Source organism: Mauremys mutica, unplaced genomic scaffold (genome assembly GCF_020497125.1).
Source record: "Mauremys mutica isolate MM-2020 ecotype Southern unplaced genomic scaffold, ASM2049712v1 000843F_np12_obj, whole genome shotgun sequence".
In the NCBI taxonomy this organism is placed as follows: Eukaryota; Metazoa; Chordata; order Testudines; family Geoemydidae; genus Mauremys; species Mauremys mutica.
Genome location: NW_025423061.1, coordinates 29154 through 99087, shown reverse-complemented (window position 1 = coordinate 99087; position 69934 = coordinate 29154). Strand labels below are relative to the sequence as shown.

Sequence of the window (69934 nt, the reverse complement as noted above, 5' to 3'; positions counted from 1 at the left end):
AATGTTGGTTAGGGGGAGAACGGGAACAGGGACACAGGCAAGGCTCTGTGGCATCAGAGCTGGGAAGGGAACACTGGGGAACAGACGGTATCGGCGTATAGAGATAAGCGCGACTGGTGTGAAGGGCTTCGGAATATGTAATCTTATAGGTGTAAAAATTGTACAGACTATACCACCCTGTGACATCATCAACGAAGTGCCCATTTGTGCCTGGGTAGGGGCCCTGCTCTGGGCGGGAGGATGCAGCAAGGACTCAGGGTCGGTGGCCAGGGTCTCTGTGCACAGAGACAGGGAGGTTATATGGGGAGGGCGTAATGAGTGGGAGAGGGAGGTCAAGAGTTAAAATAATAATATTTGGGGGAAAAAATTGTATAATAAAGTGAAACTGAACAGAAATAAAACTGGAGTGGAGGCTCTAAAGCAACAAGGCTTCGGTAGGGATTTGGGGTTAGAGGTCTGGGATCCCCAACAGCTCTAGATCCCCAAACCTCTCCTCCCTCCCACTGACCCACCCAGCCCACTTCCTGGGTGCCCTTCCCCCACACTCCCCTCCGCTTCTTCCCATTACTCTTAGCCAGCACCACCTCCTGGCACCTTGAGAACTTCTTGTATTTTCTCCTCGTCTCTCACAGCCTCCTACCTCCCTGCTGCTTCTTAGCTCTAACCCTGCACACACCCACCCCATGTCCTGGCATATCTACTACCCCCGTTCTCTGTCCCTCCCACGGCTCGCTTATCCCTTCACCCATGGGATCCTGAACGGCAACATTACACGCTCTCCTAAAAGAGCTCATCTGACTGTCACACAAGCCAGGCATGAGTCATACACCTATTTACTCAATTTAGAATTCTACAGGTGACGTATTTTCCTCTTAAAATGAGGAACAGGCATGAAAGCTACAGTGATTAATGTAGTTATTAATGTAGCCAGTAAGGATACATTCGATGCAGTTTTTAAATGACTGATGGCACCAAAAAGGCACATGTCCAAAAATTATACTAGTGGGTGGGAGATGAGGCAAAAAAAGGGGGGACAAGGAAACTTGTCAAAACTTGGATGACGAATAAAGGTATAAAGTTATTACTACTCAGGTTCTTCAGAGATCCCACAGCTTCTAATAACCCAGGGGACAGGACTCCTTACCCAGCGAGGTCACCGTCTCATAGTTCTCCTGCATGACATCCCTGTAGAGGGCTCTCTGAGCAGGGTCCAGTAGTGCCCATTCCCCCTTGGTGAAATACACAGCCACCTCCTCGAAAGTCACCAACTCCTGAAAGAGCAAGAGTCCAACACTCAGTACCTGCTGCCCCACTCACAACCCCACTATTCATGGAACAGCAGCACCAGGGAAATGGAAGCTCCGGGAGGCCCATGTTAACAGAGTCCCACCCCACCTAGCTTAGAGCAGCCAGGTAGCATCAGAGGGTAGAAAGAGAGAATCTTTGTGTCTCCCAGCTGACAGACGCAGGCAGGGGCGTCACATTTATCACATACCTACTAGCCAGAGTTTGATATAGGAGATGGGGCTGGCTCTGGACCCTACTAATGGCTTCCTGGTAGGAAACACTCTCCAAATAAAATATAAGGAAGAAAAGAGAAGTCAGTAGTAAAGAATATAAGTTAGAACAGGGTGTGACGAGGCGGTTCTGGCGGGACCCAACTGAGAGTGCCAATTCAGGACCAATTGCTCAAACAGGGCAGTTACAGCCCTAGGCTGGGGTTTTTCCACTTCTAAGGCAAACCAAACCAGCCAGACAAGAAGGACTTCGGTTTCACACCACTGGCTAACCACAAGTCACACAAGCAATTCCCTTAGACACTCCAGTCTCCCAGTATCGCCACCAGTGCCACTCGTCCTGGGGAACAATGGTTATGAAAACCAAAACCCCAGTAAAAGAAAACGGTTCTCTCAATCCCAAAGAATCAAGCCCCAGATCCAGGTCAATATACACATCAGACCTTACCCACAAATCACGCTGTTGCCAATCCTTTAGAATCTAAAATCTAAAGGTTTATTCATCAAAGGAAAAAGATAGAGATGAGAGCTAGAATTGGTTAAATGGAATCAGTTACATGCAGTAATGGCAAACTTCTTAGTTCAGGCTTGTAGCAGTGATGGCATAAACTGCAGGTTCAAATCAAGTCTCGGAGTACATCCCCCGCTGGGATGGGTCATCAGTCCTTTGTGCAGAGCTTCAGCTTGTAGCAAAGTCCCTCCAGAGGTAAGAAGCAGGATTGAAGACCAGATGGAGATGAGGCATCAGCCTTATATAGGCTTTTCCAGGTGTAAGAACCTCTTTGTCCTTACTGTGGAAAATTACAGCAAAATGGAGTCTGGAGTCACATAGACAAGTCCCTGCACTTCGCTGAGTTACAAAGGCGTGTCTGCCTTCTCTCAGTGGGTCAGTTGAATAGCTGATGGTCCTTAATGGGCCATCAAGCAGGCTAGGCAGAGCTAACACCAACTTGTCTGGGATATCACCCAGAAGCAGAGCACAAATACAAAATACAGACAGTATAAAGCCAATACTTATAACTTCAACTACAAAATGATACACACAGACAGCATAATCATAACCAGCAACCCATAACCTGGTCTTAGACACCTTAGATGACCCCCTTTACATAAGATTTGGTGCCACTACAGGACCTTGGTTGCAAACCATGTTCTATATGGTCCCAGATTATATCAATAACGTTACACCCCCAACACAAAATTGATGCAGGAAGGGATGACAAAACATCACCGACTGCATCCCAAGAGCCCCCAATCCTTGGGTCTGTCTCACTACAGCTAGTGTTGGGCTAGAGGCCGTACCAGTGTATAACAGAAATGGTTTATCAAAGTCATGTTCAAAAACATGATTGAATCTCCTTAAAAACTCAAGGTAAAATTTGTTTGAACAACAGTGGATTGGATCTGCTTTTTCCTAACAGAAGTCACTGGCTGATGGGGTGGGCTCTCTGTGCCAGCAGCTATTAGCAAGTCTTTCTTCTCCCTGCCAGCCAAGTAATTTGCATCAACACAAACACCAGCTTTTCACTTCTTAGCTGCTACCAATTCCAAGGCTGGACTCTGTCTTACAGAGATACCACACAAATCCAAAGGGTCTGAGGGTGAGAGCTGGCTTGCTCTCCCCTGCATCCTTAAGCATTCAGTCATAAAACTGTTCTGCTGTGAAACACCAGTAACTGAATCTGTCCTCAGACACTGAAGCACAGACTGCTCACTCACAGATTCAGCATGGACACATTCCTGTTCCAACACCATTGTTTTCCCAACACGCTGGCCACACACAGCCACGTGGTTATAGGGCTGCTCAACTTTCTTAACAGCTTTTCCTCCATCTGAGACCTTTTCAAAGCTGCCCACACTGGATCTCTCAAAAGGAAAGTCAGTGGATCCATTCACAACAGAACATTTCTGGCTGTTAGGAACTAAAACTTTCTTGATTAAATCACTTTCACACCCTTCAGTTGCAGTAAACTGCTTGCACAGATTACCATGAGGATTCCCTTCCCTATGAGCTTTTCTAAGCAGCAATTCATCCCTCTCAGAAATTCTGCTCTCATCCTCTTCACCTAGGGCTTGCTCTAAAGGAACACTTTCCTGAGCAACCACAGACTCTTGCTGGGTCTTTCTTACATTCAGAATCACCTCAGGCCCATCAGGCAGATTCCTACACAATCCCCGTTCAGGCAAACTCATAGACTTTCTTGATAACAGGTTAGAAGCAATCTCCTTCCCTTGGCCATGAACAAGTTTAGGAATCTTTTCTTCTTGCTACAAGTTGTCAAACTGTCAGTAGGTAACAATTAAATCACCTTCATGCTCCCCTTGTGCCCTGGCTAGGGTATCACCCTGATCAGACAGAGTTGCTGCACCCTTTTCCAACCACACATTAGCAACTGGCAAACTACAAGCACCAAAATTGTCTGGTCTCTGGGATTTTGCTAAGACACTAACTGGATGCAACCTAGTTACAGTGCCATTCTCCCCAGCAGACACAAACTTAGGACCATTCCCTTCCTGGGCTTTAGCTGTATTTACAACCAACTCCGAGACAACTGAATCATCCTCAACCATCCCAGGCTGAAAGGCACCTTCTGTCTGCTCCACAGACACAGAAGAGCCAGAGACACATTCTCCTTCCCCAGACACACAGCTTGGGATCTCATTTCCCTTGTCCCAGCACACAGGGCTGTTCACAGACAACTGCTTGGAGACTGGGGTAACTTCCTCCATAGGCAAGTCAATACCTCTGACAGACAAAGGCACATTCCCTCCACTGTCATATTTCTCCACACAGGACACAGGTAAGGCACAGGGCCACTCATCTTCCACTATCCCTGTCTTCCCACACTGCTGACTAGACAAAGCCATCAGCTCACAAGGCTGCCTAGGCTCATCCAGACTTTTCCTACCAGGCACATTGCCACTCCCAACAGATAAGCTGCTGCTTTTTTCACTACACTGAGCTACTTCCAGCAAATCACAGTTACCCATTTCAGGTTCACTTTTACAAGCTGTACTAGCCAACAATCCATTACCCATTACAGATCTACCCTCTCCTTCCTCAGTTAGGGCTTTAACCTGACCATCTACTTTAACCTGCTCCTGAAAAACATTTTCCTCACCAATGAGATCTTTCTGCACTTGATCTAACTTCAGACTTCCTTCTGAGACATCAGACAGACATTCAGGGCTTGGCTACACTTGGAAATTTGCAGCGCTGCAGCAGGGTGTGAAAACACACCCTCTGCAGCGCTGCAAATTGCGGCGCTGCAAAGCGCCAGTGTGATCAAAGCCCCAGCGCTGGGAGCGCGGCTCCCAGCGCTGTCCGTTATTCCCCACAGGGAGCTGGAGTACGGACAGCGCTGGGAGAACTCTCTCCCAGCGCTGGTGCTTTGTCTACACTTAGCGCTTCAAAGCGCTGCCGCGGTAGCGCTTTGAAATGCAAGTGTAGCAACAGCCTCAGAAACTCCACTCACAGACACACTGCTTTTTGGCACAGACAAATCTTTGGAGCAACCCACCTCAGGCAAACCATTGCCCACAATAGACACAGGTTTAAGATCATTCCTCTCCTGTGACTGGCTACCTGGACTGAACAAAGCTTTAACGTTTTCCCCAATTAAAAGATCTTTAGGCAATAACTTCCTGACGCCAGCTATCACTTCGTGTTGAGCCCCATTCCATTCAAGGTGGATTCTGCCTAAAGGCACACGCACAGTAAACTCAGAGGATCACAACTTTCACACTCTGATTTGGTAAATAATCTTCCTCTTTGACCAGATCTGCTTTAACAAGAGTGATGTTAGAAGCCATAATTTGCCTTAAACAGCTTTTACCATTGACTTTTACACTCTCTATGAATTTTCCATTACCAGTCCCATACATAGCACTGGCACAATTTATGGGGCCACCCTCTACTGAACACACAGTAACAGCATTGACATAAAAGGTGGCATTGCTGGGGTACATTTGGTTACGCCCAGACAACTGCTCAGAGTTATACAACATACCAACATTGTTACAAACTGGACTTTCAAGGGGATACAATTTCTGCTGTTCTTCCCTTGCTTTTTTGACTTGAAGCTGGGGTCTAGCAGTTTCTTGTTGCATCTGTCGAGTTTTCTCCTCAGTAGCCAGCAGCTCCTTACGTGCTTTTTCTTCTCTCTCAGCAGCCTCTTGCTTTCTCTCAGCAGCCTCTTTCTCCAGCTGGGCCAAGGCCTGCTTCTCTTCCATTCGAATTTCTGCCAGTTTTTGCTCATGTTCAAACTGCAGGCTGTCCATCAGGGCTTGCAGTTTCATTGCTTTTGCTGATACTTTCTGTCTCATGGTCACTGATCTTTAACCAACCAAACACTCAATCCCAAATTTTGAATTTGGATAGCGTGGGGTTCTGGCCCAAAGCTTAATCGCCCTGGTTCTGTGGATCCAAGCATGACTACGCCACTGTGACGAGGCAGTTCTGGCGGGACCCAACTGAGAGTGCCAATTCAGGACCAATTGCTCAAATAGGGCAGTTACAGCCCTAGGCTGGGGTTTTTCCACCTCTAAGGCAAACCAAACCAGCCAGACAAGAAGGACTTCGGTTTCACCCCACTGGCTAACCACAAGTCACACAAGCAATTTCCTTAGACACTCCAGTCTCCCAGTATCACCACCAGTGCCACTCGTCCTGGGGATGAATGGTTATAAAAACCAACACCCCAGTAAAAGAAAAAGGTTCTCTCGATCCCAAAGAATCAAGCCCCAGACCCAGGTCAATATACACATCAGATCTTACCCACAAATCACGCTGCTGCCAATCCTTTAGAATCTAAAATCTAAAGGTTTATTCATAAAGGGAAAAAGGTAGAGATGAGAGCTAGAATTGGTTAGATGGAATCAATTACATACAGTAATGGCAAAGTTCTTAGTTCAGGCTTGTAGCAGTGATGGCATAAACTGCAGGTTCAAATCAAGTCTCTGGAGTACATCCTCCTCAGGGATGGGTCAGTCAGTCCTTTGTGCAGAGCTTCAGTTTGTAGCAAAGTCCCTCCAGAGGTAAGAAGCAGGATTGAAGACCAGATGGAGATGAGGCATCAGCCTTATATAGGCTTTTACAGGTGTAAGAACCTCTTTGTCCTTACTGTGGAACATTACAGAAAAATGGAGTCTGGGGTCACATGGACAAGTCCCTGCACTTTGCTGAGTCACAAGGCGTGTCTGCCTTCTCTCCATGGGTCAATTGTGTAGCTGATGGTCCTTAATGGGCCATCAAGCAGGCTAGGCAGAGCTAACACCAACTTGTCTGGGATGTCACCCAGAAGCAGAGCACAAATACAAAATACAGACAGTATAAAGCCAATACTTATAACTTCAACTACAAAATGATACATGCACACAGACAGCATAATCATAACCAGCAACCCATAACCTGGTCTTAGACACCTTAGATGACCCCCGTTTACCTAAGATTTGGTGCCACTACAGGACCTTGGTTGCAAACCATGTTCTATATGGTCCCAGTTTATATCAATAACGTCACACAGGGGTAGGCACACAGGGGTAGGCAACCTATGGCACGGGTGCTGAAGGCAGCACGCAAGCTGATTTTCAGTGGCACTCACAATGCCAAGGTCCTGGCCACCAGTCCGGGGGGCTCTGCATTTTAATTTAATTTTAAATTAAGTTTCTTAAACATTTTAAAAGCCTTATTTACTTTACATACAACAATAGTTTAGTTATATATTATAGACAGAGAAAGATCTTCTACAAATGTTAAAATGTATTACTGGCGCACTCAAAACCTTAAATTAGAGTGAATAAATGAAGACTTCTGAAAGGTTGCTCACCCCTGAGTTAGAAGGTCAGAATTGTAGAAAATTGGTAAGGGAAGCTATCAGAAATCAATGACCAATCAATGAAAATAAGAAGGAAGGTTTGAAAAGTCTATTAATCCTAACAATGGTAGTGATAAATTACTAGACGGAAATGGCAGAATTATCAAAAATAATGCAGAAGAGGTAAAAGTGTTCAATAAGTGTTCAATCTCTCCTGGATTTGGAGAAAAACAGATGCTGTACGCGTATCATAAGATGTTGACGATGACACTCTTTCCATTCCAACAAGAACTCACAAGGACATTAAACAGCAGCTATTACAGTTAGACATGTTTAAATCAGCAGGTCTGGATAACTTGTATCCAAGAGTTTTTAAAGACCTGGTGGAGGAGCGTGGTGGACTATTAATGTTGATTGTAATTAGGACTTGGAACACTGGGGAAATTCCAGAAGACTGGAATTAAGCTAATGCTGTGCCAATACTAAAAAGTGTAAAAGAGATGACCCAGATAATTACAAGAGTGTCAGTCTGATATCAATACTGAGCAAAATAATGGAGCAGTCGATACTGGATTTCGTTAATAAAGAATTAAAGGAGGGTAATATAATTAGTACCTATTAACAAAGTTTTAGAGAAAATAGATCCTATCAAACTAACTGGATATCCTTATTAGATGAGATCAAAAGTTTGGTTGCAGCTAATATTATTGATGTAATATATCTAGACTTCTGTAAGGCATATGACTTGATTCAGCACATTATTTTGACTAAAAAACTAGAATGATACAAAATAAACACAGCATACATTAAATAGATTAAAAACTGGAATGGTAAATGGGGAACCATGGTCGAGTGGATTTATTTCTAGCAGGTTCCCACAAGGATTGCTTTTTGCCCGTGTGCTATTTAACATTCTTATCAATGACCTAGAACAGAATATAAAATCATCACGGATAAAGTTTGCAGTATCACAAAGATTGCGGGTGGTGGTAACTAATGAAGTGGCAGTAGATTTAGGCTCCAGCACTGGGAGTCTGGGAAGTTTTCCCAGCCCTGGCTGGAGGGTTATTTCCTGTTCCACAAAGAGGAGAAGTTCCATTCCCAAATCCCGTGCCTTGAAATTAGGCCCTATCTGACACTACACCCCATATTCAGCATAGTGGTATCGTTATAATATGATTAGGACATAATTATGATGCATTTTGTGCAAGATGCGTCATGTGCTGAATATGATTATCCTATTTGTGTGCATGGATCATGTTTGTATTTGAAGTTATGGATATTGACTCTGTATCTGTATTTCAAATGTGCTTACTCTGGGTAACACCCACAACGAGCCTTTCAGGTACAACAATGAAGAAGCCAGACAGAGCTGATGGCTTATCAACAAAGACAATGGACCGTGGAAAAGCTCAGCCTTCCTGTGATTGTTTCAGCCAGCCTATGAGTCATGGCTACTATGACTCAGCAGGACATGCTAGGACATGTGATTAGACCACATGACAACGAACTCCATTTTGGTACCTGTATTTTTCCACAAACTGGACTGGGAACTGAGTTTGGAACAAATGGTTCCCGCCATATGGAAAAGCTACATAAGATGGGGTGTGACATCATCTCTTGGCCTCATTCCCCAGACAAGAGAACTCCTGGAAACACCTGAGGAACAAAGACTGAACTGGGGGAAGTGCTGCTCCCAGGGTAAAGGGATTTCTAGCTTGTGTATGGAAACTTGGGGGACTGCTTGTATCATCAGTCAGGGTGAGAAATTGCTAATTCAAATTCTATCCAGATAGTATGTTAGGCTTAGTTTGAGCTTTTGGTTATCTGCTAAGTAATCGGCTTTGATCTGTTTGCTATCACTTAGAATTGTTGGGATACGTTAGGGTTCAGTAAAAGAGCTGGGAAGCTGCTAATGTGCTGCCATGCATTGGGGACAAAGGCATAAGCAGGCAGGAATTCTTTGCTTAACAAATAAGTTGCCATATTTTTCCTCTCTCTGTTGCTTGTAAGAATTGACATTGATGCAGCTGCATGAGAAATGTAGTTGTTGGAATGAATGTCCTTTGTGTGAAAGAAGGTAAAAGAAATGTTACCTCCCCCTCCCTTCCTTTCCCAGCTACATAAACAAGCCCTGGCTTATGGCCCCTTCCTCCCTCCCCGAGAACTGCTCATTGACCCTTCCTCCATACCCCGAGAACTGCTGTTTAGGGAAATTTGTGGCAACACGTTATTGCAAAGAACGGTATTTTCAAGGTAAAAATGCCTCTATGATATGTGTAATACTGTGACAGTGGATAGGGGTGGGTATACTAATTGTATGAGCGTTTCTACTACTTAATAAGGGGTTTTGAGGTGCTGTAACGGATGTGGGTGTTTACATACAAACTTGGATAAAAGGCGAGTGATGTAACTAATCCAGTGCTTACTCGATAGCTGTCCAGGGGAACAAGTAACGCAATAGAGAAGCCTGTATTCATATCCGCCTCTGGATCAACCGGCTCCTTTTTTGTTCTAACAATAATTACTTCAGATCTACCTTTCTGCCATTAATAAACTTGTTTTATGCTTTATCTTAATCAGTGCATTTTGAGTGAGTGTTTGGGGAAAAGCTGAGCTTGGTTAGCACAGGCTTGTTGTGAATATCTCTCCCATATCGAGGGGAAGGCGAACTATATTAATGAGCTTACATGATACAGATCCCTGTGCACTATAAGATGGGATAATTCTGAATTTATACTACAGCAGGTGTGCAAGGCTGGGGAGCTGGGAAATTGGCTGTTGTCTCTATCTGTCCTTGAGCAGCTCAGGTAAAGCACTCAGGTAGCTTAGTTGGGTGTATGGCGCCACCTACTGTCATGTTGGGTGATAACAGGCCCTGGAGAGGCTGGCTGAATCTCCAGCAAAGCCGTGAGAGAAGGGCCAGCCCAGCTTGAGGGTTAGAGGGCACAGCGGTTCCCAGGAGCCCCCCAGACTGCACACCGGGGTGACAACCCATCACACCCTAGAGTACACAAGTCTCAGCAGGTTTGTCACATCCTGTCCCTTCCCTTTCTCCACCTGAGATATTTCCTGCCTCCCACCACCTCCAGCAGCTCCTACCCTCCTATGCACGTACTGCTCCTCTCCCTCCAAGCAGAACCCACCACCAGCTCCCTGATACCTTACCTGAGCCAGCTCCATTGCAGCCATTTCCTTCCCTTTGGGAGGATGAAATGATCTGGAGCAAAACGTGGACGTTAATCTGTAGCCTGCCAGGACGAGAAGGGCAATGTGAGAGAATGCAGAGGGGGCTTTTGTCCATTCCACATGCTGATTCCCCCCTGATTTTTCCCTGCTAAATGGACACTCTAGGTTCTGCCACACTGTGAAGCACAGAGTGACCTTATCCCAGTACAGGCCTAGGCTCCTCCCACCAGGGTGTGACCCTCTGAGACACGGTGAAACCCTCCCAGTAACATCCTCTGTTACACTTACCAAGTTTGCAGACAATACCAAGCTGGGAGGGGTTGCAAGTGCTTTAGAGGATAGGCCAGGGAAGGAGAGCTCAGTGGTTTGAGCATCGGCCTGCTAAACCCAAGGCTGAGAGTTCAATCCTTGAGGGGGCCATTTAGGGATTTGGGGCAAAAATCTGTCTGGGGATTGGTCCTGCTTTGAACAGGGGGTTGGACTAGATACCTCCTGTGGTCCCTTCCAACTCTGATCTTCTATGATTAAAATTCAAAATGATCTGGAGAAAAGGCCTGAAGTAAATAGGATGAAATTCAATTAGGACAAATGCAAAGTGCTTCATTTAGGAAGGAACAATCAGGTGCACACGTACAAAATGGGAAATTCCTGCCCAGGAAGGAGCACTGCGGAACGGGAGCTGGGGGCCAGAGTGGATCACAAGTATGAGTCAACAGTGCAAAAGGGCAAACATCATTCTGGGATGTATTTGAGGGAGTACTGTAAGCAAGACACAAGTAGTAATTCTTCCACTCCACTCTGTGCAGATTAGGACACAACTGGAGTACTGTGTCCATTTGTGGGAGCCACATATGAGGAAAGATGTGGACAAATTGGAGAAAGTCCAGAGAAGAGCAACAAAAATGATTAAAGGTCTAGAAAACATGACCTATGAGGGAAGATTGGAAAAATTGGGTTTGTTTAGTCTGGAGTAGAGAGGACATGATAATAGTTTTCAAGTACATAAAAGGTTGTTACAGGGATGTGGAAGAAAAAATTGTTCTTAACCTCTGAGGATAGGACAAGAAGTAATGGCCTTAAATTGCAGCAAGGGCAATTTAGGATGGAGATTAGGAAAAAACTTCCTAACTGTCAGAGTGGTTAAACTCCAGAACAAATAGCGTAGGGAGGTTGTGGAATCTCCATCACTGGGGATATTTAAGAGCAGGCTGGACAAACACCTGTCAGGGATTGTCTAGATAATACTTAGTCCTGCCTTGAGTGTAGGGGACTGGCCTAGATGACCTCTCGAGGCCTCTTCCAGTTCTATAATTCTAAGAACCAAAGGCCAGAGAAGAGCAGAATCCAAGGAGTCACTCTGGGGATTCTCTCTGTCACTGTCCCCAAGGCAGCTCTCTCAGGTTTACAAAGCTGTTTGATGCTCCAGCCTTTATCCAGTCTCTCCTGGCAGTGCCCCCTTCATGGGCTGGGCCTAGTTTTAGCCTTTGGGAAGCGTGACCCCGGGGGCTCTGAGACTGGGCCTTCTTGCCTCAGCACATCTTGTTCCTTTCTGTGGCTCCCCAGGGAGTCCAAGTGAGTAGATACTCCTCCTACAGACTGTGAACATGAGAACATAAGAGCTGCCCACTGCATCAGAGCAATGGTCCATCTAGCTCAGTGGCCAATGCCAGGTGCTTCAGAGGGAATGACCAGAACAGGGAATCCTCAAATGATCCATCCCCCGTCGCCCATTCCCAGCTTCTGGCAAACAGAGGCTAGAGACACCATCCCTGTCCAGCCTGCCTGTGACACTGGCAGATGAGGTGTTAGCTCTTGCAAAAGCCCGTCTTCATTGAACAGGGACAAACACACAGTGGAATCAGTTTGACTCACCTGTGTTAATATTAGGTATTAGGATTATAAGAATGCGTTTACACTTTATTGAATGCTTGTGAGTTGCTGCCTGGGTTAATATCTGACTAGTTGCATTGGGAGCCTCTGTGGCTCTGTAAATCACCAGAGGAGAGAGACTTTACCTAGGTGGAGTGTTGATTGACAGCCGAATGCATTACACCGTGCCTGGCAGGAAAGGTTCATCAACACCAGATAGACTATTATGGGATGTTAAAGACAACAAAAGACTGTTGTTGTGCTCTTGACTTCCCATTAGCTGAGTTTGCAGCTCAGAGCACATGGCAGGAAGGGGATGAAAAACCCCATATAGAAGGAACTGATGATCTGTAGCTGCTTGGACTCTGGGGGGATAAAGTTTCTAGGCATAAGTACGAGATCCCCAGCTGATTAGCCTGGGTTAGTCCTAAAAAAGATGCAGAGCTTGCTTATTATAGAAGCTTCTTTTACCTTTTGAAATTTAAGACTGTAACTCGTCTGCATCTATAGGATTACCTGCTTTAACTTCGTAAACAACTCTCCTTTCCTTTTAAATAAATCTTAATACAGGTTATGACAGGACTGGCTACAAGTATTGTCTTTGTTGTGAGATCTAAGATTCAATTGACCTCAGTAAGTGACTGGCCCTTTGGCATGAGGTCAGGCTTGGCAAAGCCCTGGCTGGGATGATTTAGTTGAGGGTTGGTCCTGCTTTGAGCAGGGAGTTGGACTAGATACCTCCTGAGGTTCCTTCCAGCCCTGATATTCTAGGATTCTATGACTGGCAGTAACCTGAACATTGCTGTGATTCGTGGGGTAAGACAGTGGTTCTCAACCAGGGGTCCTGGGCCCCCTGGAGGCCACTAGCAGGTTTCAGGGCAGGGGCCAAGCAAGGGCAGCATTAGACTCACTGAGGCCCAGGGCAGAAAGCTCCAGTCCCAGCACATGGGGCTGAAGTCCAGGGCCCTGAGCCCCACCACCCGGGGCTGAAGCCAAAGCCTGAGCAATGTAGATTTGTGGGGTCCCTGTGGCACGGTGCCCCGAGAGAGGAAGAAAGTGCCCTGAGGACGCAGCGAGAGGGCTGAGCCCTGACACACGACTGGCTCAGAGGGTCTCTGCAGTCAGGAAGGGCGAGCAGCGAGGGAAGCCTGGCAACTGATGGCTGGAGGGGTGAAGAGGTTTGGGGTACGGTGGGGGAAGAAGCGTCTGGGACTGGATAACCTGGGGCTGGGCAGTCTCCATAGGGGACACTTCCTCCTCCCGTGCCCTTTCCACACCCTCTTGCGAGTCGAGCATGACCACCCTGTCCCCACCCCCAGCGGCAGCCGTGTCTCAGGACTCTCCCCGGTTGCACCCACTAACTCTCCTCCCATTTGGGGTACAGCTCAGGGCAACAAATTCCCACCAAGATGAACCCCGCTGGCTGCTGCCTGTTCTGGTGCCACAGGGGCCTCTGGTGGGTGAAAGGGTATCTTCTTCAAGCCAAAAAAAAGAAATTCTGCGCTGGACGTGAATTCTGTGCGTACGCAGCGGTGCAGAATTCCCACCTGAGAATTCACACCTGGCACAAACACAACCTGCTCACTCCCATCTCTGCTCCCTATGTGTCGAGTCCCAGAGCTGCTGCTGCCATTAATGCACACAGGCTTTCACTCCCGTTAGCACTGGCAAGACCCAATCCAGCGACAGGACTGAACCCTTATTCTCCTATCACATGGGACAGTCTCAGCTGAGGGGGAGGTGTGATGGGGAGGGGGTACAGAGGGGAAAGTTGTTGTACCCATGTTGGTCCCAGGACAGCAAAGAGGTATTTTTAATTGGTTTTAAAACAATTACCGCACCCACCTTGTCTCTCCAAGAGATCTGAAAGTGGCAGGAGGAGACAAACAGGAAGACAGAGCTCAGGACTCTAAACCAAACATTTCAAACCCCTGGAAGAAACTACATTTCCCTTCTGCCCCTGGGTATGTTTGTGTCCTCTATGAGGGGCCACCCCATTCCCCTCACAGCAGCAACGGGAGACTGCAGCCAGCCCCAGATGGTCTTTCCCAATCCTGGGATGTTTGTTGTGACAAAGTTTGTGTGTGGTGGGTGCACGGGCTGGGGACAGCCGGACTGATCTACAGATTGGAAAGTCAGGGCAACTCTAGCACAGCTTGGGAGCTGTGGGCAGGGGGAGCAGTTCTGGAGCTGGGCCTCTGACCTCTCTAGCTCCCATGGCAGATGGCTCTGGCAGCATCAAGTGGGTCCATCACTGCAGGGGAAGGTGGGGTAGTGTCTGAGGTCAGGGTGAGAATTGGAAGGGGGTCTATGCCCAAGAATGGGGGATGGAATTCACCTCCCCACCCCTCTGCAGAGCTCAGCAACTAGGGCTTTATCCAGTGAAGTGAAATTCACTCTGTGCAGTGATGAGCTGCCAAAATCATAACAACCGGTTCCCTCCTCACCCCAGGAGGGATCATGCCCCCCCCCAGGAAGCCCTGCCCCATCCACCCCCCTTCCCTGTACCCTGACAGCCCCTGGAACCCTTGCCCCTGACTGCCTCCCACCGCCCTCATCCAACCCCTGATCCTTTCTGACTGCCCTCCCGGGACCCTTGCCCCTATTCAATCCCCCTCTTCCCTTCCCTCTGACCCCCACAACTCCTATCCACTCCTCCCCACCCCTATCCACTCCCCTGCCCTCTCTCCAACACCCCCTCCCTGCCCCCTTACCGCGCAGCCTGGACGTGGCTGGCGGTGTTACAGTCCGGCCATGGCTGGAGCCGGGAGCCTGGGGATGCAGGGCCGGGGCAGGAGTCGCGCGGCCGGAGGATACGGTGGGAGCCGGGTGGCCGGAGCCAGGCGGCTGGCCGGCCGGAGCCGGGGAGGGCCGCCGCCAGAGCCACGGGGCCGGAGCTGGGCAGCCGGGGCCGCTGTCGCGCCCGGACCCTGGCCTCTGGGTAGGTGAGGTCGCGGCCGCCGCTGGGCCCGGAGCTGGGCTGCGGCGGGGCCGGGGAGGGCCGCGGCCAGAGACGGGCGGCCGGGGCCACGGTGCCGGGGAGGGCCGTGGCCGGAGCCGGGCGGCCGGGGAGGGCCGCGGGGCTGGGGAGGGCCGGAGGCGGAGCCGGGCGGTTGGGGAGGGACGCGGGGCCGGGGAGGGACGGAGGCGGAGCCGGGCGGCCGGGGAGGGCCGCGGGGCTGGAGAGGGCCGGAGGCGGAGCTGGGCGGCTGGGGAGGGACGCGGGGCCGGGGAGGGACGGAGGCAGGCAGGCGGCCGGGGAGGGACGCGGGGCTGGGCAGGGACGCGGCCAGAGCCGGGCAGGGCAGGGACACGGCTGAAGACCGGCCGGGGCGCATGGCCCTCCTCGTTCCCTCTACCCCTACCTCAGCTCCATCTTCCTGTTCCTGAGCGGGAAGCCTGCTTGCTTCTCAGCCCCCCCAGGCTTCCCGCGCGAACAGCTGATTCGCGGGAAGCAGGGGGGGGGAGGAGAAGCAGGGCGGAGCATTCATGGCAGCAGGTGGAGGCAGAGCTGAGGTGAGCTAGGGCCAGAGCAGGGAGCGGTTGTTAAATTTAAATGCCCTTTTAGAACAAGTTGTCCCAGGCGGGACAACCGGTTCTAACAGAGCGTCTAAATTTAACAACCGGTTCCCGCGAACCGGCTGCAGCTCATCACTGACTCTGGGTGACTTTGAGTCAGCCACTGAAAGATGCTTGTGCCTTCGGTTCCAGTTCTCCCTCCCCAGACTGCCGGGGGCAGCCAGGGATAATTAGTGGGTTATGGGAATTAGAAGATGAAAATTCACTAAGAACAATGATATTTGTGTGTTTATTATTAAATCCCCAGACACCCACCAATCCCCGTCCTCCTTCTGATGAGCTATAAATATCTAAGGGACTCGGCTACTGATCCTGCAGTCAGTTCCTGCCCGTCCCCACTTTCTAAAGCAGCACTTTTAAGAACAGGGCAGGGAAACATGTAAATACTTTGAACCAAATTCCAGAAGCTGCTGAGCATGGAGAAGTTAAAATAAAACCAAGGTTCCGTCTCTCCAAGGACCTGGCCCCTAGTGCAAAATACGACACTCCCCAGGAATCTGAAATGGCCACTTCATAACTGATAATGTTACTAATCTGTTCACTTCTGGGAATTACCACTAAGAGAAACATCCCAGTGACGGTGATTTCCTGAGGAAAAGATCTCATGTGTCTTTAGATCATACCGATTTGTAATCTGGAACGATATACACTAAAACGCCTAATTCGTAGCCCTACGGCAATTGCCTGGTCTCCCTACAGGGCAGAATTAAGGTTGGTGCCTTAGTTGTGAATTTCCATCCCCTAGCATATTGCAATTGCTGTTAAGTGGGTTTGACAAAATTCATTGTGTCTATTTCTTTCTTTTAATTTCAAGAGATAGAGATTTATTTTTAAACCCTTTTTTCAATGTTTACAATTTCAATGTTCAGAGCTGTGGAAGTTATGGGGGTCGTCAGACAACAATTATTTAATAACAGTAACTGCTGAGAGTCCAAAAGCCAAATCATAGAACTGTTCAAAGAGAAATTGTCAATGTCACACCCAAAATATACAGTGTAAATATCCTTAAATCAAACTCCACTTTCTCCAGAAGCATTTCTGTATATTACCTATATCAATATTTTTTCATCTGTGTGTGTGTGTACAGTGAAATTAACATTTACTGCAATTTATTAATAAAAATCCAATCCTTTCAAGCGTAATTTTAAGTAATGAAGTACTTGAAGTCTTTCACTTCCTAGACTGGAATGTTTCACTTCAGGATAATTACACCCTCCCTGTGATGTATTTCACTCTCAGTACTGTAACCCCCTCGTGATGTAGCTCCTGTCTAGGAGCTCTGCTGAAGCCAGTGGCATTATGATCAGGTGAAACTGACATGAGCAGAGACATGGGGGAGGGTGGAGGATGAGGTAACATGGAGGCTACCAGAGTTGAACGTGGCCGTAAGAGCAAACGCTCTCTCAGCCTCTCCTCTCTCCCACCTCCCAGAGTCAGTAATTCTGAGAAATCGTTCCCTGAAATCTAAATAGCCCCAGTATGAGAGACAGTGATTAACGCAGGTACCTTAGGGGCTGCAGCGCCAACCCCCTGCCTGGATGAGGAGGGTGAAGAATTGCAGTAGAAATGGGTTAGGTTGGGAGAGGGCACAGCTGATGTGGGACTGGGAGCTGAGTTGACCAAGAGGCCAGAACTCATGGGGGAGTTGGGAGAACAAGTCAACAGGACTGGGTAGAGGCATTTCAGTGTATTTTCCCCATTAACCATTCTGCCATGTATTTAATTTAGAAACTTTTCATTCACATCTAAACACCTTGGAGCTAAGCTGGGTTGATGCATTTCCACTTACAGTGGTACAGTTGTAATTAGGTGCTTAATCAGATGCTCATGCAGCACAAAGCAGTCAATAATGGGTGTGCTTCCATTCATTAACCTGACTGTGTGCTGTGCATCCCTTTGAAAAAAAGATGCTGTGAGGGAGTGTCAACATTTTAGGCATTAAGAAATGGTAAGTAGGTGTCAGTTCATTTCTCATGCGTTTCTCTCCTAATTTTAATGTCAGTTTTGAATCAGTATTAATACCATGTTGTTTTAACAGCAGTAGGATCCATTTGTATAATTGTTTGCAAGATTTCATTGGATATTGTGACCCAGCCGTCTTCACCTTTTATTTTCAGATTCCTAAATACACCCCAGCGCACCTCTCCTGACAGACTGCAGGCCCTGGCCGGTGACATGCTCCTTAGAGAGCAAACACCTGATGAGCCCTTTCGCCCTCAAATGCGCATTTGGCTCTTTGACGTTGCTTTATCCGCCCCACCAGAAAACACTGTAGGGAACCCGGTCATTACAGCCGACCACACTGGGTACCATTCTACCAGCTCTGGGCTGACATTCAAATGGTTCTGTTTGTTTATCTTTCATTCAGCTTTGCAATTCTTAGATCCCATTTAAAAACTGGAAGTGAAATAACCGAAGCAAGTTACGAAGAGAGCGGCCTCGGGCATAGGCGGGGGTAAAACAATAAATGGAAAGAACTGACTATGCAAAAAGGAACATCGCAAACTATCAGAGCCCCAGACCCCCGCCCAACTGAACCCACCCCAGCCAGGCATATCAAGCTGGGTCCCTGAAAAATCGCCCAGCCCGTCTGGCAGTGAACGCTGCGTGTTCCAGGCAGAGCTACGGTGTGTGCGTCTGCTCTGCTGACATGCTGCTTTGGTACGGAACGAGCCACGGCCACAGGGAGCAGAGACATGGACTCCTACAAAACACAATCCCATATACACCTCCAATGCCGCATCCCCCCCACCTCCCCACTGTCTGCCATCCCCTCCCCCACCTCCACATGGCCATTCTCAGCCTACTGCTAACACTTCCTCTCAGCCTTCAGCACTATAAATAAATAAAACATGGTGTTACAAAAGGTAGATTGTGCAGAGAAACCTGATCTGGACGTCAGTAAGGCTTTTGATACAGTTCCACATGGGAAACTATTTGTTAAATTGGAGACTATGGGGATTAATATGAGAACCGAAAGGTCAATAAAGAATTGGTTAAAGGGGAGTCTACAAGGGGCTCATATTGAACGGTGAGTTGTCAGGCTGGTGGGAGTTACTAGTGCAGTTCCTCGGATCAGTCTTGGGACCAGTCTTACTCAACACTTTTATTAGTGATCTTGGCACAAGAAGTGGGAGTGGGACACAGAGCCGGGAGGGATTGCCAATATGGAGGAGGACAGGAAAATCAGACAAGAAAAGCTGCATGTCCTTGAAAGCCGGAGTAATAGAAATGGGATGAAAATCAATAGTGAACAAATTCGACTTGTTAGTCCCCAAGTGCATAATTTTGCAATAAGATGGGGGTTTGTCAATTGGAAGTGACAGAGGAGGAGACTGGTTGATCACAGGATAATTATGAGCTGCCAATGTGATGCAGCCGTGAAATGGGTTAATGCAGTCCTAGGATACATCAGGTGAGGGATTTCCAGCAGACACATAGAATCATAGATTATTAGGGTTGGAAGGGACCTCAGTAGATCATCTAGTCCAACCCCCTGCTCAAAGCAGGATCAATCCCCTGACAGATTTTTGCCCTAGATCTCTAAATGGCCCCCTCAAGGATTGAACTCACAACCCTGGGTTTAGCAGGCCAGTGCTAAAACCACTGAGCTATACATGAAAGGGTCAGTACTGTTATACAAGGCACCGATGAGACCTCATCTGACATACACCTCTACCTTCTGCCCTTAAAGTCTGTGAGTCTATAAGCTGTGCTTTGTGTTGCACAGACACTGATGGAGATCAGGGCCCCATCGTGCAGCACATGGCAGAGAACCTGACTGAGATCAGCAGCCCCATTGTGCTGGGCACTGCACAGACAGAGAGGGACAGTCCTTGCCCCAAAGAGATCACAATCCAAGTAAACAATGGGGAGGAGGAAAACAGAGAGGGGCTGTGACTTCCCCAAGGTCACCAAGCAGGTCAGGGACAGAGCCAGGAACAGATCCCGTTAACGCCAGAGCCACATCACCCGCAGCTTGGAAAGGTCCCCAGACCCCACTGTATTAGGCTGCAGAAAGAGGTGGTTTGCCCATGGATGCACAGGCTGTCTTGGCAGGCAGCTCAGCTGTGGTCCCTGCACACAGCTGGGTGTATGGGTCATGGGTCAGGAGAAGTCAGTGTCCAGCCCTGTGGGGCCGTGCTCCTGGCTCATACCTCCAGCACTCACTGCTGCCCCTCCCTTACCAGCTGCACTGTTCAGCCAGCCCCAGGCCTCTGGGAGGTCACTGCCCCCCCTCCCCTATCCCCTGCAAGCCTTCAAATAGGGACATAGTGCACCAGTGCCAATCAGAGTGCACTAGTGTAAATTCTGTCTGTACTAAGGGTTTGCACCAGTGCCTAAAACACCAGGGTGGCAGAGACCTTCAGTGCCCAAAACAGCAGTACGGTGGCACTAGAACTGGGATCTAGTTCTAGCTCGGTCACAGACAGCCTGGGTGACCTTGGACACGACAATGTTTCTCCTCCCAACTTCAGTCTCTTTACCCAGCTGCCCACTCACTGGGGTCTCCTCTCTCTCCAGAGCTGCTCACCACTACAGTCTGTGTGGGTGTCCCCAGAGCTGAGGCAGGTCAGCTCGGGAATAGTCTTACAAAGGGGCTGGGGAGTCTCTGTCCCTGGAAGATTTTAAGAACAGGTAGGACAAAGCTCTGTCAGAGACAATCTACATACACTTGAGCTGCCTCGGCAGAAGGAGCTGGACATGACAACATCTTGAGGTCCTGTCCAGCTCTACATTGCTATGATGTTATGCAATATAGATACGTATAAAACAACATGATGAAACCAAATGAAAACATGGTGTCAGGCAATTCAAAAAACAAAACAAAAAACTACACTGCACAGCAAAAAATGACACAATACTAAGGAGAAGAAAGCAACACAATGCAAACTAACACACCTTAGAACAAAGGTACACAATGCAAAAGAGCTCAACTCAAACCAACATAACACAGACACCAAACCAGCTGAGGCAAAATAACGCATCATAAAACTATGCAACACAGCATGGTGCATCATAGTTCCAAAAGGCAACAGGCAAAACAGCTCAGCGTAGAACAGGACACAGCACAAAAGAGAATTCTTTCAATTAGGCCTGGAAGGGATCTTGAGAGGGCGTCTACTCCAGCCCCCTGTGCTGAGGCAGGACCAAGTATCCCTAGACATTCCCAGACTGGTGTATCTCTAACCTGGTCTTAAAAACCTCCAGTGAAGGAAATTCCACAGTCTCCCTTGGAAGCCAATGCAAGGCAAACACAGGCCAAACAATGCTGCACACACACACGCTGGGCTTGGGTTTAAGGGGAGAGGCAAGAATTCAAACAATCTAGGTTCTGCCCCAAATTCTCCATGCAAACTTGAGCAAATTACTTCAGCTCTCTGAGCTTCAGTTTCCCCATCTGTAAAATGGAGTCGCCTCCCACCATTGGCTTATTTAGCCTTTGAGCTTTTTGTGGCAAGGCCTGTCCCTGTGGGCATGTCGACACTGCAGTCAGACACCGGCGGCTGGCCCGTGCCCGCTGATTTGGGCTCACACGGCTCAGGCTGTGGGGCTGTTTAATGGTGGTGTCCATGTTCCGGCTGGGGCTGCAGCCCAAGGTCTGGCACCCTCCCACCTCGCAGGGTCCTACAGCCTGGCCCCAGCCCGAGCCCAGACATCTACACTGCAATTAAACAGCCCCTTCACCTGAGCCCTGTGAGCCTGAGTCACCTGGCATGGGCCAGCTGGGGGTTTTAATGGCAGGGTAGAGATACCCTTGGTGTCTGTTCAGCACCTGTCACAATGGGGACCCTGATCTCGGTGTCTGTGCAGAGCCCTGCATAACAGGGGCCTGACCTCAGTCGGTGATGCTGCAACTCCCAGCATTACAGGATCCCGGATTTTGTTTAGGGCGCCTGCAGCAACTGGTAAAATGTGGGGGCAGGATCTCTATCAGGGTCTGTGCAGTGCCCAGTACAGTGGTGGGGCATGATCTGGGTTGGGGTCAGTGCAGTGCCAGACTCAACGGGGACACAGATCTCAGTCGAGGTCTCTAAAGTGCCCAGCACAATGGATGCAGCAGTTTAGGTCACAGTCGTGCACCGCCTGGCTTAAAGGGGGCCGTGATCTCGGTCTAGGCCTCAGTTTTACCTGGCACAACAGTGGGGTCTGATCTCACCTGGGGTCTCTGCAGCGCCTGGAGAACAGGGCCACGCTCAGTACGATAAGAGTCCTGATCTCAGTCACACACCTGGAGAGAAAAGTGGGAAGATTTTTGAGAATTCGATATCAGTATTTCAGAACTGAGGAGAAAATGAGGCACAAACTAAATATTTGCTAATGTGAGACAGAAGCACCAACATCTGGGAGATTTTACGTCAGCATTTAACAGTTCAAGAGAACGGAGGGGAAATTGGAGGGGATTATACAGGGATATTCAATCAACAACAGAATGAGATGGATTCTTCTTGCCTCACACTCACAGGGCCAGCAGGTGCTGGGGAGTAGCTGGGACTGGGAAACCTGGGGCTGGGCCGTCTCCATGGGGGACACTTACTCCTCCCTCCCTCCCCTTCCTGGCCCTTCCCAGGCCCCGTTGCCAGCAGAGAGTGGCCCCCCCAGCGCAGCCCAGAGGTGTCCCTGTCTCAGGGCCCCCCCAGCCTCTGCCCATTCACCCTCTGCCCAGCTCAGGAATCACTCGGGGGAACCATTTCCCACCCGCACAAGGACAAAACCCTGCAGGTGGAAATGGGGGAAACCCCCCAAACCTGAGATCTGAACTGGCCATTGGCGAAGGGGAGAGAAAATGGGGCACAATCGCGGGGGGGGGGGGGGAGAAACAGGGAACTTCTCAGGGGTTGGGGGAGGGGGGGGTCACCCTGGGCGCTGCTCGTGGCTCTCTAGGGAGAAAGGGGGCAGGACGGGGGAGGAGGGGGGGTCCCCACGGGAGGGGGCAGCGGTAAATCCGAGGGGATCTCAGCCCCCCCCTTTCTCTCCCCGCTCCTCGGGGGTCACCTGCCCCCCCCCAGCCATGTCCGGGCTGCACCGACATTTCCCGCCCCTCCCCCCCCAGCCCGGTCTCACCCCCCAGCCCCGCCCAGCCCCACGCAGGGACCCCAGTGGGGCCGGCCCCTCCCCCCAGCACCCCCCGCGGGGCCCCAGGGCAGAGCCTGGCCGGGCCCGGGGGGCGCTGGGCTCCTGCGGGGGCAGCAGCTCCGAGCCCCGCGCGGGCGCTGCCCCCCGGCACTGGAGCAGAGTCACCGCCCGGCCCCGCCCCCGGGGCTCGCTCCGGGACCTGGAGGCTGCAGCTCCGCAGCGGGGCGGGCGGAGCCTAGGCAGGTCACGGGGGGGGTTAATGAAGGGCTCTCCCGCCGCGATCTGCGCATGCCCAGAGCCCCACCGGCACCAACCCTTCTCCGGCCGGGAGAGGCCCCAACGGCCCCGCGCGAGCCAGGCAGAGCCGCAGCGGCTCGCGCGCGTTTGCAGATCGGTTTGGTCTCTCCATCAACGTCACTTCCGGTCCAGGGAGCATCAGGAACTACATCTCCCAGCCTGCCCCGGGGCCGCTTCCGCCATCTCCGCAGCCCAGGGAAGGGAGGGTTCCAGCAGCTGTTACTGCGCATGCTCCGTGCGAGCCCCGCTGGGGCCGGAAGAACAAAGCTGCTGCTGCCGCCTCCGCGTGAGCCGGGCCCGGGCTGAGCCGCTGCTGCTCCCCGGGGGGGCCCGGCCGGGGGGGGGGGGTGTTTCTCCAGCTGGGCCCCGGGCAGCCCCGGGCTCTGCCCGCCCCAGCCCCGCCCGGAGCCCCCGGGGGGTGAGAGACCCCGGGGGGGGGGCGCTGGGGGGGCGGGAACGTGACTCTGCCCCGGGGAACCCGGGAGAAGCCTCGGAGCCGCCTCGGCCCCAGCGGAGCCGCAGCAGCATCCGCCCCCCGCTGGGAAGGGGGGGGGGCCGGTGCATTAAATTACTCTCAATAGCGCTGTGCTACTCCCGGGAACTGCGCATGCTCAGTAGCAGCTGCTGAAGCCGCTGCCCTTCCCCCCGCCCGTATCAGCCGGAACGTTGCGCTGGGGGCGGGGCTGGGCAGGGAATTGATGGTGGGGGGAGTCAGGCAGGTGGGGGCGGGGCTGGGGGGGCTAAAGGGAAGATCCGGGCGGGGGGGGCACTGGAGTTGAGCTGGGGGCGCAGGGGGGGGAAGGTCATTGGGGCGGGAAATATGAATTGGTTTGTGCAGCCAGGAAATTCCCGGGGGGGGGGGGAGGTGAGTTCACTGAATCCTGCCCTGTTTGTGCCCCGTCCTCCCACCTACAAAGTCTCTCCAGCTTTTCCCCTTTTCCCCCTGGTCTCTCTGTATCTCTCAAGTGTCAATTCAAAATCTCTCCCATGGGGCAGTTTTTCCCACCCATTTGATCTGCAGCGATTTGTCCTCATTTAGGTGGGAAATTGTTGCCCTGAGTCATTCCCCAGCACATGGCTGCCCCTGGAATGGGGATGGGAAGAGGAGCCCGTTTTCATCCCCACCTTGGCAGAGAAGAGCACGTGTCCCCCATGGAGACTGTCCAGACCCCATTTCCCAATCCCACCACTGCCCCCAAACTACCAACACAGTTTCCCCGAGCCCTCAGTTGCCAGTCACCTGCCCGTCTCCCACTTCCGCCCCCTTCCTTTATCCAGGGAGCCTTCCAGCCCTCCCCTCCCCCCTTAAATCAGCTCCTCACAGGGCTCCCTAGAAAGGAAGGAGAAAACTCGAAAGAGGTTCCTGCTGGCACTCACGTCCGTGAACCCGAATACTCCCTCAGTCCTCAGAGAGAGACCTGGAGAAGGAGACTTGCTGGAGCAAAGCCACAGGGGTCTCTGAGGTTTCCCTGGCCCCTCGCCCCTGTCCTGCCTGGCTGATGTCAGCATCTCTCTGTGAGGTCACCACCTCCCCACCACCTTGGACCAATAGTCTGAGGTCCTGCCAAAGGCCTTTGTGATGTCACTGCCACACCCCTCCCTTGCTGGGCTAATGTCCTGCCCTGGCCAGGCACTTTGGAGGTTTGAGCTACTCCCTGGGGATCACCCCACTCAAGGAGCTTTTCTGCAGAGCATCCTCAGATGTCTGAGCACACAAGTGCCATGGCAACGAACTGACACACATGACACCAAAATGAGATCATTAATATACTAACCTAGAAGAGAAGGACAATGCAGCATTAGTAGGGGAGAAACCCCTACTGAACATGCATTACGCCTGGCAGCGTCAGCAGAACATATCGGCTACACAACTAAAGAAAGGGATCTGCACGTTGCTGTAGACCCTAATGAAGATCACACCCCACCACTGTACTGGGCACTGCACAGAACCTGACAGAGATCCTGGCCCCACATTTTGCCAGATACTGCAGGGGCCCTAAACAAAATCAGGGATCCTGTAATGCTGGGAGTTGCAGAGCCCCCAACTGAGCTCAGGCTCCCCTGTTGGTCAGGACTCTGCACACTGACCAAGATCAGGGTCCCCATTGTAACAGGTGTTGAACAGACACCAAGGGTATCTTTACCCTGCTATTAAAACCCCCCAGCTGGCCCATGCCAGGTGACTCAGGCTCATAGGGCTCAGGCGAAGGGGCTGTTTAATTGCAGTGTAGATGTCTGGGCTCGGGCTTGGGCCAGGCTGTAGGACCCTGCGAGGTGGGAGGGTGCCAGACCTTGGGCTGCAGCCCCAGCTGGAAAATGGACACCACAATTAAACTGCCCCACAGCCTGAGCCGTATGAGCCCAAGTCAGTGGGCACGGGCCAGCCGCCGGTATCTAACAAGTTTGCATGGAGAATTTGGGGCAAAACTGGGAACTGAACCCAGATTGTTTGAATTCTTGCCTCTCCCCTTAACCCCAGGCCCAGCGTGTGTGTGTGCAGCGTTGTTTTGGTCAGTGTTTGCCTTGCATTGGCTTCCAAGGGAGACTGTGGAATTTCCTTCACTGGAGGTTTTTAAGACCTGGTTAGAGATACACCAGTCTGGGAATGTCTAGGGATACTTGGTCCTGCCTCAGCACAGGAGGCTGGAGGAGACACCCTCTCAAGATCCCTTCCAGGCCTCCATTGAAATAATTCTCTTTTGTGCTGTGTCCTGTTCTACGCTGAGCTGTTTTGCATGGTGCCATTTGGAACTGTGATCGCACCATGTTGTGGAGCAGTTTTATGGTGAATTGTTTTGCCTCAGCATGTTTGGTGCCTGTGTTGTGCTGGTTTGAGATGAGCTCTTTTTTTTTTTTTTTTTTCGTTGTGTAATATTGTCCTAGGGTGTGTTAGTTTGCATCGTGTTTTCTTTTCCTCTGTATTGTCATTTTATGCTGTGGCTTTTGTTGTTTATTTTTTCTTTTTTTTTTTTTCCTGAGTTTCCTGACATTATGTTGTGGTGGGTTTTACTCTGGATGTTGTGTTTTGTACGTATATATTGCATGGCATCCTAGAAATGTAGTGCTGGACAGAACCTCAAGATGTCATCAAGTCCAGCTGTCTCTGCCGAGGCAGGACCAAGTATATGTAGATTGTCTCTGGCAGAGCTTTGTCCTACCTGTTCTTAAAAAGTTCCAGGGAAAGAGACTCCCCAGCCCCCCTTGTAAGACTATTCCCGAGCTGACCTGCCTTAGCTCTGGGGACACCCACACAGACTGTAGTGGTGAGCAGCTCTGGAGAGAGGAGACCCCGGTGAGTGGGCAGCTGGGGAAAGAGACTAAAGTTGGGAGGAGAAACATTGACGTGTCCAAGGTCACCCAGGCTGTCTGTGACCGAGCTAGAAATAGGTTCTAGTGCCACCGTACTGCTGTTTTGGGCACTGAAGGTCTCTGCCACCCTGGTGTTTTAGGCACTGGTGCAAACCCTTAGTACAGACAGAATTTACACTAGTGCACTCTGATTGGTACTGGTGCACCATGTCCCAGTTTGAAGGTTTGAGGTGGTGGAGGCGGGTGGAAGTGACCTCACAGAGGCCTGGGGCTGGCTGAACAGTGCAGCTGGGAAGGGAGGGGCAGCAGTGAGTGCTGGAGGTATGAGCCAGGAGCGCAGCCCCACAGGGCTGGACACTGACTTCTCCTGACCCAGGGGACACCCCCCCAGTGAGGTGGTTTGTCCATGGATGCACAGGCTGTCTTGGCAGGGCAGCTCAGCTGCAGTCCCTGCACACCTCTTCCTGCAGCCTAATACAGTGTGCTCGGAGGCCTTTCCAAGCTGCGGGTGACGGGGCTCTGGAGTTAACAGGGTCTGTTCCTGGCTCTGTCACAGACCTGTTCAGTGACCGTGGGGAAGTCACAGCCCCTCTCTCTGTAACGCTGTCCCCAGTGACTCGAGAGCACGAGCACCAGCCTCGGGCAGACTGGTAAGAAGCAGGGAACAAACCCCAAATTGGGTGTGAGGTCTGTATGGAGATTTCACCAACCAAGTATCCAGTGTAAACGCTTCAGGCTCTGTAACAGCATTAACATGGAGTCACAGACAGTCCCCTTGGGTGATCCCATATATTTTACCACGCAGGTGAGCTCACCTTTGTGACAGATGGTCCTTTCCACCAGGCGTTCTCAAAGCACATACACTAAGGAACTGCCTGACCCCTGGTGTGCTGGCCACCGCTTCCCGCAGCTCCCATTGGCCAGGAATGGTGAACCGCGGCCATTGGGAGCTGCAGGTGGCCATGCCTGCGGATGGTCAATGTAAACAAACTGTCTCGTGGCCCGCTAGCGGATTACTCTGACGGGCCGCAAGCCAAAGGTTGCCGACCCCTGCTCTAGCTGATGTTACATTGATGTGTGTGATCAGGACGCAGAGAAGGAGCTTGTTCAGAAAGCCAAAGGGTGATGTTATTCACTGGAATGCCCCCCGCTGCCCCGAGGTAGCGAGATCCCCAGAATACCCTCACCTGGGACAGGTGTTGCTGGGAGATGGAGCTGCTTTCCCCAAAGCAATAAGAGACCTAAGCTCAAGAGCTTTGCCTGCACTGGCTTGTTTCCCTTAATACCTCCCTTCTTATTTATTCATTCACTGGGATTACGGTAACACCTAAATGCCCAAACCAAGATGGGGGCCCCATTGTACTGGGCCCTGGACACACCAATAGTGAGAGACCATCTCTGCCCTGGAGAGCTTCGTACAATCTAAACAGACCAGACAGCAGCTCGGGGGTTTTAGCTCAGAGCCGGGCCAGACGAGGACTGTAGGGAAAATCCCTTCCCTTTGGCTGTATGTTAGGCAGCAGTGAGGCCTGTTACCTCCTCCCTGCAGCTCCATGGCACTGTCACTGCATCACACTCACCCGCCCTCTGGTTTGTTATTTCTCCTGTTCCCCAGATCCAGCTATGATGATGGGGAAGGTTCCCTCCTTCTCCCCCGGCTCCACAGTGAGCTCCGCTCTGCCCGGCTACGTCACTCTCTGCCTCGCTCTACAGGTGCGGAGGCTGGTGTCAGGTAGGAGCTCCGGCCTCCTCGCTGGGTTTGCTGCTGGTCTATTGCTGGTTATTAACATCCATCTCACATCACTGCCTTGTCTTGCAAACCACGTCTGCTCACCCCGCCTGGTGTCTCATGCTCTTTACACAAATGGAGACACTGCAGGGCACAGCTGGGTCCCTAATAACCATGGTTGCTACACCTCTGCTCAATCTTCTCAGGCCTCTGGCTGGTTTCTGGCAGGTATAAATACACAGAACTGCCTCCTGCACTTTCCGATCTGCCTCGTCCTCCCTCTCCATTATCTCTACGTTTACCCGTAGAGTGACCACCTGTGTAGCGATGATCTTTACACTTTGCAAGCCCTTACACCGGGGGTCTCAAATATGCAGCCCGCGGGCTGCACACGGCCTGCGAGATTATTTTCTGTGGCCTGCGAGCTCCTTGCGGCCCCCCCCAGCGTTTACCTAGAGCGGCTCCGGCCCTGTGTGCACCAGGGGCAGGGTACCTGCCCTGCCCCTGCACTGCTCCAGGAAGCAGATGGAACCTGGGGGAGGAGAGGCGCAGGCAGGTGTGTGTGGATGTTGCTTCAGGCACCGCCCCCAGCAGCTCCCATCGGCCGCGGTTCCCCGTTCCCGGCCAATGGGAGATGCTGGGGCGGTGCCTGAAGCAACAGTAACACGCACTCTCCTGTGCCCCTGCTCCCCCACGTTCCAGCTGCTTCGCGGAGTGGAGCAGACAGGCAGGGAGCCTGCCCTGAGTGAGTACCAGGCCAGAGCCTGCCCCCGTAAACTCGTCCTGCAGTCCAACCCCCTGCCCCAACCCCCGCCACACCCCTCCTGCACCCCAACCCACTGCCCTGAGCCCCCTGCCGCACCCTGCACCCGACCCCCTGCCCTGAACCCCCACCGCTCCCCTCCTGTACCCCAACCCACTGTCCTGAGCCCCTGCCGCACCCCTCATCCCTCCTGCACCCCACACCCCAACTCCCTGCCCTGAGCTCCTGCCACACCCTACACCCCTCCTGCACCCTCTGGGGGCAGGCAGAGGGTGGAGTTGGGGTGGGGATTTTGGGGAAGAGGTTGGAATGGGGGCAGGGAAGGGGTGGAGTGGGGGCGGGGCCGAGGGCGGTAGGGGGGAGGTGTCAGTGATGCGGCCCATGGGCAAATGTACTAGTCCTCATGTGGCCCTTGTCATTTGAGTTTGAGACCCCTGGCTTACACCATCCCTACAGCAGCTGGGATGGTCCCTGTGCTGCAGCAGCAGGAAAAGGCCTTGGCATATCAGAGAATCAGGCCCCCCATACCATTATCCCCAGGGTGTCCATGAGAAGTGTTGAGCCATAGTCAGAGATCATACAAGTAATGCATAAAATTCACATACGAGCTCTGCCCTCGTACACGTGTGTAGGGCACTGCGTGAGACCATGTCATGCATTCTAATACACGATGCTCTCTCTTGCTGTGGGTCTTACTGCTGAATTAACACACCACTCAGCTCCTCTTTGATTTAATTGACTTTTTATCCCTGACACATTTCACAGCACAGTTCACAGTGACTGGACCTGATCGTCCAATCACAGCATCTGTCGGTGGGAGGCCGTCCTGCCCTGCCACCTCTCCCCCAGGATGAGCGCTCAGAGCATGGAGGTGAGATGGGTCCGATCCCAGGACTCTGCAGTTGTGCACCTGTACCAAGATGGGCAGGATCAGTATGAAAATCAGATGTTGGGCTATCAAGGAAGGACAGAGCTGCTGAAAGATGACATCACCAATGGAAGTGTTTCCTTGAGAATACATGATATCCGACCTTCTGACGAGGGCCAATATACTTGTTTATTTCAATCACTTACCTTCTTTCAAGGCACTTCAGTGCTCCTGCAGGTGGAAGGTTAGTAACTTGTTTCACTGCTGTTTTTACTTCAGAAAGGATAATAAATAGAGAGCTCTTGGGAGACGGTGCTTGTGGTTTCTCTGCCAGCCAATGCTCTGAATTCTCTTTTGACTTCCCGTAATTTCCCAGTAGAGTCAGTGTCTGCTCTCAGGACACATTGAAGGGCTTGCTGGAATGCTCTGTACGCTGAGGCTGCTTCTAAACTTTGCTTTGCAAGTGAAGGTTATGGAAGAGTTCAGCCTTCATGCATGTCAATTAGGTGGTTCACAACTACTCCACATGATTCCTCTTATATGCAGCTGCTGCACCAAGCCTGTTTATAGCATCGTTAAAAGGAAAACTGATTCCCTTACCCCTGCTCACACTATCAGCCTCCTGGGTTATGTAGCAGCTTATCCCTGGTCCTTAGAGAAAATGAAGAATCTGCACATATGACAGAACAGCAATCAATGAGAGGCAGTGGGGCCAAATGGACTGAATGCCACCTCTGATCAATTCCAACATTTTAGGGAATTTTCTCAGCATCAAAGGCCAGAATCCTGTTGATCTTGGGGACAATCAGAAAACAAAAATGGGGGAAATGGGGGCCATATGGAGCTGTTATCTGTTGATGGCACCATTAACACCTTGAAGCATAACAGCCCTACTCATCCTGCCAACAGAGTTTATCATGTTGACACCTCCAGTGTTAGAAGAGAAATAATTGTTCTCCCTCCATGGGGTGGATACTCAGCCAGTAGGGACAGCCAGAAGGGGTGGAGAGGTCATTCCTTCCTTCCTCCTTCCCAAAGTCCTGCCTCCTCAGCACCTGCTCCAGTCAGGGGAGAGAGGGCACCAGCCATCCACCCTACCCTTCCAATCTATGGGGGAGAAGAGACACCCATAAACCATGGCATGATGGGAAGGATGGGGACCCCAGTGTGGAGGACATGGAAATAGGACAGTAAACAGAGCCACTGGCATGGGGGAAAGGGACAGCATTGGGGGAAGTGGGAATGGGGGTGTGCACACAGAACCCCTGGTATGGGGGAGATTGGGGGGAGTTGCAGGGAGTCCCTGAAGTAGAGGGGGATGGGACAGTGACTTGTGGGGGGTATGGAGGTACGCAAGGAGCCCCTCATGCGTGCGATGCACTCAGCCTACACAAGATACAAAGTGTGTGACACTCTAGTTATGCTGGAAGTTTGATCTCTGGACACTTGCAAAGGGGCTGGAAGTTGTGGTTGGGCTAATCAGTTGGCAGAGGCTTAATTTGTCCCCTATTTGGTTTTCCAATTTTCACCTAAGTCAAGTGCCCAGTGAGACCTAGAACAGTCCATGCACTTTTGGAATCGACTAGGTACAGCGTTCAAAAGGTGTCACATTACAAACACAGACAGAATAACAGAGAGATGCCACTGAGTTGAGTGTAAGGCATTGTGGAAGTAGAGCAAGAACTGACAGGGATTTGTAGGGGATCTTAATGCAAGACAGTCTCCGTTAGCAAGAGTCAGGCTAACTGTAACCCTAATAATGCGAGATTTTTAGAAGCGAGGATTGTGTGAGGCGAGTGGGAAGGAACTGTGTGAGAAGTTGTTGTGACCTTGTGTAAATAAGATTAGAGTCAAAATAAGTGAGAAAAATATGTTATCAGGATGACCTATGTATAAACAAAATGCAGCTGGTGCTTATTATTGTCTGTAACAAAAGGTATAAATGCTGGAATTGTTTACCTGTGGAGAGACCTGCCTAGGAGGGGGAAACCCTGCATCCTAGCGCACTCCCTCCCTCTATGCAATTGCTCGAGCAATAAAGTATCTGACTTTGCTGCACCCAACCAGAGAGTGAGAACTGAGTTTTTCTCCAACAGCATTCACAAACTTGGCCCATCAATTTGAATCCACGCCTTTGTGATGTCAGTGCGAGTCTACGTGTGTGTCATTTCAGATTAACAATGTCCCATTTCACAACTGATTTAAATGAAATAAAAATAAGACACAAAATAAGAGTGTTACACACTGACTTGCACTGAAAGAACCAAAGATGTGAGTTGAAGTTGGTTTTGTTTTGCTGGTGCCAGCCTGTGAGTAGACTCGCCCTGAGACTCAAATACTCTCATTAACACAAGATGGATTGAGAATGCAGAGCATCGATCACATTAAAACAAAAAGAAATGGTCTCTATAACCAATCTAGTCTGACGCTACAGAGCTCTTCTAGGCCTAATCCAAAGCCCAGATTGTTAATGTGAGGCGTTACGCTCTGGATCAGGCCTTGAGAGTGGATAGAACAATACCACACATATGGGGTGCCCAACCTGAGCCTGAGAAGGAGCCAGAGTTTACCAATGTACATTGCCAAAGAATCACAGTAATACGTCAGCAGCCCCCCATCAGCTCCCACCCCCTGCTCCCAGCGCCTCCCACCCATGGGAAGCCACACTAATCAGCACCCCCCCACACACACCTCCCGATCAGCTGTTTCATGGCGTGCAGGAGGTTCTGGGAGGGAGGGGGAGGAGTGAGGGCATGGCAGGCTCAAGGGAGGGGTGGAGTGGAGGCAGGGCCTGTGGCAGAGCCAGGGCTGAGCAGTGAGCACCCCCGGCACATTGGAAAGTTGGCGCCTAGAACTCCAGCCCCGGTGTCGGTGCCTATACAGGGAGCCGCATATTAACTTCTGAAGAGCCACACGGGGCTCTGGAGCCACAGGTTGGCCACCCCTGTCCTACATCATCTCCTCCTTACCTCGGTCAGTGCTGTTCACATCTTCCAGGTGTCCCAGAAATTCCTAGTTTACGAGAATCCATGCCTCCCCCCTTCCCAAAGGGGTGTTCTTGAAGATACTGTCATGAAACATTTGGCTCATAACACAATATTGTAGATTTAACATCAGTTCATTGCATTCCCTTCTAGGTTTGGGCTCTGGCCCTGACATCTCTGTGGAGGGACATCAGGACGGAGGGATCAAGGTGGTGTGTCGTTCATCCAGATGGTACCCACAGCCCGAGGCTCAGTGGAGAGATCTTCAGGGGCAGTTCTTACCATCAGCCTCTGAAAACATCCCAAGCAGCCGGTGGCCTGTTTCAAACAGAGATTGCCATTGTTATAACAGAAGAGTCCAACCAGAAAGTGTCCTGCTGTGTTAGGAACCCATGTGTCAACCAGGAGAGAGAGTCAGCAATTTACATAGCAGGTCAGTGCCGCACATGGACAGACTGAGACACTGCAGATGTTAGTGGGGAGCACTTACTAGAGTGTCTCCTAGTAGTGAGGTCTTGAGCATCCTCAACTCTCTCTGGATATACCTGGTGACTCAAAATAGTTCTATATAACGTCTGTGGGCTATCCAGACTGACATGTAAAAGCTACCTCGGGTTAACTGACAGTTTACTCCAGGTAAAAAACTCTAGTGTAGACAAACCCTTGACTTCAATAGTAGCTGAGGGTGTTTAGCCAGAAAAGCTGAGCAACCAGCAATCTCCTTTCTTCTCAGTGGGGCTGCAGAGGGAATTCTCCTGTGTTCCCAATGGGAGTTGCTGGTTGTTGAGTATTTTTGACAAAATCTAGCCACTGAAGTCATTTTTCCTGAACAGTGAAAAAGGGCCCCAGTCAGGATCTCAGCATTGCTGCTTAGACTGCACCTGAAAAGATCACAACAGTGGAATGGCTGCACTATGGATCCCCTGCTGCAGTTCAAACCCTGGCAAAACTCTCATTGCCGTAAGGGGTTAGAAAGGAGGGCTCAAACTGTAACTTGTATTGAATTGCACAAAAGTCAGGAAATGCAGAACTCCACAGGCAGCATGACCTGGACCTCCTCTGTGCACATACGGCATTTTTTGACTCATTTCATGAGCCTGATCCTGCATTCATTGTACAATGAAATTGATAGGGAGATTTGCTAGGCATAAACAATCAAGCCTATAACGTGTAAATACAAAATGTTACCTAAATCCAGCTTAATATTTTAGAAAAACAGTTCAGGCTTTTTGTACTATTTCCTAGCTAATAACAATTATTATAGAACCAATATTTTGTCACTGTAATAATAATTTTGCATCTGTAAAGCACTATTCATCTTCCATCTCAAAGGGCTGTAACATTTCCCTGTGGCATGCCCAGTGCATCAGTTTCACAGAGTCACCTTTGACTCCCTTCCTGGTCTTCCTTGAGGGCATCCAGTTAAGGTTTCCAGCTCCCAGCTGTCATCTCTCATAGGCAGATACCTGCATCTCTCTCCTTCCAGCCTGGGGGCTTTGACTTGCAGTCCCCTCTGCACCTCACTGTGATTCCCCCAGCAGGTCTGCTCAGGCTCCAGCACCAGTGTAAAGAAGGTGCTGTCCATTTGCTCACCCAGGAAGAAAGCCCTGACCCCTGAGTCTGTTTTAACTGCCTTTTATTCCAAAAGTCTCACTTTGTCCCCCCAACTTCCTGGAAACAGGTAAAACCCGTCCCTCCTCCTATACCCCAGGTCAAGCTTCAAGGACTGGGGAATTTGCATAGCCACTGTTGCGGAATATTGTATTAATCACCCCCTAGTGATTCTAGATTCTGTAGGAAACCCCTGCCCCCAGTGAGCAAGGAACACACTGTATGTCTACACTGCAATGTAAACCCGCCCTCAGACTCAGGCTTTGTTGTTATTAAAATCCCTGTGTGGTTGAGCTTCCCTGAGCACAGGAGAATGTGGAGCATCAGTAACTGGTTACAGCATTCTGATCTCGAGGGCCAGTCTGCACTGGTTGCAGCCCTGACATCCGGTAGAGAAGCCTAGGGGCTGCTCTAAGTTACACCAGTGGCAGATGGGTGTAGTGGAGCTCTGCCATGCCCCGTGCCTACCACTAATATCCCCATTCTTATTAATTAACCATGTTTGGTAACCAGATTAGCACTCGGAATTTCATTGGCTTAATAATAAAACTCAAAGAAGCCACATTTCACGTTGTGTTTCCCTGTGAGATTCTTTTAACCAGTCAGTGTCACCATTTTCTCAATGTCCTGTCTTCATTCTACATGTGTTTGTTCCTAAATCAGTATTTCTCCTGCAGATCTCTTTTTTCCACGGGTCTCTCCCTGGGTGGTGGCTCTGGTAGTGATCCTGGCTCTTGTGATTGCCCTGGCCCTCTACTGCATCTGGACACAACGCAGAGCAAAAGGTAAAGGAACAAGAAGGGAGACTGCAGTGCGCTATGGAAAGATTTGCATCAGCCATTCCTGGGCAGTCATCATCCACAGCCAATTATCTCCAGCTGCGAGGATTGCTAGTGCATGCATCAGTGTCATCCCAAGTGGGATTTCTGAAAATGTGTCTCCAGGACTTCTTTCTGATGACATGGAACCACACACTGGGTCCAATGCAAAATTAGGCAGCGTTCCTGGAACACCTTTGTATGGCCCTAGCGGAAAGGTAAGTACAAGCAGCATGCTGAAGCCACTCTGGTCTGATTCCACATGGCCAAAGTCTCAGCGTGCACATGCATTTAGTTCACGTCATTAGCTCTGTCAGTGGTGTCTGGCCAGAAACAATGGCATGACCATATGGAATCAGACCAGGGGTCTATCCAAGCCAGGGTCCTGTCTCTGACTGTGGCAAGCATCAGCTGCTTCAAAAGGAAGGTGCAAGAATTCCAGAATAACCAGCGAGCAAAGATTCTCTTGTAGGCAATGGCAGTAGGGTAAAGAAAAAGCTGAAGTCTTTCTCCTAGTCCTCCATTGGCTCAGAAGGTCCTTTGGACTTGATAGACATTCAAGGAATCTCCATTGCACCTTGAAGCAGGAAGTCCATCTTCATATGGACTTGGAAGACCTACAGGTAACAGCATGGGCATCGGAGGAGAGGTGCACGTCTGCAGGGAGTCTCCAGACAGAACTCAACTTGGGAATTTCACTCACTGATCTCATTGTGTCACATTTCAGAAGTGAGGGGGGAAGAGAATGCTCTCTGCGGCATGTTCTGTCTCTTTGTGATGTGCCCAGTACAATGGGGCCTCATCTCGGGATGCTGCCACATTACAAATACGAAAGACCACAATGTTCTAGTAATCTCAGCTACACTAGTGTTCTTCCAGGGTGATTATAGAGGTCCTAGCACCACAGAAAAGTGGGTAACAGCCTCATTGGGGGATGTGTAGGCAGGCATATTGGACTCCCCAGCTGAGTATCATCAGGTGTTAAGATTCCTCATACTGGCCAGATGAGACAAGCCTGGGGCTAGCTTTTCTTGCTGCCATTACCTCAGACAGACAGCTTTTGGAGTTAGTGCCTCCAGCCGTACAAGAGCCACACTCCTGTTTTCGTGACGAAAACTCTTTCTGCCCAGGCGAAGTTTTTCTCCCATTGTTCCTTGGAAACAGTTTCCCCGTCACTTCATTTTAGCCATTAGTCATAGTTCATTGCATGCCATCCAAAATCCCAGGACCTTGCAGCCTCAAAGTTCCTGCAGCAAGATGTTTAAAAGTTTGCACCTTTTGGCATCTGGGAAACCATTCGCAGAAGGAATCAAGGCTCCCTCTACAAGGTCCCTAGCTGTATTACAAGAAGCGACTGAGCATCATGAGAGGAAGATTTGCAAAGCAGGTTTCTGTTCTTCTGCAGAAGCATCCTTTGATGAGGGGCGACTCTAGCAATTTCGCTGCCCCAAACACGGCGGCACGCTGTGGGGGGTGCTCTGCTGGTCGCCGGTCCCGCTGCTCCAGTGGACCTCTGCAGATGTGCCTGCGGAGAGTCCGCTGGTCCCGTGGCTCCGATGGACCTCCCACAGGCATGCCTGCGGATGCTCCACCAAAGCCGCGGGACCAGCGGACCCTCTGCAGGGACGCCTGTGGGAGGTCCACCGGAGCCGCCTGCCGCCCTCCGGGCGACCGGCAGAGCACCCCCCTGTGGCGTGCCACCCCGAGCACGCGCTTGGCATGCTGGGGCCTGGAGCCGCCCCTGCCTTTGATAGGAAGGTGTTACTGTATTGGTTCCCACATAATTCCTTAAATGAAACAGCCTTTGCTGAGGGGTGGGGGGAGATTCAATTTCTGCAAGTTATTCTACTGCAATATTACATTTGTGTTTTATACTCCCTCAGCCCCACCTTCTGTGATTGCGTACTTCCCATTAGTGATGAATGGGGAGAGAAGCTGTGCAGCAGAATGAGAAATTTCTTACCTGGTCTTTTTTTTTTTTTCTGTTCTCAGCATATCTTCTCATTCATCCCACCCTGCTAGTCTGGTAAATGACTGGAACACAGCGTGGAACAAGCTGATTTTTTTCTCTCCAGGGAGCCGTAGATATATAATTGCCTTAGGGTTAGAGAACAGAATTCCAGGCTGTCTCTCTAGTTCCTGGAGTGTTTCTGCAGCTTTGCAAGAATTCTTGTGGTGGACTGAGCTGAAGGGTGGGGCTTAGTCGAGGAGCCTCCAGTAACAACACTGGTCCCCTCTGAATGCCTCACCCAATAGAGATGGAGGAGGGGGGAAGCTGCTAACAGGGAAGTGTCTCACCTGACACGGTTCTCTCATTTCCAGCTGTGTTTGGATCCTGGGGCTGACAGCCCAAAATGGGTGAACTTCGAGTGGGAAAGAGCTGATCTTAGGGGCTGATGCTCATTTGCATGTAACTTATTGGCTCAGCTAGACAAAGGCACCTCCACCCCTTTCTGAGCTAGGCACCCACCATCTGCCCCAGCCCTACGGGGAGCTGTTTCCCAGGTATCACTAGGACCAGGGGGCAGGCGCCAGCCACAAGGCCAGGAGCTGGGCTTGGATGGAGCCAACCAGATCCCATCCCTTATCTAGCCCAGGTCAATGCCCCATTACCTTTGCTCACTTGCCCCACAGTCAGGAGGTGGGGGGAGCTGTGGCCGTTCAGGGGATGGGCACAGAGGGGAGCAGAGACCTTCTCTACCCCACTCCCACAGCAGCCAGATCTGACAGGAGTGTGACGGGGTCTGGGCAGTGAGGATGGCCCCTCGGGGAGACACGCAGAGCAATCCCTAGAAATGCTAGTCAGTGGGGCCCGGGCAGTAGGGATGCTGAGTGAAGGAACATCAAGACAGATCTGTCTGTGGGTCCTGTTTGACTGCCTGCCTCACTAGCATAAATTACATGAATAGCAGGAACTGCACCATAAACACAACAAGGTGAAATCTCTCCTTTTTCCTCCCACCTCCCGCTAGAGACCCTGCAAACTCATATGAAGAATCAGAAGGGTAAGTGTCTGGACCCACTACATTACCTGAGAGTAGGGTCATCTCAGACAGAGCCTGAGGCCTGGTCTACACTACGGGGGGGTGGTGGTGGTGGTGTCGAACTAAGGTACGCGACTTCAGCTACGCGAATAGCGTAGCTGAAGTCGAAGTACCTTAGTTCGGGCTACTCACCCGTCCAGACGCCGCGGGACCGAACTCCGCGGCTCCCAGGTCGACTCCGCCACCGCCGTTTGCAGTGGTGGAGTTCCGGAGTCGACCGCAGCGCTTCCGGAGTTCGAACTATCGCGTCTAGATCAGACGCGATAGTTCGAACTCCGAGAAGTCGAACTCTCCGCATCGACCCGCGCGGTGAGTATAGACCTGCCCTAAGTACTGGAACGATTTACCAAGGGTTGTTTGGGGTGGATTTTCCATAATTGGTAGTTTATAAATCAAGACTGGATTTTTTTCTGTAAGAGCGGCCGTCAGAATTATTTTGGGGACGTTCTCTGGCCTGTGTTATGCAGGAGGTCAGAGTAGATGATCACAATGGTCCCTTCTGGCCGTAGAACTTAAATATCACCTCTGCCCTTTTATCCCTCTAGGGATTCTGCTAACTGAAATGTAGCGTGAGAATGGTGAGTGTCTGGGCCAGTTACATTAGCTGGGGCGAGGGGGGGGGGGGAGTCACCATCATAAATACGGCAGGGTGAAATCTCACATATCCCCCTTTCCTCCCCCTAGAGAGACTGCAATCTGAACTGGCAAAACAGAAAGGTCAGTGTCTGTGATCCACAAAACCCCACTTGGCTGACGCCTAATCCTGTAGGCATCTAAACTCACTCAGGGCATAAACCCGAGCTCTAAAAGTTCTGTTGTCTAAGTTTCTGTCTCTGGGCATGCATGCTGCTGTCTCAGTCTAGGCATCTGAGCACCTACCTCCCACCTGAATCTCAGCATGATCCACAAACCAGGGGAAGATGGGTGGAGGAGTGTCTCTCTCACCTATGGGGCCTGATATGGTAGTGGTGGGAGTAGAGGAGGACCTCCCTTATAATCTTTAACCCAACAGTTAGGGGACCCACCAGGGTTGTGGGAGACTTTGGGTCAAGTCCCACCTCTGCCTGATGAGAAGGGATTTGGACAGGGATCTGCCACCTCTCGGATGAGTGCCTTAGCCACTAGGCAATGGGATATTGTGACACGGGGCTCCCTCTATCCCTTTTGCTGAAGTTGTTAAACTTAATTAACTATTAAATGGGAATCACTATAATCCTCTCTCCCCCTGACCATTTTGTGTGGAGTTACACCTTTAGTACTGAGCAGCGGGAAGTCGACCTAAGTTACGGTACTTCAGTTACGTAAGTTATTGTAACTGAAGTTGATGTAACTTCAGTTAACTTACAGCGGTGTCTACACCAGGCTATGTCGACGGGAGATACTCTCCCCGCTGACTTACCTTCTGCATCTCACGGAGGTGGAGTATAGACGGGAAAGCACTCTGCCATCGATTTCGCAGGTCATCACCAGACCCTCTAAATCAGCGCTTAGCTGGAAGTATAGACAAGCCTAAAGGCATGTGCCATACTGTCTTGCATGGAACAACATAGGCACCTAAGCCACCTGACTGCAGGAGAGGGGTTCCCAGCTTTGGGTCACCAGCAGTGAGGGCTTCTCCCTCCAGCCCAAGGCACCAAACCCCTGAGAAAGGCAAATGCCCCCGTTATTGGCATCTCCCATTGGCTGTCTTTGGCAGCTGCCTACCTTGTGTGCTGGCTTTTGTGGATCCCATTCGAATGGGCCATCTCTTGCCATTCAGTATAGGGAGCCTTGACACACCTTTGGGGTTACCCAAGGTGTCTGGGGTCAATGATGACCACCTGCTTACAGTGGGAGCCTTGTCTGTGCCCACCAGAGGAAACGCTCCCACAGCTTCTGGCAACACCGGCACTCCGCTCTGGGCTCCGCAAGCCCCACTCTCTCTCTCTCTCTCTCTCTCTGCAGACTAGCAACTTACACACCCCAATTTGATACACTGAATTGCCAGTCCCTTGTCTTCTGGACACCTGCAATGCACCAGTCCACTGCCTCCGTGGAAGCAGGGCACCCCAGTTCACTGGCTTCACCTCAGTTCAACACTTGTTAACACAAGGCACTTAGAGTAAAACCAAACACGTTTATTTTACAGATCTTGAGATAAAGATTCAAATAAAAGCAAGCAAAAGGATTATAATATGGAGATATACCTCTCTCATAAAACTGGAAGGATGTTGAAAGGTCAGTGAGTTTATTCCCCTGCCTTCCCAGCAGGACCAAGTACTGTCCCTAACAGATTTTTTGCCCCAGATCCCTAAATGGCCCTCTTATGGATTGAACTCACAGTTGTGGATTTAGCAGGCCAATGTGCAAACCCCTGAGCTATCCTTCCCCCTCTTATGATTTTCAAACATAAGGTGACAGGTAAAAGCAAAATATAAAATGCACTCTTATACCCTGTACGTCTTAAAGTACTTTCCTGTCCAACAAGGTATGTTTCATTCAGTGGTCGATCCAAACAGCACTTATCCAATCCAAAGAGTCTGGATCCACCTTTCATGAGACACTCCTGCTAGCAGAGTCTCTCTTCCATAATGGGGAATATCTTGTGCGCTTTCTTCTCCTCTTATACAATCCTAAACTATTGTCTTTTCATACTCAGGCTGTTTCATTAACTTCAGCTCAACTCTGATGGTCCCCAGTCAGAGTCTTCTCTTGGGGTCCGTTTGTCTTTGTAAATGCTCATGCCCGCATCTGCCCCAGGGTGTAAACATAGGGATGGCCTGGGTCCAGGGATGTCAGCAGGGCCGGAGCAACCATTTAGGCAACCTAAGCGGTTGCCTAGGGCACCAGCATTTGGGGGGCGCCATTTTCTTCGGCAGCGGCCATGGTGGCCGGATCTTCGGCCCCCTGGTCGCCACCGGCATTTAGGCGGAAGGAGCTGGGGCAGGGGAGCGCGGGGAGGGCCACCTGCAGCAAGTAAGGGGGGGGGGAGCACACAAGGGAACTCTCCGCCCCAGCTCACCCCTGCCCCACCTCCTCCCCGAGCACGGCATGGCCGCTTCACTTCTCCTGCCTCCAAGGCTTGTGGCGCCTAAGCTGATTGGCGCCGCAGGCCTGGGAGGCGGGAGAAGTGAAGCGGCCATGGCATGCTCAGGGTGCTCGTGCACGGAGCAGGGGTGAGCTGGGGCGGGGGCAGTGCCTCAGGGCAGAGGGTAGGGAGCTGCCGCAAGTGGGGCGCCTCAGGGCGGAGGGGGGGAGCTGCCGCAAGGGGGGGCGCAAGGTGGAAGTTTCGCCAAGGGCGCAAAATATCCTTTTACCGGCCCTGGATGTCAGTGTCCTCACTGCTAAATGAGTGAGTTGAGACTCACCCAGCCTCAGGTGCGCTGTTTTACCTTCAGTAGTTTTGGGGAACATAATATTCTACATGTTACAAAACTATTTTTCCCTTGTACAGACATCTCACAATACCTATGAGAATCAGCTAGGTCTTTGCTTTTGGCAGAGACCACAAATGACCCTCTCTTTGATGAGCTTGTAATACGCTTGCTTGGGCATGTCTCTGTCACAAGCCAAGGCCCCTAGCTCAGGCTCTGTGAATCTCATTGTTTTCCCTATGATTTTTCTGGACAACTAAAAGTTAGACTCTGTGATGCTCAGCATCACAATACCTAAGACCCCTTGTGGATCCAGCCCTATGGCCTCAGTATAATATAGACAAGGGGAACAGATAGAAAGCGAGTGTCTGTGCGTACAATGATCCGTAGGGGAAAAAAATACTGCTGTAAGTTTGCCATCACTTAAGTCAACTATGTCACTTTATGTCTCTCTTGTTATTTATTTCTAGAAAACATATTTCAGAGAAAGGTAACATTTCTTCATTACATTTTAAGGGGGAGGGATGGGGAAGAGATGGAAAAATCTCAAACTTTGCAATGAATTTCTTGGATCTTCCAGGCAGCTATTAAGGGATCTCACTGTGAACTGACATTGAGATTGGTTTGTTCTCTGTGCAAAGACATTCTCCATCTTTGCCCCTTACTCAATATGTCCAGAGTGTAAATACTTTCAAAAGTGTGCAGTGCTTTAGGAGCTAAAGTCCCAATGACTTTCAGCAGAACTTGGATGCCTCAGTCACTTAAGTGGTTTTGAAAATTTTACTGACAGTGGCTGGGAGAAGGCTGGTGCTGGGAATGGCGTTATGAATTTCCAGCCTTTCAGACAATGAGGCTGAGATTTTAAAAGCTGTCTCAGAAATCTGGACACCTGGCAAATTCCTGTTTGAAAAACACCTTTTTACTTGTTAACTTTATTTGCCATATATAACAATTTATAGGTAATTTTCAAAAAACCCTTAACTTCAAGCAAACAGTTTTTATTCAGGGATAGTTATCTGTGATGAATAGTCCCTTAAATGTATATTCACTAAATGTCCCAATTAAGCAAAGTACTTAAGAATCTGCTTAATTTCTTTGCTGAACTAAGCCCTAAAAACATGTGTTCTTAAGAATACAGAAGTGGCCAGTGCAAATCAGATCAGGGCCCACCTACCCTGGGATTCTGTCTCTGACCTGCACTGCCAGCTGCTTCAAATGATGTGAGAAACCCCTAGTGGCAAGTGATGGGGGACCTGTAACCCCCTGCCCACCTGTCACAGGAAGGAGGGGGGGGCGGGATATAGAGCTATCTCATGGAGCCAGGAAGCCCTGATCTCTGGTCCAGATTTCTCTGTACAGTATCTGATGTGTGTAAAATATTACATGTAACAACAGGGACAAGAGAAGTTGGGTCACTTTCCCCACAAGCAGCCAGCCCCTGTGCTGTGCTCCGCTTAGCATCTTAAGGAAAAAAAAAACCTCTCAAAAACAGTCATAACACCAGTGAGGGGGATATTACTTGTATCTTGACTATTGCACATTAACTTTTGTGACTCAGGATTAATTCACATTGTCTTACTTTCCAGTGGAACATGAGGCAATGGCAGGTAAGTGCGGTTTTACTAGGTTTCATCAAGCTTAATCTTGGAAAGTGAACACTGAAAATGCTGTGTATAAAGTAAACTGATGTGTGGTACTTGTTACAGTGACACACAAGACAAGGGGAAATCCAGGCCTAGGACTGATAACATACAGTAGAGATTTTTAGATAGAAATAATAAACGGAAAATTTGTGGCACTGAAATATGAATATTAAGTTTTATTTTTCACATTAACCCTTGGAAAAAAAAACAAACTTCACTTTCTGTCTTCAGAGAGATCTTGTAATAGTAAGCAGAGGTAAATAGTGAGGTGGCAAAATTTGCAGAGGATACAAAACTACTCGAGAGTTAAGTACAAAGCTGACCGTGTTAAAAAGGGATCTCACAAAACTGAGACTGGGCAACAAAATGACAGATGAAATTCAATGTTGATAAATGTAAAGTGATGCACATTGGAAAACATAAACCCAACTATAGATAGCTCTGGTCATCCTATTTCAAAAAAAGATATATTAGAAATGGAAAAGGTTCAGAAAAGGGCAACAAATGAATAAAGGGTATGGAACAGCTTCTGTATGAGGAGAGATGAAAAAAAAAACATGGAATGTTCATCTTGGAAAACAGATAACTAAGTGGGGGGATGTGATAGAGACATATAAATGGTATAGAGAAAGTAAATGCTATTTATCTCTTCTCATAACACAAGAACTAGGGGTCACCCAGTGAAATGAAGAGCCAGCAGATTTAAAACAAACCAAAGGAAGTATTTCTTAACACAACACACAGTCAACCTGTGGAACCCCTTGCCAGAGGATGTTGTGAAGGCCAAGACATTAACATGGTTCAAAAAAGAACTAGAGAAGTTCATAGAGGACAGGTCCATCGATGGCTATTAGCCAGGCTGGGCAGGGAAGGTGTCTCTAGCCTCTGTTAGCCAGAAGCTGGGAATGGGCGACAGGGGATGGGTCACTTGGTGATTCTCTGTTCTGTTCATTCCCTCTGGGGCACCTGGCTTTGACCGCTATGGGAAGACAGGACACTGGGCTAGGTGGACCTTTGGCTGACCCAAGACGGCCGATCTTAACAATAATTATCTCTGACAAAAAAGGCCCAAGCCTCCAAGCTCGCCACAGCCACACTCCTGCACCCATTGCCTTGCTTGGGGCAGGACTGGGCCCCTGACCCCTGCTGGCTTCCACAGAGCACTTGTAGGAGAAGGAACATGTGCCTAATCCTGCGCAGAGCTGAGCACCCTCTGCTCTCACTGAGGCCAGGAGCAGGCTCAGCATGCCTGGGATCATCCCTGCATGACCAGATGATGGAAACGCAAGAGAAGAGGTCTTTGAACTGGAGGCCAGAATCTCTCCTGTGCCAAGATCTGCTTGGAGTATTGTACTGGGGAGGGGGGCAGTAGGGAGTTGGTTATGGCTCCTGAAGTCTCAAGATGCCCCAGCATCAATCACTGCAGCCCCTGTTTACTCCAGCTGTCTGTGGTCCCCAAGCATTGGCTGTGTGATCCAGTTCTGCCCCTCTGTCTAAACCCTATGACTCCTGACTTGCCCCTACACCATGCTGGCATGGTGGGGGCAGTTGGCACAGGAGTGGGCTATGCTGCTTTCCCCCAGCTGAGCAGTCCCTATGCTGGAGGAATTCTCTGATGTCCTGTTAGGGCCCAATTCAGCCAGTCTGCACCATCCTTGCATGAAATGACCAGAGCAGGGGAGGGAACCTGGCCCCTTTTTCACTAAAGGCCCAATTCTGCCACCTTGACTCACATGAGTGATCCTCACAGGTGCAGTCCCATTGATTTCTAGGATGGAGGTTATGCAAGATTGAGTGCAATAAAGCAGAAGCCGTAATTAATAATTAGAGGCCCAATCCTGATGTCCTTACTCAGGCAGAATTCACACGGAAGCCAATGTAATTTGGGTTTAGAATGGGGTAGTTTTATCACTGATCATCTCTACTAATTGTTTATTGTTGTTTTATTCCTTTTTCTCCCTTTTCATTCCCATGGACCCCTCCGGCAGAACAAAGTAAGCTCTGGTTTTAGTTTGTGTAGCTTAATTTTTTAGCAATTTTTAAGATAAGATAATTGGAGATATACTAATCTCCTAGAACTGGAAGGGACCTTGAAAAGGTCATTAAGTCCAGCCCCCTGCCTTCACTAGCAGGACCAATTTTTGCCCCAGATCCCCAAGTGGCCCCCTCAAGGATTGAACTCACAACCCTGGGTTTAGCAGGCCAATGCTCAAACCACTGAGCTATCCCTCCCCCACTTTTTGTCTTGAGTCTGTAATTTTTGTGTAAACTCCCATTTCTGTTTCAGCACGTGACATAACCCAAAGATTCACAGGTAAGCAAAGCTGATACTAAATGATGCTCAGCCCTGTTTCCCAAGGGGTATTCTCTCCTCGTCTGGTCACCTTATAGGGATAAAATGTCAAAGTCAGTGTGAACGTGCGAGGAGCTTGACTATTGAGCTACACCCTCCAGGTGTCGACGGCAAGTGGCGTCATCGAGAGGCATCCCCGCCGAAATGCCGCTGAAATTCGGTGACATTTCGGCGGGTGCTCTCCCGGGGGCCAGGACGCGGGCGCAATAACCTGTGTGAATAGCTGTAATGATTCCTTGCGGTACTGCACAGGGAGAGTAACCATTTCTGCCCTATCTCTACTAGAAATAACTCCTAGGATTGCATGAGGATTTTTCATGGCCAGATCACATTGGTAGCTCATAGACATCCTGTGATCAACCAATATACCCAGGTCTTTCTGCTCTTCTGTCACTTTCAACTTAAACTTCTTCACCTTATACCAAAAGTTGTTAGTCCCGAAGTGCATGACCCTGCACTTTGCACTGTTAAATTTCATCCCATTTCTATTACTCCTGTTTTCAGGGTTGTTCAGATCTTGTATGATATTCCAGTCCTCCTCCATATTGGCAATACCTCCTGACATTGTGTCATCTGAAAATTGTATTGGCACAAAAAGTGGGAGTGTGCTAAGGTCTTTAATGAAAATGTTAAATAAGATTGGTCCCAAGACTGATCTTTGAGGAACTACACTAGTAACTCCCTCCAGCCTGACAGTTCACCTGTCAGTATGACCTGTTGTCATCTCCCATTTAAATAGTTCCTTAACCACCTTTCAGTTGTCATATTTGTCTCCAGCTTCTCCAATTTAATTAACAATTTCCCATGTAGAAATGTATCAAATGCCTTACTGAAGCCCAGGTAGGTTAGATCTACTACATCTCCTTTGTCTAAAAAAATCAGTTACCTTCTCAAAGAAGGAGATCAGGTTGCTCTGGCACGAGCTACCTTTTGTAAACCCATGTTGTATTTTATCCCAATTACCTTATGTCCTTAACTACTTTCTCCTTCAACATTTGTTCCAAGACCTTGCATACAATTGAGGTCAAACTGGATCAGTTTTTTCCCCTTTCTTAAAAATAGAAACGATTAGTAATTCTCCAATCATAGGGTACACCCCCTGAGTTTACAGATTCATTAAAAACCTTGCTATTGTGCTTGTGATTTCACATGCCAGTTCCTTTAATATTCTTGGATGGAGATTATCTGGCCCCCAATTTGATCTCATTGAGCTGTTTGAGTTTGACTTTCACCTTGGATATGGTCATTTCTATTTCCATATCCTCATTCCCATTAGCCAACCTGCCACTACCCCTAAGCTCCTCATTACCCTTATAAAAAACTGAAGCAAAGTATTCATTTAGGTGTTGGGCCATGCCTAGATTACTTTAATCTCCACCTCATCTTCAGTGTTTAATGGTCCCACTTCTTTTCTTCTTATTTATTTGGCTATAAAACCTTTTACTTATTGGTTTTAATTCCCTTCATAAGGTCCAGCGCTGCTTGGCTTTTAGCAATTCTCACTTTCCCTACACTTTCTGACCTCCAAGAGGGAGTTTTCCTTGCTGATCAATCCCATCTTCCATTCCTTGTAGGCTTTCCGCTTTCTCTTAATGCCTGTTTCATATGCTTACTCATCCAGTTTGGTCTGCAACCCTTTCCTAAAAATGTGTTTCCCCTTGCGTGGGATGCAAGCTTCTGATTGCTTCTGCAACTTTGACTTAAAGTAATTCCAAGCTTCCTCCATATTCAGATCCTTGAGTTCTTTAGTCCAGTCCACTTCTCTAACTAATTCCCTTTTTTTTTTTAAATCAAGGATCCTAGTTGCAGCCATATTTTGTTTATCATTCCATTTAGTTTAAACTGAGTTAGCTCATGATCACTCAAATCAAGGCTCTCCTCTCCAACCAGTTCTTCTACGAGATCCCCACTACTCACCAATACTAAATCTAAAATGGCATCACCTCTTGTTGATTTGGTGGCGATACGGTGAAGAAATCTTTCAACCTTCTCTGCAACCTCTGCCTTGGTTATACTGCAGGGTGACCTGAGCACACCCTCAGTCGAAGATTCCCCCCAGAAATGTGTGTCCTGCACTGCCCAGCCCTCTCCTGGACACTACAAAATATTTTAAGATGTTATTCTTTTAAGGGAATAATATGCCATGTTATTATCTCACATAATTATTCATATATTTCTATTTCAACATACTGGTTTAGATAAAACAGTAAAACAAATGTATTAACTACAAAGAGAAAGATTTTGAGTGAGTACAGGTGATGAGGCATAACAGTCAGAAATGGTTACAAGAAAAATAAAGATAAGATGTTTACCGAAGCCTAACTTAAACTATATTAAATTCAAGCATTTTCTTATCACATGCTCCAGCAGGTTACTGACCAAACTCTCAGGTCAGGTCCCCTTCCCCAGAGTCCAATGAGGGCTTCCTTTTTCTCTTCAGGTGCAGTGAATCTGATGTGCAGGAACAGAGAAAATGGGGGGCCTTGGGGTGGTTTCCCTCCTTTTTATAGTTTCAGTTCTTCCCCTCTAATACACACACCTTGAAAAAACATTTCCAGCTGAGACACAGAATCTATGTAGGAGGATATTTCCTGTTAGTATTTTTCTTCCTTTGTTTTCCCTTCCTGCTTGATTAATGCAAATTAAGCAGAGCACATATTCCTTTGTTTAGGCCAGACCTGTTTGCCAACTTCTGTTTAGACTCAGCTGTGGGGCTTGGAACTTGGGTTAATAACACTGTACAGGGGAATCTTAAAACATCATGGACAAATTTGTCACATATTTTACCAGGAAATTACTGATCAGCAAATGATGAGTTTTCAAACGATATCTTTCAAGGCATACTTTGTACAAAGATTATTACAATAGTGCATAGAGTGTGAGTACAGGGGTGTGTTCTACCACAGTATGTCTCTCCCCAACACCCTCTATGGTGATAATCAATATAAAGAAATTGGTTATTCTCACCATTGTCCTCACCCTCCTGAATTGCTCCGCTCCCTTTATCCCTGCTGATCCAAGGGACCCACTGATTTTCTCACAGGCTTCCTGATTCTGCTAGACTGAAATAAATCCCTGCTATTTGTTTTATATCTCTGGCCATTCACTCTTCTAGTTAAACTTTGGCCTATTCAGTCCCATCATACTCTTCACCCGATGCCCTTTTCTCCTTTTACTGACTTCACAGGGTTAATATTTTAATAGTTTCCATTTGCTGAAGGATCCGTGTAAACGGGTCAGGACTCACCACCTGGGTGCCTCCTGCTGGTGACTCTGGGAATTAGCTCTTTCCAGTGGAGCACCCCCTCTTGGTAGTGTCCCATCCGTCATTCTGTCCTCTGTTGTTGTCTTTGGATCCACGTTGCTGCGTGCTCGGCGGCATCCTCTTCAAGGCCACTGCCCTCCGGCAGTGCCCCTTAGTCCATCTGCACCCCCTTCCTGGGGGGGGTCAGTGCTCAGCAGTCCCACACCTCAGTCACTATGTCCAACCGCCCTTGAGTCCAATCCCTCTTGTCAGGGATCTGGCATAGCAATATGGCTGCTCCCTACAGCCAATAGCTGGGTGCCCTGCAAGGAGTGAAGGGGGGGGGACCCAGGCCCGCTCTCTACTCTGGGTCCCAGCCCAGGGACCCTCTGGCATCAGCCTCACTGTCCTTCTCTCCCCTCCGCTGTCTGTTTCCCTGGGCCGCTTCCCCTACGGCCCCTTGCACCCGCTAGGTCCTTCCCTTCAGGGCCTGCAGCCTGGCAGGCTACGGGTTCAAGCTCCCTAGCCTCCCTGAGCCTGGCCAGCACTGCGCTGTCTGTGGTGCTAATCTCCTTCCTTGGAGACTGACCTTCCCCTGTCAAAGGCCTGAGACAGACTGACTGCTCCTGCTCTGGGCAGCCTTTATATATGTCTGAGCCTGGCCCTAATTGGCTGTCTCCAAACTGGGCCCTGATTGGCTCACAATAAGCCCCTCTCTGATTCGCTCACAATAAGCCCTGTCTGCACAGGTGCCCTGGCCTGCCGCAGCTCACTCTCACAGGGAGTGGGGCAGTCCGCCCCACTACAATCCCCCTTTGGCTCTCACAACCTCTTGCAGCTGGCAGGATGGGGTTACTGTGTTTCTCCCCTTGCTGATTCCTTTGTTGCCCAGGAGCTGCCAGGCTCTGGTTGCTGATGTAGCCTCCTGGCTCAGTCTAAGGATTTTAACTTCTCTGCTTTAAAGTCTCTTTGACTCGCTTTCCTTCTGCAACATAGTGTGATACTGACTCGTTTCTCTGTGTTTTGTTTTTAGCCAAACTCCAGGCTGAGATCAGTAAGTTCCATTCCCCCCATTATCACCCTTGTGTGACATTGTTTCCTGTTCAGAGTGTCGGTGTTCACGGGCGTTCTCACCCCTCTGTCTGTGTTTAGTTACAGGGTGGAGAAGCGCGCAGCTCTACGCAGGTACTGTACAAGTTGCTGATATTTTATCCATGGGGAGATCCACCTCCCCGTGGGAGCTCCTGGCTCCTTTCCCTACACAGAGTATTTTCTTATGACATTCGATACACACATACAGCTGTTTGTAGCCTATTTGCACCCAGCATGCTGCCTGACCATATGTATGTACTGGTGAAGGCTGGGAGAGTCTGGGCAGCTCCAGCAGGGATTAGAGACCCCAAGGGACATGCACACACATTGCAGCACCACTGGCCATGGCTCCATGTACTCTGGGGTATCCTGCCGCACACAGCTGGGAGGGAGGGGGGCACTCAGGTCAGTTACACAAACAGTGTTGGGGTCCTGTTGTGGTTGCCCCCTCTGAGGTGTAAAAAATGGGACATCTGCCTGCTCCACATACACCCCCTGTCTCCTCAGCCCGGGCACTGTGTCCCATCCCACCCTGGGAGAGGAGACCAGCCCTCTCAGGCTTCTGTTCCTGTCACTGCCCTGGGCACCAGCCTCACAAAGCAGGGCCTGGCACCAGATCCACCCCGTTACCATCCAGCAGTTAAACGTCACAGTTGGTTCTTCCACCGTGGTGACTGGGCCCTACCAGCTCCGAGCTCCTCATCTCCCGCTTGCTGGTCCCAAGACACTCTGAAGCTAGCGCTCCCTTTGACCAGTCACTGCCACCCCACAGCTTCCCCCACTACAGCCACTGACAAACCCAGGACTTTTAACCTCCTGCACAGACTCAGATTTCGCAGGACAGTGACCTGAACAATGGGCTGATCCTGTGAAAACCTGGACAGGTGGCAACCCTAGCTCCTGTCCACACAAGCCAGTAACACCCAGCTGAGCTGGTTACAGGCCCTGGCAGGGACGCTGAGCTGCCAGCTGCTGTGATCACTAAGATTGTTAACTCCACCGTGTGCCACACACCGTGCTTAGAACCGCCAGGGCCCTGGACCCAGCACCAGAACAGCTGTAACCTAGACTCATCGCAATGCAGGGTTGGAAGGGACTTTGCGAGGTCGCCTAATCCAGCTTCCTGCACTGGGGCAGGGCCTAGACCATCCCTGACAGGGGTTTGTCCAACCTGTTCTTACAAACCGCCAGTGACAGGGATCCCACAGGCTCCCTTGGAGCCGGTCCAGAGCTTCACTGCCCTGAGAGTGAGAAAGTGTTTCCTAATTTCCAGCCTCAGTCTCCCTTGTTGAAGATTCAGAGGGGCAGCCGTGTCAGTCTGTATCCACAAAAACAACGAGGAGTTCGATGGCACCTTAAAGACCAACAGATTTATTAGGACATAAGCTTTCGTGGGGAAAAAACCCACTTCTTCATACTCCGTGCAGCTGAAGAAATGGGATTTTTTACCCACGAAAGTTGATGCCATAATAAATCTGTTGGTCTTTAAGGTGCCACCAAACTCCTTGTTGTTTTTCCTGAAGATTGTGCCCATTGGTCCTTGGACAGGCCCTCGCCCTGCCCGCTGGGGGCACTCGGGGTGTTGCCAAGTGTGAGTATTGTTACCGCATTGCGGGGGGAAACTGGATGGGCTGGTTTGGCAGGGGCCAGTGATGGGAGCTTTCACTTCCCCGTCACCGATCTCAGCCCAGCCCGAGGCCAGTTCTTAGTGGACAGGAGTTCACGTTATAACTCACATTAATGGCAACCACAGGGAGACCAAGACCTGCATGGGCCGCAGGGAGAGAGGTTCCAGCAGGGGTCAGGGCTGAGCCATGTCAGCAGCACCGTGCGGGGCTCACACAGCCGCTGGGATGTCCTCGTACCCCACTCAGTGCATGGAGCTCCAGCTGCCAGGGTGTACATGCCACTTCTCGAGGCTACACGTGGGGGGGGGGGGCCCTGCCCAGATTGGCCTGCTGCAGGGAGAAGGGGGAGTTCCCTTCTCCCGCTGTGCCTGGCCCCAACCCTGGCAGTGGGGAGCAGGAGGATGGATGCGGGACCAGGTGCTGAGTGAGCCAGAGTCCCCTCAGCTCAGCCCCCATCCCCTGCAGGTGGGCCCAGGCAGGGAGCAGGAGCTGTCACCCCAGCCAGGCTGGCTCAGCTGCACAGAGGCAGCGACCAGGAGCAGCTGGCTTCGGCCACATCAGAAAGGCTCTGTCCCACTCCCCGCCCAGGCCCTGGGGCACAGGTGCAGTGGGAAAAGGACAGAGCTCTCCCCGCTCCCACAGGTAACATGGGGCAGGAGGAGCGGGGCAGCCCCGGGCCGGGCACAGGGGAGAAGACACATGGGGTGGTCACATGTCCTCCCCTTTATATTGTGCCCCCCTAGAATGGCCAGCCCCTGGCCCCGGCAGTGACTCTGTGACTCTCTCCCCAGTGGATGTGACTCTGGATCCCAGCACAGCAAATCCCTACCTCGTCCTGGCTGAGGATCGGAAACGTGTGACACACCGAGACGAGCGCCAGGATCTGCCTGACAATCCGGAGAGATTTGATACTATGGCGGTTGTCCTGGGCGCTGAGGGATTCACGGGCGGGAGACGTTACTGGGAGGTGGAGGTTGGAGAAAAGAATCTCTGGACTCTGGGGGTCTGTAGGGAAGCTGTGCGCAGGAAGGGGCATATTCTATTTCTACCGAAGAATGGATACTGGACAATATGGCAGCATGCTGGGCAATGCGAGGCCAATGCCTCCCCCCCGACCTTGCTGTCCGTGAGCGTCAGGCCCAGATGGGTGGGGATTTTCCTGGACTATGAGGCGGGCGAGGTCTCCTTTTACAATGTGACTGACAAGTCCCATCTCTTCACTTTCACTGACACCTTCTCTGGGGTTCTCCGCCCTTATTTCAACCCTGAAAACAATAAAGGGGGCACAAATAGGTGTCCCCTGATAATCTGCCCAGTCCCAGCTCAGGCTGGAGGGAGTCTCTGTGCCAGACAGTGACACCCGCAGCAGAGACTGTCCCCTCCCAGCACTGACCAGCCCCCAGGCCTTTCTCCTGGGGGGGGGAAGGGCATTACCTGCCTTTCTCCTGCCATCCCTCCCCTCTCAGTTCCCAGCATCAGGAATATTGGCAACCAAGCAGCCCTAGAGGGGGGAGCTGGCTGCAGGGGCAGAGGGGTGTGTGGGTGCTGTGCCCAAGGGTGGGAAGGAGGCTGCAGCAGCAGGGAGGGAAAAGCCCAGTTCACAAGATGTGCAGGGTGGGGGAGATGAGAGAGGTCTATAAAATCCTGACTGGTGTAGAGAAAGTAGATACAGAAGTGGTGTTTACTACTTCTTCTAACACAAGAACTAGGGGTCACCAAATCAAATGAAGAGGCAGCAGGTTTAAAACAAACCAAAGGCAGTATTTCTTCATACAACGCACAGTCAACCTGTGGAACTCCTCGCCACAGGATCTTGTGAAGGCCAAGATTATAAAAGGGTTAAAAAAGAACTAGATAAGTGTATGGAGGTCAGGTCCCTTAGGGGCTATTAGCCAGGCTGGACAGGGATGGTGTCCCTAGCCTCTGTTTGCCAGAAGCTGGGAATGGGTGACAGGGGATGGCTCACTGGATCATTACCTGTTCTGTTCATTCCCTCTGGGGCACCGGGCATTGGCCACTGTTGGATGACAGGTTTCAGAGTAGCAGCCGTGTTAGTCTGTATCTGCAAAAAGAACAGGAGGACTTGTGGCACCTTGGAGACTAACAAATTTATTGTAGCATAAGCTTTCCTGGGCTACAGCCCACTTCATCGGCAGACAGGATACTGGGCTAGATGGACCTTTGGTCTGACCTAGCCTGGCCACTCTTACGTTTACTTTTCAAAAAACAAAGAAAAAAGAATGAGAAATGGTATTTTTGTCTTAGGTAGTCCCTACAGTTTATGGTGTCTTAGAGCCTGATTCAAAGTGGTCCAGTTCCAGGGGGTTGTTCTGGGGGAGGGATGTGGCTCTGGTCTGATTTGGAGGGTTGGCCTGATCTTTTGGGGGCACAGCTGGTCCTGATCCCAGTCTGTGTGCCTCTCAGCCTTGGGGGGAGGACAAGCAAGTCTAGTATGACTAATTATACTGTCAGTAAAATGTATTAAAATTTTGATTTTTTTTTATTTTTAAAATATTCTAAATAGTTTTAAATTCACCCCCAATTTCATATCAAAATGTAATACAAGCCCTGGTGGTTCCTATGAGAAATGTGAATGGTGAGATAGTGGGAATGGGCCTTTTCAGTGGGAGCAGCACATGGCTAGTATTTTGGGTGCTCTGGCTTTTGTTAGCTGTGTTTTATTTTCTGTTTTCTTTTATAATTTAGTTTATATCCACTTGTGTGCGTATCTTTTTCCCCCTCGGGCTACCACTGCTGGTACCCTAGTGGCAGCCACCTCCATCTGCAACTTAAACTTCAAATATGCTTAATAAAGCCTGTGCGCCTGTGTGCTGTGTCAGACAAGCCCTGTGTCGATCTCCTGTCTTTTACAATTATTCCCCATGGGGGCCCACACGCATGTTCGGTGCCAGGCCCCCAGAAGTTTCATCCAGCACTGGACACCTGTATGGTAGCACACGCGGCGAATTCCAGCACTCCAGCCTGGAACCAAGTAAATAATATAGGGGCAGGCACACAGCTCTGCTTACCCCGTGGGCTACAGGAAAAGGATCAGATGAGTTGGCACCCGCTGATACATGGTGTCATGGAAGCAGCATATAAGGTTGAGTAGTTTGTACCTGTTTGGCCTGAGGTTGGTACTCACGTTCATCAGCTCTTCCAGACAGGGGGAACTGAACCTGGGTCTCCCACAGCCCAGGGGAGTGCGTGAACCGTGAGGCTAAACGTTATAAAGCAGCTGATGTGACCAACCCCACCTCTTCCTTCTCTCCCTACCGCCAGTTTGTGTGGCGTGAGGCAGCTGCCTACCTCCAGTCCAGCAAGAAATGCCTTAGGCACCTGAGTCACCTGACGGCAGGGGCTGGGTTCCCATTTGTGGAGTGCTAACCAGAGACAGCCACCCCCCTGCAACCCAGATTTAGGCATCTATATGGGGGGTGGGAGGGCTTAGGACAATGTGCTTCTCCCAGCCCCTCACTCCCGACCCGCAGTCCCCTGCCAGTCCAGCCCTGCCCCACCAGCTCTGCGGTGACATTTTTTTTCAATGTCTTTGATTTCTTTTGTAGATTTTTTTTTAGTCTCTTCGTGTTATTTTTTTCTGTTCGTTTCTTGCTATTTGACTGTCCTTTGTTACTGTTACTATTCAATGTCTGGGTGGTTTTCTGTTCATTGTTTACCTCTTTCAAGTTTTCAAATGGAATCCCCCCCCAGCTGCAGTCCCATCTGCTGGAAACGCTGACTGTTCTGCAGCACCGAGCAATGAAATTTTACTTCTGACTATATTTCAATGACGTTGAATATTCCTCATGCGGTGCTAGTACCTCCCCCTTGCCAGCCTCTCCCATTGACTAGCTCACATGGCTCCCCACCTAGTGAACTGGCGTTTGTGACTTACACTGGAAGGTGCCTGTGGAACCCAGGCATTGTGTGGGGAGTTCAGGCACCTGACTCAGCTTTGCGGATCACAATGTAAACCAAGCAATTTAATACTACACTGGGGGGGGGGAGAAGTAGTGTGCACGTGCTGTGTGTTTAGAAACATCCTGTACATACAGTACAGGGCTACAGCTGGGGGGTGCCCCCGGCTGAAGCTTTAATGGTGCCCCTCACTCCCGACCCACAGCCCCTGCCAGCCCAGCCCTGCCCCACCAAGCTATGTTCAAGAATCTGAGAAAAGGTGCAAAACTGAGATTTTCTTGGTATTTTATAATTAGAGAGACGGGGAAATCTCAGGGCATATTAGACAAGTAGAGAGAAGGGGGGCAAATGTTTAGGGTATTTTATATCAACCCTTGAGATTTTTCAGAGAAAACGTGTCACAAACTGCAACTGAAGGTGGAGAATCAGAATCCTGGAGAGACCAGGGGGAAATGGGGGAGACGGGAGAGCGGCTCGTTGGAGGGGAAAGGGGGGGAAATTGCCCCGGATTTTACAGCCCGGGTGAGACACTGAGCGAGAAAAGGGGCAGAACTGGAAAGAATTTGTATCGGGGGCGAGAGGCGAGTGGCACCAACAGGGACAGGATCCAATTAAACCCCCTCCCCCCTTCGCCCGCCCGCCACTCCCCCCCCTGGGAATTTCCTGGCTGCCCAGAGACAGTTCAACCCCACCCCCCGCGTCCCACCGACCTTCCCCTCCCTACAACTCCAGCTTCTCCCCTCCCTGCCTGACACCCCCCATCTCCCCCCACACCACAGGGGATCCCCCCGCCGGGCCCCGGCCCCCCCCATCCCAGCGGGGGGCGGATCCTGCTGCGGCTCCGCTGGGGCCGAGGCGGCTCCGAGGCTTCTCCCGGGTTCCCCGGGGCAGAGTCACGTGCCCGCCCCCCCCCCCCGGGGTCTCTCACTCCCCGGGGGCTCCGGGCGGGGCTGGGGCGGGCAGAGCCCGGGACTGCCCGGGGGGCGGGGCCCAGCTGGAGAAACCCCCCCCCGGCCGGGCCCCCCCGGGGAGCAGCAGCGGCTCAGCCCGGACCCGGCTCACGCAGAGCAGCTTTGTTCTCCCGCCCCCAGCGGAGCTCGCACGGAGCATGCGCAGTAACAGCTGCTGGAACCCTCCCTTACCTGGGCTGCGAAGAGGGCGGAGGCAGCCCCGGGGCAGGCTGGGAGATGTAGTTCCTGACTCTCCCTGGACCGGAAGTGACGTTGGGTGGAGAGACCAAGCCGAGTTGCAAACGCGCGCGGGCCCCTGCGGCTCTGCCTGGCTCGCGCGGGGCCGTTGGAGCCTCTCTGCCCGCCCCAGCCCCGCCCCCCGGTGAGTGAGAGACCCCCGGGGGGGGGCACGTGACTCTGCCCCGGGAAACCCGGGAGAAGCCTCGGAGCCGCCTCGGCCCCAGCGGAGCCGCAGCAGCATCCGCCCCCCGCTGCGATGGGGGGAGCCCGGCGGGGAGTCCCTGGGGGGGTGTCAGGCGGGGGGGGGAGAAGCTGGAGCTGGGGGGGGAAGGTCAGTGGGACGCGGGGGGTTGAAGGGGGGAGGGGGGTTAATTGGCTCCTGTCCCTGTTGGTGCCACTTGCCTCTCGCCCCCGATACAAATTCTCTCCAGTTCTGCCCCTTTTCTCGCTCAGTGTCTCACCCGGGCTGTAAAATCCGGGGAGATTCGCCCCTTTCCCCGCCAACGAGCCGCTCTCCCGCCTCCCCCATTTCCCCCTGGTCTCTCCAGGAGTCTGATTCTCCACCTCCAGTTGCATAGTTTGTGACACGTTTTTTCTGCAAATCTCAAAGGTTGATATAAAATACCCTAAACATTTGCCCTGAGATTTCCCCCCCTCTCTAATTATAAAATAAAAACAATCTCAGATTTACACCTTTTCTCAGCTTCTTGGCCATAGATATAAAATGTTTGCAAATGTTGCCCATTTCCTCTCTATTCGTTTAACAAATACTGATGTGAAACACTGACATTTTACTGCACATCAGATATAAACTGATATAAAATCCCTTTGATTTTCCACTTTCCTCTCTATTATTTGCAAAAATAGAGCCAACATCTCTCAGATTTCCCCCCTTTCTCTTTCACTTCTACGTTATTATCAAATATCAATTAAAATTCCTTCATGTTTGGGGCTGTTCCCCGTGTCTCTCAATCCCAGCAACTTCTCCTTTCTTGGAGGAAACCTGTTGCCCTGAATCACTGTCCATCCTGGAGGTTGCAGGGGGTTAAATTTCCCAGTGTTGATCTTTCCCCTCTCCTTTGAGAGCCATTTCTTCCCCCCTTTATCTGTGTTAAAATGTTTGCTGATGAAAGAGACCAGCCACATCTTTAATACACATCAAGGCCAGAGGCCTCCCCCTGTTTGGGGCTCAGTGGTTCCCAGCCGGTAACGGGAGAGTTGGCTGGACCCTTTTTTTTTATCTCCAGCTGGCACGGGATGAGGAGGTCTCTGTGAGTGCAGTGTGGGTCCAGAAGTATCCCAAACCCCATAGCAAATGGCCTCTGTGAGGGGTTGATCCCCCCTGTGCTAAGATGCAGCCACTTCTGGGGTGGATCCAGGGTGGCCATTATTTGCTAGTGACAGGCCATGGACTTTTCTTACCTTTCTTGCCCTCCAGATTTTCCATTCTCCTGTTCAAGAGACATCCCCCAGGGCTCCCTCTGCCTGTGTGACTGGCCAGCAGGGGGCGGTGATAACTCTCTATCCACTCAGCAGACACTCTGAGGCAGGGGTGTCCAAACTACGGCCCGCGGGCCAACTGCGGCCCGCGGGTCAGTTTTTATTGGCCCGCAGCAAATTCTGAAAATACAGTTAAACCCTGTTATCTCGACGGCGGGCGGGCGGGGACAGGCAGGGACCGGGTATGCGGGGGCGGGCGGACGGGCGGGCGGCAGGAGAAGCCGGGACCAGGTAGGTGGGGCAGGGACCAGGTATGCGGGGACGGGCGGGCGGGGACAGGCAGGGACCGGGTATGCGGGGGCGGGCAGGCGGTGAAGCGGAGTCGGCGGACGGGCGGGCGGCGAGGCGTAGCCGGGCGGGCGGCAGGCGAGCCGGGACCAGGTATGCGGGTCCGGGCGGGCGGCGAGGCGGAGCCGGGCGGGCGGGCGACAGGCGAGCCGGGACCAGGTATGCGGGGCCGGGCGGGCGGGCGGGGACAGGCAGGGACCGGGTATGCGGGGGCGGGCAGGCGGCGAAGCGGAGCCGGGCGGGCGGGTACGCGGGGAACCGCGGGGCCGGGGAGCCGGGCGGCCGGGGACAGTGCTGCTTTGTGCCTGCCCAAGGCTTGCAGTGTGGGGGCAACACCAAACCCGTCCCCAAACTACACCCATGTTAAAAAGTGGGGGTGGGCATGGCTCCCTGGTTCTCCCCCGTTTCCGGCGCCGGTGGCTCTCCCCACATCTACAAAGGTTCCGGTGCCCTTGATGTTTGTCATATAGGAAAAAGTGATCAGAGCAGACTAGATACAAAATTAAACTTTAAAAAAATACAGAACTGGGGCAATATTAAGGTTTAGTGGTAGTTCTAGATCCGAGGTGGGCAAACTACGGCCCATGGGACCGTCCTGCCTGGCCCCTGAGTTCCTGGCCCGGAAGGCTCGCCCCCAGCCTCTCCCCCGCTCTTCCCCCTCACCCGCAGCCTCAGCTCGCTTGCGCTGCCAGCGGCGCAATGCTCTGGGCAGTGGGGCTGTGAGCTCCTGGGGCAGGGCAGCTGCAGAGCTGGGCCTGACCCGGTGCTCTGTGCTGTGCGGTGGCAACAGCGTGGCCTGGCTCCAGCCGGGTGGCGCGGCTGTAGCACCGCCAGCCACCAGTGCTCCAGGCAGTGCAGTAAGGGGACAGGGAGCAGAAGGGGTTGGATAGGGGGCAGAGGAGTTCAGGGTGGTGGGCAGCGGATGGGGGTGTGGATAGTGGTTGGGGGAGGAACAGGGGGTTGAATGGGGGCAGGGATCCTGGGGGAGCAGTCAAGAAGGAGAGGGGTTGGATGGGGCCATCGTCCCGGGGAGGCCGTCAGGAATTAGAGGAGGGGTTGGATGGGGTGGCGGAGGTCCAGGGGTGGTCAGGGGACAGGGAGTGGTGGTGGTGGATGGGGCAGGGGTCCCAGAGGAGCTGTCAGGGAATGGGGGATGGGGGTTGGATGGGGGAGGAGTCCGGGGGGTGTGTGCAGATAGGAGGTGGGGGCTGGGCCACGACCCCTCCCCTAACCGGCCCTCCATACAATTTACGAAAACCGATGCGGCCCTCAGGCCAAAAAGTTTGCCCGCCCCTGCTCTGAGGTAACAGTGTTGTGCGGGGTGGGGGGAGGTGTCTGTGGGGGGAGATTGCAAGGGGTACCCTAGTGAGGTTGGTGGGTTCTGGAGATTTGGGGTTTCAGGGGGTGGTTGTGATGTGCCCAGCCCTGAGGCTGTGGGTCCTGGAGGTGGGTATCGCTGGGGGCCTGGTGGCTGCAGAACAGCCGGGGTGGGCGTCTCTTGGGGAGGTGGGACAGGGGGTTAGAGGGAGCCTGGTGCTGTGCCAGGGGCTCCATCTGGGCTTCCCCGGCTGGCTCCTGGGATCGCTGCCATGCCCAGTGCACAGAACTGGGGGAGGGGGTCCCTGGCACTAGGTCAGGGGATGCCAGGGAAGCAGAGTGAGGGGTCCCACTGAAAAGCATCAGGGGGTCCCGCTGGGTGGAGGAGGGGGGCCCAGACAAATGGCAGGGCAGATCCTGCTGGTGGTGGTGTGCGGGGCGGGTCCTAGGCAGGCAGTGAGGAACTGAGTTCCCAGTAGGCAAGTCTCTGGCTGCTGGGGGCTCTTGGTGGGGGGAACCCTTTGGGATTCCCAACCTGACAGTCATGGTCTGGTGGGGATTCCCTGGCCGGTGGGGCTTTGAGGGGTATCTGGGGTCCCTGGCTGGGGACTCTGGGGGCTGCGTCCCAGGGAATAGCTGCTGGGCCCCTGGCTGTGGGAACTTCTACTAACCATGATCCTTCTCTCTGATCAACTCGTGCCAGAGTCCTGGCTCCAGGCACTGCCGGGCATTCCCCAGTCACGGGCCCTGTCACTGTGATAACTTTCTGTCCACTTATCAGTCACTGTGAGTGTGAAATCACAGATTTTGCTTTTCTCCTCTTTTGAAAACTGCAGGAACTTTTGGTTCAGTTTAGAAAATTTGTGCCCCCCAGTCCTGAGAGCAGCTAGGGGGCATCACGGTGAGAGAACAAAGAGGGATCCCTTGTCTCTCCCAGCAGACCCATCACACCCCTACTAGCCAGAGGCTGATACAGCCCCATAGTGGGGAACCCAACACCCTCCCCACTGCCAGCAGCTGGATGTGAGGGGCTGGGACATCTTCCCTACACCTCCCTGCTGGGTGCCCCCTTTCCATGTCACACCAGCCCCTGGATTCAGCACTGGGAGTCTGGTCAGTTTTCCCCGCCCTGCCCAGGGGGTTGGTGTCTCTATTTCCTGTTTCACAAATTAGGGAATTTTCTCCCCCAACACCCAAGTGTTTGTTACAAGGATCTAGGCCCATGTTAACAAGTCCCAGCAGGTTTGTCACACTCTGTCCCCCTCCCTTTCCTCACCCAGGGTATTCCCTGCCCCCTCCAGCCCTAACTCCCCAGAAGTTGCCACCTCTTCAGTAACCCCCCCAATAACCGACCAGCAACCCCCCCAATAACCCCTACCTGAGTTGGCTCCACTGCAGCCAGAGAAGGCCCCCCGGCCGGGCCCGGATGGGTTAATGCCTTCCTGTGCCCTGCAATCCTCCCCCACCCCCGCTCCCAGCCCCTTCCTGTGCCCCGCAACCCCCGCCCCCCCCCAGCTGCTGCAGCCCCTTCCCGTGCCCTGCAAACCCCCTCCGCCCGGCCTGCAACGGCAGGGATCCAGCTGACACCCAATGCAGGGGCTGGGGGGGGGAGCTGCTACACTAGCCCCTGCCCCCGCTTTTCTCCTGGGGAGCCCCGGCCCCTCTCCTGCCCCCTCCGGGCTGAGGCGGGTCCCCACGTGTCCCACCCCCTGCGTGGGGCCCGGGGGCGGGGCCAGGCCTGGGGAGGAGCCACCCCTTCCCGCCCCCCCGCCCCTGTCCCCTCCCCTTGTGTGGCAGTGGGGCCATGGCTGGGGCCGGAAGCGCAGCACGGGGGCTCCTGCAGCCCGCGGGGCAGCGCGGTGGGGCCGGGGGCAGCGCGGGGCGGGCAGGGCCGGGGACACGCGTGGGGCGGACACGCTCCTGCCAGGGGCGGGGGCAGGGCTGGGGGTTGGGCGGGGTGCGGTTATTACCTGGGGGTCACAAGCCCCCCCCCAGCTCTGCTGCTCCCCGGGAAAAGGTGGGGGGGGTCTGAGAGGCACCAGCTGGGAGAGGGGCCGGGGCCGGGGGAAAAGATGAGCGGTGGGGGGAGGGTCAGGCTGGCCCCGGGGACCTCCCTTACCTGGGCTGGAGAGGGCGGAAGCGCCCCGGGGCAGGCTGGGAGATGTAGTTCCTGACTCTCCCTGGACCGGAAGTGACGTTGGGTGGAGAGACCAAGCCGAGCTGCAAAGGCGCGCGGGCCCCTGCGGCTCTGCCTGGCTCGCGCGGGGCCGTTGGAGCCTCTCCCGGAGCCGTTGGAGGGTTGGTGCCGTTGGAGCTCTGGGCATGCGCAGATCGCGGCGGAAGAGCCCTTCATTAACCCCCCCCCCCCCGGGCCCGGCCCGGGCCCTGCCCCGCTGGAGCCGCCCTGGGGCCGCCCCGGGCTCCGCTCGCCCCGCTGCGGAGCTGCAGCCTCCAGGTCCCGGAGCGAGCCCCGGGGGCGGGGCCGGGCGGTGACTCTGCCCCAGTGTCCGGGGGGGACCCGGCATCTCCCAGCGCCGGGATCTGCTCCCTGGGGGGGGGGGGCAGCGCCTGCGGGGGGCTCGGAGCTGCTGCCCCCGCAGGAGCCCGGCGCCCCCCGGGCCAGGCCAGGCTCTGCCCTGGGGCCCGCGGGGGGTGCCGGGGGGAGGGGCCCCGCCCCACTGGGGTCCCTGCGTGGGGCCGGGCGGGGCTGGGGGGTGAGACCGGGCTGGGGGGGAGGGGCGGGCGGGAAATGTCTGTGCAGCCCGGACATGGCGGGGGGGGGCAGGTGACCCCCGAGGAGCGGGGAGAGAAAGGGGGGAGCTGAGATCCCCTCGGATTTACCGCTGCCCCCTCCCGTGGGGACCCCCCTCCTCCCCCGTCCTGCCCCCTTTCTCCCTAGAGAGCCACGAGCAGCGCCCAAGGTGACCCCCCCACCCCAACCCCTGAGAAGTTCCCTGTCCCCCCCCCCCGATTGTGCCCCATTTTCTCTCCCCTTCGCCAGTGGCCAGTTCAGGTCTCAGGTTTGGGGGGTTTCCCCCATTTCCACCTGCAGGGATTTGTCCTTGTGCGGGTGGGAAATGGTTCCCCCGAGTGATTCCTGAGCTGGGCAGAGGGTGAATGGGCAGAGGCTGGGGGGGCCCTGAGACAGGGACACCTCTGGGCTGGGCTGGGGGGGGCCACTCTCTGCTGGCAACGGGGCCTGGGAAGGGCCAGGAAGGGGAGGGAGGAGCAAGTGTCCCCCATGGAGACGGCCCAGCCCCAGGTTTCCCCTCCCAGCTACTTCCCCTCCCCCACCCTGCCCAACCCAGCAGCCCCCCCACCACTTGCTAGTCACATTCCCAGACCCCACTGCCAGCCCCTCCCCACTGATAGTGACTTTGTGACTCCAGCCCCCTCCTTTCCCCTGTGAAAAGACACCCAGGGCTCCCTGCCGGCCCTGTGAGTGTGGGGCAAGAAGAATCCATCCCATTCTGTTGTTGATTCAATAACCTTGTATAATCCCCTCAAATTTCCCATCTTTTCCCTTCAACTGTTAAATGGTGACACAAAATCTCCCAGATGTTGGTGCTTCTCTCTTATATTGGCAAATATTTAGTTTGTGCCCCATTTTCTCCTCAGTTCTGAAATACTGAGATCTAATGCTCAAAAATCTTCCCGCTTTTCTCCCCAGGTGTGTGACTGAGATCAGGGCTCTTATCGTACTGAGCGTGGCCCTGTTCTGCCAGGTGCTGCAGAGACCCCAACTGAGATCTGGGCCCTGTTCTGCCAGGCGCTGAAGAGACCCCAGGTGAGATCAGACCCCACTGTTGTGCCAGGTAAAACTGAGACCTGGACCGAGATCACGGCCCCCCTTGACGCAGGTAGCGAACCACTGCGACCCAAACCGCTGCCTCCATTGTGCTGGGCACTACAGAGACCTCGACTGAGATCTGTGTCCCCGTTGAGTCTGGCCCTGCACTGACCCCGACCCAGATCACGTCGCACCACTATACTGGGCACTGCACAGACTCTGATAGAGATCCTGCCCCCACATTTTGCCATATGCTGCAGGGCCCCTAAACAAAATCCGGGATCCTGTAATGCTGGGAGTTGCAGAGTCCCCGACTGAGATCAGGCTTCCTGTTGTGCAGGGCTCTGCACAGACACTGACCAAGATCAGTCTCCCCATTGTGACAGGTGCTGAACAGACACCAAGGGTATCTCTACCCTGCCATTAAAACCCCCCAGCTGGCCCATGCCAGGTGACTCAGGCTCACAGGGCTCAGGCGAAGGGGCTGTTTAATTGCAGTGTAGGTGTCTGGGCTCGGGCTGGAGCCAGGCTGTAGGACCCTGCGAGGTGGGAGGGTGCCAGAGCTTGGGCTGCAGCCCCAGCCGGAACGTGGACACCACAATTAAACAGCCCCACAGCCTGAGCCGTGTGAGCCTAAGTCAGCGGGCACGGGCCAGCCGCCAGTGTCTGACTGCAGTGTGGACATGCCCACAGGGACAGAGAGGCCTTGCCCCAAAAAGCTCAAAGGCTAAATAGGCCAATGGTGGGAGGCGACTCTCCATTTTACAGATGGGGAAACTGAAGCTCAGAGAGCTGAAGTAATTTGCTCAAGTTTGCGTGGAGAATTTGGGGCAAAACTCGGAACTGAACCCAGATTGTTTGAATTCTTGCCTCTCCTCTTAACCCCAGGCCCAGCGTGTGTGTGTGCAGCGTTGTTTTGGTCAGTGTTTGCCTTGCATTGGCTTCCAAGGGAGACTGTGGAATTTCCTTCACTGGAGGTTTTTAAGACCAGGTTAGAGATACACCAGTCTGGGAATGTCTAGGGATACTTGGTGTTAGGGGGCTTAGTCCTTCACCCTCTCACTTCCCTGGTCCTTCTTGCATGAATAGAGAGCAACAATACCCATAGTCCAAAGGCGCAAACAATTTGATGTTTATTGGGGTGAACTTCCAGGAATCATGATTCCAGTTTCCTTCCTCAGTGTCCCCCTTCCCAGCTCTGACACCACAGAGCCTTGCCTGTGTCCCTGTTCCTAGTCCCATCCCCTGTTCCCATTTCCCCCTTTAGCAAAACATGATCCCAGTTCCCCCAGTCCCTGTTCCCATTTCCCCACCCCCTTTACTTCCTGATTGACTGCAGACTATATAGTAAAACCTGAGTTTTGCTTAGCTATATCTTAACCAGTCATTTTACTGAAATTTAACTATCCATATGCCCTGGTTCAGTTATTCACAGCAATAAGATTTACAGATCTATTTGTGCACCAAAGTCCAGATAGCAGCATGTAGATGTGTGTAGTTTGGTGGGGGGTGGTTTAATTGTGCCCCCAGAAATATGTACATTTCCAGCAAAACCCCTCCTACACAGTACACCCAATTGTCCACCCCTTGCCATAGGCCATTGATCCTGCTCCTGCATAGTCATAGGAGAGGGGCACAGCCAAACATTTTCTTTGATGTGCACCATTTTTCACACCCCTCCATTGATTCCCAGTGAGCTCCTCCCCTTCTCATTATTCCCATAGGGCTTGTAGGGCCCACCTTAGTTGCCGTTCTATTTCCAGGCACCATAGTAGCCATTACCCAGGTGCTGGCCTCCCAGTTGAGCATTTTGCATTCCCACACACCTCTTCCTCTCCCCCCAGGTCAGCCTTTTGAAGCCATCCCCCACTCACCTCATGCTAGCAGCAAGACCAACACCACAGACAAACACCACACAACATAGATCCATTGTATTCTGGGTTATTCTTCCGCTGGCGCCAGCATGGTTGTAGAGTGTCTGAAAAACAAAGAAACAATTTCCACCCCCCTGGTGGGGATAGATTATTTCTTAATAATACCAATTCCTTTTACAAATTGGCTCCTCCCCTTCTCCTTATTCCCATATTTCCATCACTCACAGGATATCCTGCTGCACTTAGGACGGAAGAATCCCAGGCACTGCCACAGCCTGGGGACTGACGGAGTGAGGGGGGATTTGATAGCAGCCTTCAAGTACCTGAAAGAGCAGCAGTGTGGGCTTTCTCCTGGCCACTTTTGCTGGGCTGGGCAGGCGTCCTGGAGGCCTTTCTAGAAGAGAATTGGGAACTGAGTTAGAAAAACCAATGTGAAAACCAGAACCTCAGGTTTAGACTCATTTATTTATAATATTAAATTTTCAATTCTAGTGTCACAGTCAATACAATTTCTTCAGCCTGATAGTTGCCCAAAGAGAAACTTAACATCTCTCCAAAGGGAGTGGAGAGAAAGCACTTTTCAGAGTCCAAGAGAGACAAGGTGGGTGAGGGTAAGAGCTTGCAGAGGACCAACCTCTGTTGGTGAAAGAGACAAGCTGTGGAGCTAACCCAGCACCCTTCAGTTCTGTGTAGCCTGGAAGTTCGTCTCCTCCATAACCAGCAGTTAGAACATAAGAACAGCCACACTGAGTCGGACCAGTTCATCTAGCCCACTCTCCCGAAAGTGGCCAATGCCCGGCGCCCCAGAGGACCCCTGGGACCAACATGGATACAACACCAGCGCAAACAAGGTTAAAAGTCAATGCACATGGAGAAGGATCTTGTGTTTCATTCCTTATGTCCTAGTCCCATCATGTGGCCATTTCCTTTTCTTCCTTTCTGTTAAAAGCTTTGGTGTTTTGCACAGAAACATTATTTCCCCAGGAGAGACCCAGGAGTGGGGGCTGCATTCCTGTGCCAAACAGTCACTGGAAGGGGGCAGACAAAGGCCTTTAGGATGAGGCGTCCGTCACTGTCAAAAGATCATCTCCCTCCTGCAGGTCACTGGCAGCCAGAATTTGTTCCTTATCCTCCCAGAGTCTGGGGGCTGGAATCAGCACTACCCAGCCCCTCCATATGTAGCAGGAACAAACACAATCCTGGTCTTTAAAACAAGCTGTCCCCTTCCTTCTCAGGAAAGGTTTTTCTGTGATTGAGGTTGAGCTTCAGTTCCCCTCTCCTAGGGGTGGGGCAGGTGTGGGGCCAGCTCCCAATGAGATCTGTTTTCACCTTTGCCCCCTTTCAGTCACTCTGGGATGGTAACTCTGCTCCCAGCTGTCAGGCAGCTTCCAGCCCATCCACCCTGCTCACTAACTCTGTGGTCATGTGTCACTCCCTCTGCCAGCACACACAGCCTGCAGAAAAGCTACTCCTGCCAGATGCATTGGTATAGTGGTGTGCATGGGTGCTTTCTAAGCACTTCATCTGGGTTTGATTCCCAGTCAATGCAATAATGGCTTTTCTCTTTTGTTGTTTCCTCATCTGGAAGTGGTACAATTTCAGTCACATTGTGTTACAATCACATTATCTATAGAATGAAACAATAAATGTGTCAAAGTCCAGCAGGTCATACAGGATGGAGGCACACAAGGGGCTGGAATGTGTCATCTGAGAAAGATAACCCTTGGAAACCTGCATCTCCCATCCCCTGGCCTTGCGTGTTATGATTCCAGCTGTGTGAGCTGTTTGTAGGATGTTCCAGCATGATGGGGAAATGAGTCAGTTTTTGCTCCTGCAGATTCCTTTGCTGTTACAATTATAATGACATGAACAAAAGGGAGGCAAAATAAACATAAACCCCAAATTGCAATACAGGTGGGGAAAAGGACGATCACGGTTAAGCCAAACACGTCAAAATAAAAATTAATACAAAAAAGGGGAGAGGGAAGAGATCAGGTATGTGGAGATCCCCTTGATATTTCAACGCACATTGTTAGAATCAAAGTTCAGACTTGACACTGGAAAACCTGCAACTACCTGTCTCTCTGAACACCTGTGATGAGCAAGATGGAGTTGGGACACCTGTTCTGCTTCAATCATTTATTGTCTCTCTGTTCTCTCCTTCACCCCCCAATTCCTCATCTCCAATGTCTCTGCCTTTCTCCTCTTGCTCCCTCTCCCCTGCCCTTTCCCAGGAACTCACACTCTACAGCATTTAGGGCAAGCCAGAGCTCCCATGTTCGGCACATGAGCCTGTGTCAGAGGACGCGTGACCCTATCAGAACCAGTCACCAGATCAATATGACCCTTTATGGGCCACTTCTCTGCCTGCTCTGCAATTTACACACACACCCACTGAAGGGGTTGGGGTACAGCTCTGACTGAGAGGCCCCACAGGAGAAATTTCAGCCCAAAGACAAATTTGTGTGAAATTCTGAGAAGTGAAGAGCCCCCTTCCCCTCCCCCCAAATCCCCAGAACTCTAGTGTCACCCCCATGGCACCAGCACAGGGAACCCAGTGAGGTGGGGTTACAGAATACAAGGGGGAGGGAGCAGGGGAGAGAGGTGACAGGGAATCTCTCTCTTTCCTTCTTTCTTCACTTTCTGTTCTTCTCTTTCCTTCCAGGAACTGCAGTCACAGCAGGGAGGGGTTTGTCTCTTTATTAGGGATCCCTCTGTGTCACGGAGGCTGCACAAGTCATAGATTCTGTGACTTCTGCAGTGGCCACTGCGGCTGACTCCGTGGCTGCCCCAGCAGCTGGCCTGGGGGCAGCTTGAGCAGTGGTTCCAAGGGTGGCAGGAGCAGCCACAGCTCAGTGGCTCCTGGCACCTGTCCCGAGGTGGCCGGAGCAGGGCTGGCCTCTGGGGCTCCCCTCATCTGGCAGCATCTGGGGTGGCAGTGGGTCCCCGGGGCTTCTCCCCCAGTACATGGTGCCACAGGCCCCCTGGACTCCCTGCGCCCACAGCTGGTGCCACAGACCCCCTGGGCCTCCCTCCCCACGATTCAATGAGGGGTATTTATGGTATAAGTCATGGCCTGGTCATGGGCAATGAGCTTTTGGGTTTTGCCCGTGATCTGTCCATGACATTTACTAAAAATACCTGCAATTAAATCTTCACCTTCCTCATTATCCATCAAATAAATCAAAGCACCTCCACCTGCAAGTGGATTAAGCCCAGGACCCTCAGAGTCAGCAGCTGTTACGTCCCCACTGAGCTCTCTGGTCAGGTGTCCTAGCGCTGGAAGCCTCCTGTTTAGATCCTAAAATAACGTTTTTGCACCAGGGGGGCTGAAATTTTGGACCGGACATTGTAGCTCCACCGTTATTTTACTGAATTGCTTCAAAACAGCAAATGTAGGAAGTCTCCTAAGTGCCAGGCTCTCTGCCATGGAAACAGCTGCCCCTGCTCTGCAGGAGTCTGTGCGTTCCACACAGCAACGTACACACCTGCTCCGCACTGAAGGGGGGTCAGACAGTGACAGGGCTGGTAACACAAATACTTCAGACTATTAACTCCAGGTCCCTTCCTTTCTTTAACCCAGGATGTGCCAGTCAACTGGTAACCATGGTGTTATCTTCACCTTAAAATACCTCTCAGGACATTTTCAGCGAGTCCTCCACCCCCTGCCCTCCCTGCAGCCAGCCCCTGTCTCCAGCCAGCCCCGCACGCCCCGGCTCCAGCCAGCCCCTGCTGAACCCCCCTGCCCTGCCTCCAGCCAGCCCCGCACCCCCTGCCCTGCCTGCAGCCAGCCCCGCACCCCATGCCCTGCCCGCACCTCCTGCCCTGCCCGCAGCCAGCCCCTGTCTGCAGCCAGCCCCGCACCCCCTGCCCTGCCCGCAGCCAGCCCCTGTCTGCAGCCAGCCCCGCACCCCCTGCCCTGCCCGCAGCCAGCCCCTGTCTGCAGCCAGCCCCTCACCCCATGCCCTGCCAGCTGCCAGCCCCTCTCTGCAGCCAGCCCCGCACCCCATGCCCTGCCAGCTGCCAGCCCCTGTCTGCAGCCAGCCCCTCACCCCATGCCCTGCCAGCTGCCAGCCCCTGTCTGCAGCCAGCCCTGCACCCCATGCCCTGCCTGCAGCCAGCCCCTGTCTGCAGGCAGCCCCGCACCCCATGCCCTGCCCGCACCAGCTGCGTCCTCCCTGCCCTGCCTGCAGCCAGCTCCACACCCCCTGCCCACAGCCAGCCCCTGCCACACCCCCTGCCCTGTCTCCAGCTAACTCCTGCTGCACCCCCGT

The 69934-nt window shown here is 51.9% G+C and overlaps 2 protein-coding genes across 6 annotated transcripts; both read left to right on the top strand.

Annotated features, from left to right (window-relative positions):
- The first annotated feature begins 27389 nt into the window (after positions 1-27389).
- On the top strand, positions 27390-39176 carry LOC123357636 (butyrophilin subfamily 1 member A1-like). Of its 2 annotated transcripts, XM_045000736.1 has the most exons (7): positions 27390-28385; positions 29911-30257; positions 33151-33430; positions 35286-35393; positions 38399-38431; positions 39016-39048; positions 39155-39176. In XM_045000736.1, the coding sequence occupies exons 2-6, from the start codon at positions 30165-30167 to the stop codon at positions 39036-39038; spliced, it is 537 nt and encodes a 178-aa protein (XP_044856671.1). In that variant the 5' UTR covers positions 27390-28385; positions 29911-30164; the 3' UTR covers positions 39039-39048; positions 39155-39176. The 2 variants fall into 2 exon arrangements, with proteins under 2 accessions (XP_044856671.1, XP_044856672.1); XM_045000737.1 differs by having other exon boundaries at positions 39016-39161.
- On the top strand, positions 39175-53794 carry LOC123357634 (erythroid membrane-associated protein-like). 4 transcript variants are annotated; one of them, XM_045000734.1, is made up of 9 exons: positions 39175-39187; positions 40599-40687; positions 42294-42313; positions 43410-43430; positions 45455-45460; positions 45754-45780; positions 50097-50117; positions 50216-50248; positions 52575-53794. In XM_045000734.1, exons 4-9 carry the CDS (start codon positions 43424-43426, stop codon positions 53138-53140), a joined length of 660 nt encoding a protein of 219 aa, XP_044856669.1. In that variant the 5' UTR covers positions 39175-39187; positions 40599-40687; positions 42294-42313; positions 43410-43423; the 3' UTR covers positions 53141-53794. The 4 variants fall into 4 exon arrangements, with proteins under 4 accessions (XP_044856669.1, XP_044856667.1, XP_044856668.1 ...); XM_045000732.1 differs by lacking the exons at positions 39175-39187; positions 40599-40687 and having other exon boundaries at positions 42246-42313; XM_045000733.1 differs by lacking the exons at positions 39175-39187; positions 40599-40687; positions 50216-50248 and having other exon boundaries at positions 42246-42313.
- The last annotated feature ends 16140 nt before the right edge of the window (positions 53795-69934 follow it).

What these genes read in the sequence shown, in the direction of transcription:
- LOC123357636 (XM_045000736.1), top strand. Translation starts at nt 30,165, where the DNA reads ATGATATCCGACCTTCTGACGAGGGCCAATATACTTGTTTATTTCAAT. An exon ending in AGTGCTCCTGCAGGTGGAAG is followed by an intron (nt 30,258 to 33,150) that starts GTTAGTAACTTG and finishes ATTCCCTTCTAG; the next exon opens with GTTTGGGCTCTGGCCCTGAC. An exon ending in GTCAGCAATTTACATAGCAG is followed by an intron (nt 33,431 to 35,285) that starts GTCAGTGCCGCA and finishes TTTCTCCTGCAG; the next exon opens with ATCTCTTTTTTCCACGGGTC.
- LOC123357634 (XM_045000732.1), top strand. Translation starts at nt 42,268, where the DNA reads ATGTCTCTCTTGTTATTTATTTCTAGAAAACATATTTCAGAGAAAG. An exon ending in CATAACCCAAAGATTCACAG is followed by an intron (nt 45,781 to 50,096) that starts GTAAGCAAAGCT and finishes TTTTGTTTTTAG; the next exon opens with CCAAACTCCAGGCTGAGATC. An exon ending in AAGCGCGCAGCTCTACGCAG is followed by an intron (nt 50,249 to 52,574) that starts GTACTGTACAAG and finishes CTCTCTCCCCAG; the next exon opens with TGGATGTGACTCTGGATCCC.